Raw genomic sequence first — 72,089 nt, 5'->3', positions numbered from 1 at the left:
TATAAAACAGCGGTACTGTGTGTGAAGCTCTATTCTAAGCTCCTCATAAATATGAATGCATTTAATCCACATGATAACTGTATGAGATAGATACCACTACTGTCATGATTTTATAGATAATGAAAGTGGCACACAGAGATATTAAGCCCTTACCCTAAGGTCACACAGGGATGGCACTGGGATTTGAACCTAATCAGTCTGGCTCCAGAATCCATACTCAGCCAATAGAGTGCTATTTTGTTTCCTAATGAGACAGGCATACTCTATTTGGAAGAGCAACTCCTCTTGAAAAATCCCTCATTTTTACTCCCCAGCAGCAGCGAGTGGTATGTGGCAGCCCTAACAAAGCTGGGGGGCTGTCCGCTCTTCCTTCCCAACATTTGCCTCCTGACACTGGATGGTGTGACTTGGTCACACTGTCTTCCCAGTGGCTGGTGAGCTGGAAAGCAGTAGCGTTGTTTCAAAACCCATATGTCACTTTTCTTTTAACATCTGAGTTTCCACAAGTTCTTATCTACAGATGGCTATGAAATTTACAGACTTTTTAAGTACCTATTAAGTATTTTATGCAATCTTTAATAGCTTGCATCACAATTGGATCAGACAGGCTGCAATCCTATTGATTGGTTTAGCTGCCTGAGTGCACTGTGCTGGAATTTTAATTTATTTTACTATATAGATATGGCCTCATCCTCCTTTTTAACTCTACACATGCTACAGAGACCTCTTGTAGATGTTATTTCAATGTGCTCCACTGTCAAGTAAATGCAGTATTCAAATAATTAATAATGATCTAGACACAGGCCAGATAATTTCATGTCCTATTCTCAGTTTGGTCTTTGTCAAAGGCAAGGAGCCCTTTGTTCAATTTTTTGTGCACCTAAATTGAGATCACTTCTCAATGGTTCTTTGCATTGTCGAGTGATTGGGGAAGTAAAACATCTAAACAACAACTTCTTAAAATCCCATAAAAACCAAGCGTGATGACTGAGTTAAACTGCCCAGGTAGAGAAACCTTCCAATGAGAATGTCTAACCTGAGGAGCTCACTAAATAAGAAGTATGTCAGAGTTCCTGTTGTGGCACAGTGGTTAACGAATCCAACTAGGAACCATGAGGTTGCGAGTCCGATCCCTAGCCTTGCTCAGTGGGTTAAGGATCTGGCATTGCCGTGAGCTGTGGTGTAGGTTGCAGACGCAGCTCAGATCCCGCATTGCTGTGGCTCTGGCATAGGCTGGTGGCTACAGCTCCGATTCGACCCCTAGCTTGGGAACCTCCATATGCCACAGGAGCGGCCCCAGAAAAGGCAAAAAGACAAAAAAAAAAAAAAAAGAAGAAATATGTGACATTCCTTTATTTGCATAAGCACTTAACCCCAATACAGGTGACTATTTCAAAATAAATTAAAAGTGAAAGAAATTTACAGGAAGACAGCTACAGGATATCTCCCACTGCCAAGAATGAAATATAAAAATAAATAAACACAGTCACCCCCGTCAAATAAAACAAAACTCAGAAATCTCCTTAATTGGCATGCAACCAATTAATTTTAATTAGATTATAAGCCTTTGTGTTTACCACCCAGTGGTTGAGGGGTTAATGGAATTAGGGAGGGCTACCAGGATAGCTGAGCAGTGACTCTTGCATGAATAATAATTCCTGAGTGGGAGTGAGGTGTGCCACCTCCCTCCCATCTCAAGGTACTTCAGGCTCAACTGGATATAAAAATTAGACAGTGTTCTTTCTGCTTCATACATCACCCAGCAGAACACAGCTGGCTGTCTGGCTCCAGGGCAAACACATTTGAATAGACAAAAATACAGGCTCTGTTAGGGTGGCTTGACTGAATTGCCCTTCAACCTGGATTTTTTCGTATTCATTTATTTATTCAATCATTCATTTATGTGACAAGCTAGGAGATCTTTGAAATTTTCCCCAATTCTCAAATATCCCTTCTTTTATGAAGATTAGGTCTCTCCTGACATCTTGTTTTATCATCAATTAATGCAATCACTATCAGCATTACCACTGCTATATATCTCAAAGGGAAGAGTAAGTTCTGAGGCTCTGAATTTAAGAAGGCTTAAAGTCAAAGTGACTTACTGCACCTCCTTGTTCTTAGTTCCAACATCTGAGAATCACGATTGCTATACCGGCCCAAGGCCAATCCTGTAAGTCCTTTGAACATGGTCTCCTGTAAAAAAGCCACATCCACCTCTTGGGGTTGTGTAGAGCTGCCCTACTCATTCGGGGGCAGCTTAGTCTGCCATCCAGCTGAAGATTTTACCGGCTGACCATGGTTCATAAAGCAAACCATGGAATTTTCAGAGGGAAAGAAATGCGGACTCTGGAAGATGAGCAATCAGGAGAGGAGTTCCTGTCATGGCTCAGTGGAAACAAATCTGACTAGGATCCATGAGGACGCAGGTTCGATCCCTGGCCTTGCTCAGTGGGTTAAGGATCCAACATCACTGTGAGCTCTGGTGTAGGCTGGCAGCTACAGCTCCAATTAGACCCCAAGCCTAGGAACCTCCATATGCCAAGGGTGCCACCCTAAAGAGACAAAAAAAAAAAAAAGAGAGAGAGAGAGAGAAAGAAATCAGGAGAAACAGAAGCATATGAAAGATCTGGAGTTGGACTTTCAGTGCCCCTGCCTTTTCTGTCACCCAGATGAACAAAGGAACAAATCTCTTATTTTGTTAAGTCACAACTACACAGCCCCTGGGAGATTACTTACCTACCAGCCATGTTTCTGGATCTTTCCAGGAGAGACCACTCATGGTTTGTCCTTGCAGACTTAACTTGAGTCACATTAAGAGAGGAAATAAATAACAGGGAGACAGATCCTACCAACACAACAAGAAAACTATTTTCCCCAACTATGATCAAATCGACTCCAGTCTTACGAAAAATAGTATTTAATAATGATATCTGATGCTTCAGCGCATGTGAACGATTGCTGAAATCCATAAGGGAAAGAGAAATTGTGGGTTCCTCCCATAAAGAGAAGAATGCTATAAGATTTACATAATTAGATTTAGATATATATTAAGATTATAATTTTTAACTTTCAAAAAACCATTTTTTTCCTTTTCAATCTATGCATGGTTCATAAAGTCCACATGTCGCTTCTGTACATTGAATGTTGCCTTGTATTAGAAGAGTTTATTTCTTTTTTGCTCTGGGATATGCATATGTGCACACACGCACATTTTAATGAATACTTTTTGTGCACAAAAATGACAGTATCTACATAAAAGCACATATAGTTTTGATAAAATGACCGGCATAATGAAATCCATGTTTATTTCCTCCCTTCCTCCCAACTTTTAAAATTTTACTCTTAAACAAACCAACTTTGACACCTCAAAAGAAGGAGGAAATATCTTTTATGCCCAATAAGTATTCTGATTGTATGACGCTTTTGCTACCCCGGTCCTGGGAATCGATCAAAACGCCTGCTGTCTGTTACTGCAACCATGAGTGAGTTTTCACGTGACACAGGAGTGTAGGGATTCGGACCAGAGAACATGTGGCAGATGGAAACAAGGCTGTAAACCTTCAGGAGTTGATGAGGGAAGCCCGGGATAGTAAAGATTTTTAACCACATGGGGGAAAGTGTCATGTGCTTGTAGACTGGAGGTTTTGCGAATGGGAAGGGGTCGGGGTTCCAACCATTGTGGCAAAACGGAAATGAATCCCACGAGTACCCATGAGGACCTGGGCTCAATCCCTGGCCTCACTCAGTGGGTTAAGGATCCAGCCTTGCTTTGAGCTATGGTGTAGGTCACAAACACGGCTTGGAACCCGTGTTGCTGTGGCTGTGGTGTAGGCTGGCTGCTGAAGCTGTGATTTGACCCCTATCCTGGGAACTTCCATATGCTCTGGGTGCAGCCCTAAAAAGCAAAATAGAAAAAGAAAAACAGAAAAAAGAATGGGAAGGTGGCCAAGAGTCAGACCCAGAGAATGGTGAGGAGTCTCTGGGCTCCTAAATGGACAACCTCTGTACAACTGGCGGATGGGCACTGAGTGAACCCTTTGGGGTTGCTTTTTTTTTTTTTTTTTTTTTTAATCTTACAGTCACACCCATGTCATATAGAAGTTTCCAGGCCAGGGGTCAAATCTGAGCTGCAGCTGAGGCCACAGCCATGACAACACTGGATTGGAGCCACATCTGCCACCTTCACTGCAGCTTGCAGCAATGTTGGATCCTTAACCCACTGAGTGAGGTCAGGAATTGAACCTGCATCCTCATAGAGATAATGTCAGGTTCTCAGTCTGCTGAGCCACAGCAGGAACTCCTCAGTGACTGCTTTTGAAGATGGAGCTGGGGAAGTAAGTCCTTGAGAAGTCCATTGACTGCAGTGATTTTTTTTTTTTTTTTTTTTTTTTGCTTTTTAGGGCTGCACTTGCAGCACATGGAGGTTCCCAGGCTAGGGGTCGAATCGGAGCTACGGCCACCGGCCTACACCACAGCCACAGAAACACAGGATCTGAGCCACGTCCTTGACCTACACCACAGCCCACGGCAATGCTGGATCCTTAACCCACTGAGCGAGGCCGGAGATCAAACCCGCAACTTCATGGTTCCCAGTTGGATTCGTTTCTGCTGCGCCACGATGGGAACTCTGATTCTTAATGGGGAGAATAACAAGCAGGATGCTCTCAAAACTGTGGGTGTTTCTACCCGTCCCAGAGATTCTAATATTCTCTTTCCAGGGGAACATGTTCCCAGACAGCAGCTCCCCAGGCACTTGGTTAGATGGAGTCAGAATCACAGACCCTTCTAGTTAAGGAGCCAAGGGACTTGGGAAACCAGGCTTTTGGGATAGTCAACACTATGAAGGTCCAGTGAGGAGTTCTTCTTCATCAGGCTCCACTGCCATCCTACGGAGCTAGAGTCTGGCCTTTTGCTTCCATGGTTCCTTGCTGCCAGGGCCTGCCTTGCCTTTGCCCCCCCTTCTTCACCCCTCCGAGCTCTCCACTCCACTCCATTCCACTCACGTTGTCTTCCTGAATCCAATCCTTCCTTAGAGGAGGCTCATAGTCACCTGCTCTCTAATGCTCCCCAGGCATCTCCCTATGCAAGTGTGTTCTTCCTATAACAAATGCGTTTATTTACTTGTTTACATTCCCATTATGTTCTGAGTTTTATAAGGTTGGGGTCATGTTTGCATTTGTTTTTCTTTTTTTAAATTTAAATTTTAATTTTTTTATTGTTATTTCCCCAATACAATTTTTTTTCTATTGTACAGCATGGTGACCCAGTTACACATACATGCATACGTTCTTTTTTCTCACATTATCATGCTCCATCATAAGTGACTAGACATAGTTCTAGTGCTATACAGTGGGATCTTCTGAAGTCCCCCTAATAGGGTCCAATGCAAAATAAACATCCACTAAATATGTGTGGAAATAAACTAAGCTGAAATTCCCAAACAGGATTTTTAAAAAGATGTATTCAAAATGACAATTTAAATTTTTTTCTTATTCTCTAAAAATACCTTTTAATTACAAATGCCCAATGCAAGTTTTGACAAATTTTAAAATGAAAAATTTAAAAGACATAGTAAAGAAGAAATGGAAGAGGGGTAAACTTTAATTATTCAGGGATCGTAACAAGTAATTGCATCTAAGGAACATCATCACTGTGAGATTTAGGTTATCATCAAAGCTATGCTTACAAAAGGAACACAGTCGACTAACAGAAAATATTCTGGGGAGGAATTCCCACAATGGCTGAGCGGTAATGAACCTGACTAGTCTAGTATCCATGGGGATGTGGGTTCGATCTCTGGCCTCATTCAGTGGGTTAAGGATCTGGCATTGCCATGAGCTGTGGTGTAGGTCACAGCTGCAGCTCCAATTTGACCCCTAGCATGGGAATTTTCATTTGCTGTGGGTATGGCCCTAAAAAGACAAAAAGAAAAGAAAATATTCTGGGGAGCATTAAAGGAAGTTTGCAGAAATAGTGTTGAATTGGAGAGTCTGCCTGTGAACACATTCCCTTTGGCATGAAATTCATTGTTTAGACAGGTGCACTTTTTGCTGTGCCTTGCATCACCAAAGCCATAGCAACGCCAGGTGTGGGAAGATTTCTAGAGTCTTTCTGATCCTCCGTCTTTTTCTATTCTTTCTGGCTATGTTAAGACTGAATGACATGAGGTACTCTACTCTATAGATTGTGTTTGGGAAGATGTACTAAGTAAGCCTAGAAGACAGAAAAAGGAAAAAATAAAATAGCTGATATTCGCTGAGTACCTGCCATGTGCAGAAATTTCCAAAGAATTCCACATACATTAAGAAAACTAATCCTCATACCCATTGTCCAAGATAAACATTTACATCATTGAGGGAGGAAACTGATTCTCACTAAGGTAAAGTTTCTTCTAAAGTCACACAGCAAGTGAATAGGAGACAGAATTGAGATCAAGGCCTCTCTGACCCAGGGACGCATGGGATCCCCTCATCCCATAGCCCCAAATCCCATCCTCAGAGAACGAGGTCCACTGCAGGGGTCCCCCCCCCCACCATGGAGATGAGCCATGAAGGGCGTTGTACAGCGTGGTGAACATATGAACTAATATGAGGAGGTAAATCGAGGAAATTGCACATATAAATTTATTCATTCAACACAACATTTACGTCCCTGTCTTCCTGCTAGGAGGTCAATGTCAATCTCATTCCATTTAGAATGGGTAAGCAATGAGGTCCTACACTACAGCTCAGGGACCTATACCCAGTCCCTTAGGATAGAACATGATGGAAGAAAGAATGAGAAAAATAATGTATCTATATATATGTGTGACTGGATCACTATGCTGTACAGCAGAAACTGGCCCAACACTGTAATTCAACTACATGTTAATTTTTAAAGTGTATACAAAATATATATTACTTGACCATGCTTCATGCATCCTATGCTGGAGAAGAGGACCTTACCCCATTCATATTTAGTGAAATAACAAAATGAATGATTTTTACTCCTTCCATGTTATGTTTCCTGACTATTGTGCTTACCATTTTCTCTTTTCCCTGTCTTAGTATCTTTGTGGCTTAACTTTCTATTCATTCCCTTTGTCCCTCTTAATAAGTTGGAAGTACCACTATGCTTTTTAATGTGAATACTTATTGTTTTCTCTTTCCTATTATATGGAACCTTTATTCCTCTGTTATTATGTTTGAATATAAGAGGTGGACCTCCAAACCTTTCTCACACAGCACAACAAAATGAAATATAATTTCCGACGTTATTTTTCTATGTCCCATCTTTACTCCCAACTCTAAGATTTTGTTGAGATAAACTGGAGTTCCAGGCTATTAGCTTGATTTTCTCCCATAGCAGAATGCCCCTTCTCTTTCAAAAATCATTATTTAGCAAACATTGTAAATTTTTGATACTTCTCAACCATTTATATTAACTTATGTATTGCGTCATTTGCTACTTGTGGATAATTGCACTTTTCATTTTTACACTGCTCTTATGAATCAATTCTTGAGTATTTAAAATATGTTTCTGAATTTTTCCTCAGATTACTGACACCTTTTTGAATTCCTCTCTTTTTGTTCTAAATAGTTGCTGCTGGTCATAATCTTTGAGCTTCCAGAATTGTAGATGAGAAGTCTGATGTTACTGATTCCCTTCTCTTTGTAAGTGAATTTTCTTTTTTGAGCAGAAGCTTTTTTTTTTTTGTTTGTTTGTTTGTTTGTTTGGCTTTTTTATGGCTGTACCCATGGCATATGGAAGTTCCCAGGCTAGGGGTCAAATTGGAGCTGCAGCTGCTGGTCTATACCACAGCCACAGGAATGTGGGATCCAAGCCTCGTCTGCAACCCATACCACAGCTCATGGCAGAGATGGATCCTTAATCCACTGAGCGAGGCCAGGGATCGAACCTGCATCCTCATGGATACTAGTCATGTTCATTATCACTGAGCCATTATGGGAACTCCTGAGCAGCAGTTTATGACACCTTCTTTTAATTCTCAGTTCAGTAATATCCTAGATATATGTCTTTTATTAATTCTGCCTGAGACTAAATCAGCTCAACCAATCTGCTCCTCCAAGTCTTTCTGAGATTGGAGAATTTTGCATATCACCCTTCTTCTTGGTTTTGATACCTTTGCCTCTTTGTGGGGTGAATTGTTTCTTTCTGTTACCTTTCCACTCACCATTTCTGTTTTTAACAGGGTCTATCTTTTTTTCTTTTTAACACATCCTTTGTTTTTTGTTGTTGTTGCTATGTTGGTGGTGGGTTTTTTTTGTTGTTTTTTTAGGGCCATACCTGCAGCATATGGAAGTTCCCAGGCTAGGGGTTGAATCAGAGCTGTAGCTGCCAGGCTTCACCACAGCCACAGCAACGCAGGATCCTTAGTTGACCAAGCGAGGCCAAGGATCAAAACTGCACCCTTATGGGTACTGGCTGGGTTTGTTACCACGGAGCCATGACAGGATATGGATTTTATGACATCCTTTGGATTTTAAAAATCATGGATTATGTTTTCTTCTGATTTGAATCAGAAGTCCTTTTCTTGTGCTCCAATTTTACACCCTTGAGAGCTTTCATGTTTGTGATGAAAAATCTCAGTTGACATTTTCACTGTCTCTACTTCAGTGAGGGTTGCCTATTCCAGACAATCAGATAGGTCTCCCTCTCTCAGACTGCCAGGGCCCTTGGGTTGTAACTTGTCTTTGCTTCATTATGCCATAAAAGCCTTGGGAAGTCCAGCTAAACTATAAGGTCTTTCAAACAATGGAAAAAAAAACAGAAAATAGGGACAGATAATGCAGTGTCTGTCCTTGAGGGACATTAGAGAAGAAGTTGACAAACAGTTCACCTCTTCAGAGGCTTTCTGCTTCTGGACTTCCTAGGAATGCGTGGCAGTCTTCTCCTAACCCGAGGACTTGGGAGCAAATCAGCCCATCCTCACAACTGTCCCCCAGACTCTCCAGGGTCAGCTGGACTAGGCACACCTTCCTAGCATGGCCAAAAATTTGGCCTGTGCACCATTTGCCAAAGGGAATGGTGTCAGCTGACCTCTCTGGCAGGTACAGAATTCTGGACCTTTAGTCTGTTTACAGGGGTAAACACCACCTTCTTCCTACAGTTGGTGCCCTGGCTCCTTTCCCCACAGAACAAAATCCTGGACCTGTTCTTTCCTTAGAAATGAAATCTAAAGTCTCTCCTAGGTCTACCAACCTCTCCTGGAGGATGTCTCCTGCAGCAGAGGGACACAGAAGGGAGTGAGGGTCACGGCCACACACTCTGGTCACTCTCTTACCAGAATGTCCTGGAACATATTTACCAAAGACTCATGAAAGGGTTGCTATTGAGCCCTTGTGAAATGGAAACATCAGAGATATTTATAGTTTGATTTCAGAGTACAGTATTTAATATTTTTTTCCTTTAAAAAAGTTGTTAAAATTACAATGGAAACAACTGAATGGTTCTAGACAATCTTTGAAGGTAAGCAACACAGGAGGAATAGAGCTACCAATATTTTTATTTCGTGATGCATGAAAACTTCAGTAATGTGCAAAATTTGATTGACGTTACATTTAACATACAACATAACCAGGTGAGGACATTTTAAGGTGACTTTTGTGGCTCAGTAGGGCTTTAGCGCTATCAAAGCCAATGAATGTTCCCAAGAGAACTCATGGCATTAGTATTGTTCTCTCTCTCCTAACACTGATGAATCCACAGTCCAATTCAGCTTAAATGATTTGACCAATAAGTAAACAAATAAACAATGGAACTGGATCTTCCTATGCCAAAACCCAGCGCCAACGCACCACAAAACTCCCTCGCCATTGGCGCTCAATACCACTGAATAGCGATAACATGGCAGACAGCTAGCTTTAATTTCCTAAAGCAACTGTTTCAGTTCTACTGTGTTGACAAATTGACAAACATACTTGAGCCTAGTATGCATTCACTTTATAGTTCAGAAACAGATTTACAAGCCGATTCTTCTCCCTCTGAATGTCTGTACACAAAGTTAGACAAGGTAAGTGAAGAAAACTCAGTTGCTTGAATGTCACTTTCTAGCTCTGCACTAAGGCAGAACAGGGAGAGGATCACTGCTGTGGAAAGGAATTGGAAATTGCTGTCACTTGCTCTTCCAAGCAAGAAAATGTAGCTGTGGAGGACATAGAAGGATATGGAGTTTCTCTGAAATCCTTTGTATCAAAAAGAACTGGATTTTGGGGCAGGGGGACAATGCTTTTATGGGTAGGCATCAGCCATGTAGTATTAGCACATGGGCTGGGTAAGGGTCCCATTGGCCTTAGAGCCTCTCTATGTATTGGGCCAGTGGCCTGGGGTACTGACACCTAGTAAGAGGTACCTAGAATTCAGGTACAGGGCCCCTGAAAGCCAACAAGTTGAGAACGGGATGAACTGGGTGAACCACTGCCCCTCTGATTACATCTAAGGGAACCATTGAGCCCACATGTGATCACACACTGACCTTCAAGTCAGGGCAGATTACGTGGGGGAAATGGCAGTGGTTACTCATATTTTGTTGGTGAGGCAGTTTTTCTACCGATTTAACAAAAGGGCCTAGAGTCTACGGAAAAATTATTCCACAGATTAGTCAAATTATTTTGTACGTAGACCTAAGTTAGGCAGTTAAATGAGAAAAGGAGACTTTCCTAAGCAGTTTTCTTTAAAACTTCAAAAAGCGGGGAGTGTCCATTGTGAACCAGTGGAATCGAATCTGACTGGGATCCATGAAGATGCAGGTTCAATCCCTGGCCTTGCTCAGTGAGTTAAGGTGCTGGCGTTGCCATGAGCTGTGGCATAGGCCGACAGCTGCAGTTCTGATTTGACCCCTAGCCTGAGAACTTCCATATGCCATGGGTATGGCCCTAAAAAGCAAAAAGCAAAATAAATAAATAGTATAAAAACTTTAAAGCAAATACCTTATAAGCGCTGCTGTTTTGTTTTGTTTTGTTTTGTTTGCATTTTAGGGCTGCACCCATGGCATATGCAAGTTCCCAGGCCAGGGGTCAAATCAGAGCTACAGCTACCAGCCCAGCCACAGCAAAGCGGGATCCAAGCCACATCTGTGACCTACACCACAGGTCATGGCAATAGTGGATCCTTAAGCTACTAAGCAAAGCCAGGGATTGAATCCATGTCCTCATAGATACTAGTCAGGTTCATTTCCACTGTTGAGAACTCCCTAGTTCCTATATTTAAAAAATCCTTCCACTATTTAGTTTATTTTTATAATGTTATGTATCCTGTTACTTCATCTCTTACGCAATATTTGTTTCTTTTTTCCTTATCAATTAGTAAGTGATTTATAGAATTAGGAGAAAGTGGAAAATTAGTGCATGTGTATGGAGGTCTTTATTCATATATGCATATATATGCAAATAACATGTGCATCTGTATAAAAATAGAAATATATATATAGTGATCAAACAGTCCTACGTAGATGATAATAATAGATCTGAACTTTTTTGTGTGTGTGTATTTTGTCTTTTTAGGGGCGCACCCACTGCATATGGAGCTTCCCAGCTAGGGGTCTAATCGGAGCTGTAGCTGCCAGCCTACGCCACAGCCACAGCAACGCCAGATCCGAGACATGTCTGCAACCTACACCTCAGCTCAAGGCAACGCCGGATCCTTAACCCACTGAGCGAGGCCAGGGATTGAACCTGCAACCTCATGGTTCCTAGTCGGATTCATTTCCGCTGCACCACGACAGGAACTCCTGAAGAATTTTTTTTAATCTTACCTATTCTTATACTGATCTAACACCTTACACTTTTCAAAGACACTTCACATTTTTTGACTCTGCAATAGTGTGGTAGGGCAGATGTAACCTTAATTTTAAAAGGCTCAGGCAAAAATAGTGATCAAATTCAAAACCCCAAATGATAGATATAGTAATTGATTTCTTGCCTCTTAAGCTCAACCTCCTTCTACAGAAAAACACTGAGTAAAGAAACACATTTGTGGAGTTCCCTGTTGTGGCCCAGCAGAAACGAATCCAATTAGTATCCGTGAGTATGTGGGTTTGATCACTGATTGGCCTTGTTCAGTGGGTTATGGGTCCTGCGTTGCCTTGAGCTGTGGTGTAGGTCGAGGATGCAGCTTGGGTCTAGTGTATGCTGGCAGCTACAGCTCCAATTAATTTGACCCCTAGCCTGGGAATTTCCATATGCCCTAGAAAGTGGGGAAAAAAAAGAAAGAAAGGAAGGAAGGAAGGAAGGAAGGAAGGAAGGAAGGAAGGAAGGAAGGAAGAAAGAAAGACATTTGTAATCATAAGCTACTAGAGGCCATGTTGCCCTTACAGACAGGACTGATCAAAAGTAAACTAGGAAACCGGAAGAGAGGTTCAGCTGTTCTTTGGGGAGCTTCTTCATGTCTGGTCAGATCGCTGGGTCTTTTATTAATTTGTCCCTTTCTGTTTTCTAATCCTACAATGGCAAGTCATGCCCCTGTCATTCTCTTAGTTCCTTGGTCTGAGACTGTCTTGTCCTGGCCCCAGCTCCCTCCTCAGTTTCTCCTTGTGTCCATCAAGACAACCCCAAGCCCCCCAGGCAAAGACTCTGCCCTGCTCTCAAGCTCCAGGCATGGGGCACCATTCATCAGCCTCAAAAACAGCTCATATTTACTTACAGACTGTCGGATCCACCTTTCCCTCCCAGGTAACCTAATGTGCATTTCAGTGAGGGTTCTTCTGGAGACAATGCCTCTGCTTTTGCAAATTCCCAAAGGTGAGAATCCCAGTAGTTTGATAAAGTAGCACCAAGGCAGAGCTGCAATGTCAGGCAAGGCTGCAATGTCAGGGCCACATGATGCTCTTGCATTCTAAATTGTCTCGCACTCCCCAGAGCGGCAGAGAAGGGACTGCATCAAAGCATGTGCCTAGAGAGATGCTATGAACTTGACCTGCTAGGCCCGGGAGAGGGAAAATGCTCTTTCCTTCTCTACCAGTGTTCCTGGGGAGGTCCACCTTTTGTAGGTTTTCCATTGGCCCCTCCAGACCCTTTTAACATGAGTGAGATAAATAACCATGTATCACAGCCCCATTGCCTCAAAGTGCTGCCTTTACCCCTGCCTGCCCCCAACAGCAGCAACCATATCTACCTCAAAGCAAAGAAGGGGGATAAAAGCCACAGACTTAGCTTGTCACTTTACTGACACAGAAATCTTTTCTATGTTGATAAGTGTTTTCAGTACATAAATATGAAAATGGGTTGGGAAGCTGAGTTCAATTGCCATAGAAATATGGATTGGGTGAGCATGAAGACAGTTACCTCATGAAATCAACTATTCAGTAAGTATTCACGTTCTGAGGGCTTTTTATATGCCCAAGACTTATTTTACCTAATCTTAAAGTAGCAGATACATGAGATTGTTAGTTTTAGACAACACAAATTTCAAGAAATGACTTAATAGGAAACCAAAAAATGTAATATATTTTTATCTCTTAATCAATTGATCCTAAATATACTGAGTTTACTATATATTTTCACCTGTATCATGTGATAGATCACCTACATCATTTGAGAGACTGCCATTTTTTTTTTTTTTTTTTTTTTTTTTGCTATTTCTTGGGCCGCTCCCGCGGCATATGGAGATTCCCAGGCTAGGGATCTAATCGGAGCTGTAGCCACCGGCCTACACCAGAGCCACAGCAACGAGGGATCCGAGCCGCGTCTACAACCTACACCACAGCTCACGGCAACGTCGGATCGTTAACCCACTGAGCAAGGGCAGGGACCGAACCCGCAACCTCATGGTTCCTAGTCGGATTCATTAACCACTGCGCCACGACGGGAACACCGAGACTGCCATTTTTTAAGAACAGGTGTACCAGGAAATATTACCAAACTTCGATGTTCTTAGCCTGCCAGACAAACCAGGTCCAACTGCACAAGGTTCCCGAGGCACCTCTCTTTAAATCACAACAGAGGTCAAGGTCAGCTTTGGGTTTGTCATAGCCACTCATAGATCCTTCCTAAAAAAAATATTTTGTGCTTCACCCTAGCTTTGGGGGTTTTATGGCCCTAAAGTCTACTCGTGGTTCTGAGCTCAGGAAATGCAAGGTGTTCAGAATTTATAGGGGTAATAAGTCATCAGTTATCTTTTCAAGTTCACTAGAAACTCTAATCAGTTCATGCAAATTGTTAAAAACCAGTATATCTATTGTAGGGTTAATTTGCAATTGACTTTCCTTTTCTTAACAGAACTATGCTGAAATTTAAGGTAAAAAAAGACCTGAGTCTGTGCCTCAACAAAGTCATTTATTCAATATAGAACCATGGAAAGGTCATTTGCTCTCTATAAACCTTAGTTTCCTTATATGTAAAATAAAGCTAATAATAAAAGTTAGGTTGTAGACAGAGGATTGAATGTGTGCTTATTATTGTGTCTGGACAAATACAAATGTTAGCTATTATAATTATTCAATCATTCAATTATCCAAACTTTACTCCGCTTCTCTATAGGGATAGAGCTTCTATCTTCCCTGGTGGTAGCAGTAAAATTCTCTTTTAAGATTATTTGCAAAAGTGAACTTTTAATAGGTAAGCTCCTATCATTTACAGATTTCAACTAGAATATTCTTCCTTTCTTTCCACTCAGCCTACTTTTTTGCTTGAATATTAGGTTCCAAAATTGTCTTTGGGGTTGAATTTTTTCCATGCACGATCTCAGCCAAAAGGTGATTTTTTTTTTTTTATAATGTTGAATCGAATTCACTCCGTCTACTTTTGAATTAGAAGCAGATGAAAGCAACTTATTTTATTTTTCTGCCTGAAAGAAACGTAGGGCTGTTTCTGGGCCCAGATAATTCACTAATAGCTGAGAGTATCCAAGTATCTCATCTTTACTCAGGAAGTCTCCTGGCTAATTATGAAAATATTAATTAAGTTAGGGGCAATTGAGAAAAGTTACTTTTGAACCTGCTCGATGTGAGCCAGTATTAAGTTACTACTGTATTTGTGTGGCATCAAGTTTCAGGAACATCTGGGAACAGATTCCCATCAAATATAACTATGGCCTTATGATCTTCTTTCTCCAGGGAGCAAGATAGGTATTCCACTGTCGGTCAGCATACTTGACCTTTGGGAATTACTCGAAAATGTAACATATCCAAAACCATTTAAAAATATGCCCCAACTCAGAATATACTGGTTTAAGGTTCGGGAGATTGTCCATTTGTCCCTCCAGAAGTACCATCCACTATTCCTACCCTGCTCTGTGCCCAGTGAGGCTGACCCTTATAGGCAGCATCCATGGGTTCGTTTGCCTTATGGCTTCTGGCTGGGTTCAGCCAATAGGTAGCATAGGTATGAGCCTAGAGGGTGAGGAAAGTGTGCTTTTAAGATGTACTCCCTCCTCTCCTCATGCAAGTTTGTTGTCTGTTGATTGCATCTCTCTACCAAGGGCCCCTGTCTGGCTCCTGTTTCCATGCAGCTACTCCATGTGGTCCTGGGCAGTCTCTCTCTCACCTCTTTTAGGCATTGGGATGAATAACTTCCTAATGTGCCTCGTTCTGGGGCATCGCACGCCCCTTGTTGGTTTCCTTAAACTCCAGCCCAGCTGTTAAGTGAGTCTCTGTATAAAGAAAAATTCCTGAAATTATCCATTTTGAGTGTTCCACAGCACTCTTAGTGGATAAAACTTTTAGGCCTATTCAGATTCTGCTTCCTCTGCCCAACATCCGTGTCTCACTTGCCTGGAAACATCTATTCATCCCTTGAGACATAACATCACGGAAAGCTCTTCTGTGTAACCTTCCCTTCTGGTCCTCTAGTCAGTGAGTCCTGACCTTCCCTGAGCTACAGTGTTGAGGCTGGGTTGCATGGGTTCAAACCCTGGCTCCACCTTCGGTGCTTATAGAAACTGACATCAGATGATTTGCTTCACTTTGCTGTGGCCTCAGATTTCTCATTGTAAAATAGAATTAATAATATGACCCCTTCATGCAGTGAGGGTGGAAGTTGTATTAGTCTATACTTTTCATTTGCTCAGAACACTGTGTGGGAACATCTGAATAATAAACATTATTATGGTCATTGTGATTATTACTGCTCTTAAGCTACATCCTTAGGTTATCTGTGATATTCATCTTGGTCTCCCTAGCACTAGTGGGTTTTCAGTAAGTGTTTACTGAATCTTGGAAATGAATCTTGTAGTAAACACTGTCTTCTGTGGAACACTTTCCATGTCCAAGGAGATGTTTACTGTAAGCCGTTGAGCTGCATGGTTCCACTCTGACTTTTTTTTTATGGATTTGCATTTGAAGAGACATGAAGGGCTCAGACAATGGGATTACATACAGATTGGATTCACTGGGAAACACGTTCAGGTTACAAAGTTACAACAGGCTAAACAACATTGAAAAAAAAAAAAATGCTTTCAGGGTTTCCAGTCAACTGTACTTTAGAAACACACACAGAATTGAAGAGAACCCAGCAGATATAACATTTCAAAGTAACCAACACAGATGAGAATTGGAGAGCATGCCTACCAAAGACTGCTGGATTTCCAGAAGCCAAATTTTCAAGACAATGACGGATGACGTACTCGATCTGAATTTTTTTAGTATCATAAAAGCCATTGTCTGAAATGACAAACTCTGAGAGTTCTATTTTCAGGATAGCATGGCCACCTGATTACTGAACTAAAAAAGATTAAATGTTCAGGTGAGTGAACTATGCACATAAGTTGAAACCGAGTGAGATTCTCCAACCTACTCTAGAGATTATGCTCCATTTCTGAAACAGTTACATCCCCAAACCAGCTTTCTGAGGCCCTTTCTTTCATGTCTAGACACATTCCCCACCAATAGCCCCGCTTGTCCAGCAATCAAATCCAACCTTTCCTGCAGAAGGAAAATTTTAAATTAGAAAGAGAAAGAAGCAATGGAAGTTAATTAATTATATACTATTTGCCCACTATTCATGAGCTGATTCACTAGGAACTATATGCATTATTGCATTCATTAATTATGGTCACATTAGCAATAATCCTACGAGGTTCCTTGTTATTATTCTCATTACACAAATGAAGAAACTGAGGCCCAAGGATAAGTAATTTGCTCCAGGCCACACAACTAATAATAAGCTCTACTTTATTTTTTCACCATTTATGTGACTAGCTCTGGGGTATGGCACACCTCTTGTTGGTTTCCTTAAACTCCACCTAGGCTATTAAAACTTCCTGAAATTATCCATTCTCCTGCCTCCAAGGAGCATTTGGAAATGTGTGGAACATTTTTGCCTGTCACACTTTTGTCTGAGATTTTTTCTGGATTTTTGTGTGTGGTCAGGCATGCCACACATCCTGCAGAGCCTGGACAGCTCTGCACAGAGAAATTAGCCTTTCTCAAGTTCCTACATACACCCTTTGAAAAGCACTGCTTAAACTCTAGATGTTGGACTATTTCTGCCTATTACTTTTTTTTTTTTTTTTTTTTTTTGGTCTTTTCTTTTTTGCAGGGCACATCTGCAGCATGTGGAAGTTCCCAGGCTAGGGGTCGATTCGGAGCTGCAGCTGCCAGTTTACGCCACAGCCACTGCAACATGAGATCCAAGTTGCATCTGCAAACTACACCACAGCTCACAGCAACACCGGAGTTAAAACCCACTGAACGAGGCCAGGGATGGAACCCACATCCTTGTGGATCCTAGTCAGGTTTGTTACCACTGAGCCTCAGTGGGAACTCCCATCTGCCTATTAATTATAATTAAATAAAAGTTCATTTGTCTGGGTTTTCTTTTAATAAAATACATCTATCCCAGCTATTAAGAATATCTGGACCCAGACTCAGTAACTGAATGCTATTTCACGTCAGAGTGCAAATATTTGGCCAACTAGACAGCTTGTGCTTACTGATTTTAGACCAAAGTCCAATTTTCATTTTTTTATGCAATTGAAAATAAGAAAATCTCACAAAATCTTGCATTTTTAGTCACTGGAGCACTGTCCTAATGAGCCTGGGGAGATGGGTAAGTTAACCTGTTTTCTGATTCTGTTAACAAACATGTCACATTTAAAGGTAAACAGGTGGTAAATGATAGTGTATAGGGACTACAGTTTGAAGTTTCAACAGATACACCAGAACTTTCACATCAGAAAATGCTCCCCTCTGAAGGCATCTGTCTGAAGTTGATACATGCATCCCTATTATTTCAAATGCCTCTGCCATTCCTTTTTGCAAATGTTCTCAGAGCCGACATACATTCTTTCAAATATCTTCAAATGTACCCTCTAGGAAGAGTTGGCCAGAGTCAACTCTTAGTCCATTATATTTCATTTGATTGAATCAGACAAAAATATATGGCTCACATTATGTGACAAGAACAGAGGTGAACAAGGCAGAAATCTGCAAAAAGGGGGTTAATTCTCTAGATAACAATTTTTTTATGAAAAGGTAGGTGCCATTTTTTTTTTTTTTTTTTTTTTTTTTTTGCTTTTTAGGGCCACACCCGTGGTGTATGGAGGTTTCCAGGCTAGGGAACAAATCCACACAGCAATGCAGGATCCTAGAGCCGTGTCTGTGACCTACCCCACAGCTCATGGCAATGCCGGATCCTTAACGCACTGAACGTGCCCAGGGATCGAACCTGCAACCTCATGGTTTCTTGTCGGATTCTATTCTGCTGAGCCACGATGGGAAATCCCATTATAATTCTTAAATAGCCCTGCGTGCCTAAAAAAACTGAAACTGAGGATGCCTTCTAAAGCAGAGCTCAAGAAAAGGGAGCCAGATTTCAGTAGACCGGATACACAAGTTGCTATTCATTTAAACCTCTTAGTGTGTAATAACCTACATGGAAAAAAAGAAAGGATCTATTTATATGTATGACTGATTCACTTTGCTATATACCTGGAACTAATACACCGTTGTAAGTCAAGTATACTCTAATAAGACTAAATTTTAAAAAAAGAAATCAATTTTATTACATTCTAGTCACACTTTATATTCACGAAAATTTGCTCCAGAGCCTTATTGCCTTCTTATTTTTGGAGTATACATTTTATTCCCTAACCACCCTGCAGAACAAAGTGGTTCCCTCACTCTGAGCTGTAGTGAAATGCTATGGACATTGATGGAAGCATCAAGAACTTGGCAGACTAAAGACGCGGCATCACTGAGGTGAACACAACTGGGGAATCCAACCTAGAACAGGAAACGTGAGAGCAGAGATGACTTACCTTCTCTTGAGTTCACCAACCTGCTACGATTACTCATGCAAGCTTAGACGGCCCCATAGTGAGGGGGAAGTACCTATTAAATGCAGCCAATGAGATGGGAGGAAAGAACAGTGGAAAGGTATGGGAAAAGGAGGCCAGAAGCCTGTATTCTGGGCTACTCTGCAAATTTCCAGTTGTGTCATTTGGAGCAAATTACTTGATATCTCTTGATATCTAAGTATCCTCATCTATAAAATAAAATCCTTCTGCTAGTTAATACCTATTATTCTTTTCACTTTCATAGTGTATTGTCTTAAGGGATCAGAAGGAAAATGATTTCCCAGAAAAGATACGAAAGCTAAGAAATGCAGCAGGCTGACTGAAAGAAGCTGGATTGGAGATGCCTTTCAGCTTTAGGAGCCTAAATTCAAAATAGAAATTGATTTGTGACATCATAATTTTTCCAAACTTGGTCATGCTCTCCTCTTCCTGGGGTCACTGCTTGCCTTCCAATCCGACTTTACTATGTATTACAACAGGAATCAGATCAGGAGTTCCCATTGTTGCTCAATGGGTTAAGGACCTGTTATAGTGTTGGTGAGGATGCAGATTCAATCCCTGGCCTCGTTCAGGGGGTTAAAGATCCAGCCTTGCCACAAGCTATGGCATAGGCTGCCGATGAAGCTCAGATCCTGGGTTACTGTGGCTAAGGTATAGGCCTGCAGCTGCAGCTCTGATTTGACCCCTAGCCTAGAAACTTCCATATGCCCTAGGTGCGGCCCTAAAAAGAAAAGAAAAAAAAAAAAAAAAAAAGAGGGAGAGAAAAAAGAACTACTCTCAAATCAACCTAGTTTATCCATTTCCTTCAAAGTTTCCATTTGAGATTCCTTGACTTAAATTAGAAAGAAATTTCAGGATTCCCCAAACATTAAACCAGGCAGTCTTTCCTTTTGTGTAGCATGTTTGTTCTGCAGCAGGATTTTAAGCCCTTTCCTTTGTGTTCCCTGACTCAGTCTAAATAGAAACACCATCAGTGTCTCAGCCTTCCTCTCACAGAGTTTATGATTCATTCTATAGATAAGATGTCCTTGGGAGGAAACCAGAGGTCACTCTCGCTGTCAAACAAAATCTTTGTCAATATTGAAATGAGAACTAATTTGACTTAATCTAAGTTGACAGGGATGCAAAAGGCTCAGTACTGGAATAAATTCACCAGGGATATCAGAATGGAGAGACTAACAAAAATACACCCCCAGTTTGGGGGTAGTTTTAAAGAATTTGGTAACTCCTGAGAGTACCATAAAAGAGATAGCAGTAGTAAGAATTCTAGGCAGTTGTTTTCTATTTATGACTGGAGGGAGTACCATTTCTCCAAATGACTACATTTTATAATCAATTCCTGTTCTCGATGAAAGATACTTTTTTGTTTGGGGATTAACAGAAGTGCACTTAAAGGACCTAACCATTAAAAAAAAAAAAAAAAAAAAAACAAAACAAATTATTGCATCAGTTTATAAATAATTCTATAGAGTTTATTTTATGTGGTCCTTTTCCAGAACAAAGGCAACAACATCCCTTCACTCCATCGTGGGTGGTTTATTATATTGTTGGCTTGGTTCCATACTATAAGTAAGGAAATGCTATTTAATGATAATTGACATTGTTATGGCAAATGTTTTGATTAGTATCATAATCAAGATCTTGGTTACACAATTATCATTATTATTCCTGTTTCATCTTGATAACAAGATGGGTCACTTAGCAATCCCAGAGACCCGTTGATTAACCATTGATTGCCTGGTGGTAAAATCTGAATTTCGACAGTATATGTCAGAACTTATGACAGTATAAGGCAATGTGGTGGTAGCATACAAACTTATCCTTATCCTACTTTGCCTGAAATTTTTGACACTGAAAGTTTCACGTCCTGGGAGATCTGTCAGGCTCAGGCAAACTGGGACAGTAGGTCACTCCAAGTGATGCAGTGAGGCTAGGGTTTAGGTGCCAGCAAACCGATCTACTGTGACCCTGCTGCTTTCTATGTCGGATGGCATCTTTTTCAGCTTCAGTTTCCCTCCTACAATAATTTGCCTAATGTGACTTCCAAAAGCTCTCTACAGTAATATAATTGAGCGTCTTTTGAAAGACAAAATTATATACAAATGTTAGATCTTTTCATTTTTTTTCCTCCCAAAGCAGCAGCCTGAACAGTTATGCTCATCTTCCTCAGAGCTGTGGGATGTCATAGCTTCTATATAACATCATTAGATACCATGGTTCATTGAGGTGATGCTTGGGGTGAAGTTTTGGTTTTACAGTTGTTAAGCCTACTTCACATTCATAGCAAAGTTATCTTCTCTATTTAAATCTGAGCAGTTGTGTGGATTAAGGGGGAAGAGAACTGAATGATGTTCCATCTCCCCAGTGTGTTGTCAGCACTGTAGCTTGGGGTGAATCACCCAACTTTCCTAGCTTGAGTGCCTTCATTTGAAACATCGAAAGTAATCCCTATGGGTTGGAGAAAGCAACACATCTCCAAGGGTTGTTTTGATGAGAAAATAACATGTAAAAATGTAAAACTATCAAGTAACACATAAATGCAATACAAAAAGTATATCATTAGTATATTTATAATAGATACTCTGTATTATAACACTGCATATAAATCATAGATATCAAATCCAAGATGCAGACTAGGAACCTGTCCTCAACCACAGTTCCATAATAGACAGAGTTCAGAGTACTTAGGGAGGAATTATGAACTCGTATGCACACCGAATGATAAAAACAGAAAGAATTTTTAGACATCATTTAGTCCAATGCCTGAACTATCGACATGACACTCTGGTGTCCTAAAATGCACAGTGAATTTGACCCCTTTCCATAGCTACTTAGAAGTGGAGCCACACTTGAACTCCAGTTTCTTGGCTCTGAGTTCAAGTCTCTTTTACTTTACCTCTTTCCTTCCCTTTCCAAGGCTTTCTAAGTCAGTGTCTTTGATTTTGTACCTGTAGCCAATCATTTTATACATTTTATTTCATTCTCCTAGAAAGCTTAATATCTCTCAATCTAAGAAACCACCAAAACAATTGTAAAGCACTTAATATCCAAAAGGATTGAGCATACATCTTTAATTCTTTAGTCAATAAATAGTTCCTAACACAGAAGGGGTGAAATGCAAGGCTGGATATCAGCATCTAGCCAGCCTTTCCATATCTATACCCATAACTTATTATCTTGGTCCTTCTCCAAACACCACCTTCATCAGTGTCAGCAACCCAAGTAGAACTGTGAGAGAGGGCAGGGGCGAGAGAGAGAGGTGAGAAATAGATACGGACACTGGATGCAGAAGCAGAAGAGAGAAGGAAGAATATCTACTGTGCAAATGTTTGACATCTCACTCAGACTGACCTGTAGTCGAGGATGGGAAAGTATTCGAGGGAAACTTCATAAAATTAGAAATGGGGTCTGGCAGGAAGTTATGGTGAGAAGCTGGAGTGGACCATGAAGGGGGAAAGGACAATAAGACGCTTCTCTGAAGACTTAGAATGAAGCCAGAACTTGGTTTTCCATTTGGATGATCAGGTGGGTGGTAAAGGCAGCCATGGTGGTTATCACATAAATGCTCATGGTGCACGAGGCACAATGCTAGAGGCTTTAAACATGATAAATCGGGTGAACGTCACAACAACGATTGAAGGGGGAGAACGGCGGCTTCAGCTTCACTTTATCTCAGAGAAACCTTGGTTTTAAAAGGTAAAGCAACTGGCCCAAGGTTACACATCAACCAAGCAGCAGAAATCTGAGTCAAACTTGGCTCTCTTTAACTGCAAACCTCATGTTCTTAATCTCTGTATTGATTGCTTTTCACCAGTTAGCTTTCAGACAAGGCTTCCCCTCCCTTTCAAACTCAAGTGTCTCCTCACTTCTCCCGCCTTTACAAATTCCTATCCTTAGAGAGTATTTCTTCCCCAACTGCATTGCCATCCATGACCTCTTACAAAACTCAACTACATTTGCCTATAATTTCTGTTCCTACTCTTTCTGACTCAGCTGAGAACTCTGGGAAGACCTAAGCTCTGTTTTATTCTATTTTGCATCTTCTTGACTGGCCACCAGGATCAACTCCTTAAGTGATAGCTGAGTTGAGCATTTAGATGGTACTGTCTTCTAAGGCAAAATTTCTATAAAATATCGCTGTTGTTGTTTTCAATGCCAAACAGACATGGAAGATGACAAAGCTACAATCTGACAGTGATAGTAATGAAGAGGAGATTATGATTAGAGACATCTTTTCCCCTCAACCCCATGAGAGCAAATTTAGAGGAACATTCTTGAAGCTTGAAAGGAAGTTCTTTAACTGCAAAGAAGGTAACATGTGGAATTTATTATTCTGGTTATTTATATGAGCTGAAGGTAAAAATAAGTGCAGGAAGGGCTTAAATAAATTCAAATATGAGAGCTGCATAACACATTGTTAAAAGCAAATTAAACTAGTTCAGGGCTTGTCCATAATTTATGAAGGAAAACTGTCCTCTTTCCCCTCAAAGGTCCCTTGGTCCCAGTATGGAGAGCTGAGTGAGAGGTTAATGGGAATTCATCAGATTTAATTTGGTGCTTCCACTGATATTTTTTTTTTTCACTTTTGTACTTGTATGTTGATCCCCTCATACGCTGAGCCAGAACTGACCCTAGGACTGAGACTTTGAGATGAGTAACACCAAATCAGCTGTGAGCACACAACAGACACTCAGAAAATAACAGAACAACAAACTGGATGATGGAAAGCTTGACTGCTTTTCTGTGGATTACAGAGGACACTTTCCAAAGCCGGTGGGACTCCCATCATTTAACACCAGCCCTAGAAATCACTAGGGCTGTTTGTTCAAAATCTCTTGATCCAACTGTGGTATTCAAGATGATACAAAAGAAAATACAGATGTCAGGAATCAAGTTCGACTCACCAATATCATGGGATCATTCCTTGAGAATTTCCCAGGATCAACTGATTCAATCCAAGACACTACAGTGTCTCTAAATCTCAAAGGGTCTACAAAAGTACTTGAAATGGGAGTTCTGTGGTGGCCCAGCAGGTTAAGGATCCAGCGTTGTCACTGCAGTGGTGTGGGTTCGATCTCTGGCACAGGAATTTCCACGTGCTTTGGATACTGCCCCCCCTCGTCAGAATAGTACTTGAAATGTCCTTTCTCCTTCCCATTTGAGTCTCTATGCACCTTTCCAGCAAAGACACAGTAAGGCAAAGACATCAGTTTAATTCAGAAAGAGGTAGGGACAAAGCATACTCTCCCTGGGTGGTCCTTCCCAGTTACTTTGTTACTGTGACTACTGAACAAATTATCCTTAATAAAAAACTTATTTATTAGACTTCCATATATGTACTTAGTATTAGCTATTTCATCAAGCAAGGCTCGTATTATGTATCATATCCATTTCCCCCCCAAATCGTATTATTGCATGTAATTTTACTTCCCTCCAGAACTAACAGGAAAACTGGTTAAGCTGCAATTACCAATACAACCGCAATATAAAATTAGATGTGTATTTCCACAGGCCCTTCTCATTTTGCCCAACTCTCTGTGGGCCTAGATAGCACAAAGTTAAAATGCTTAAGATCAAGGTAATCAGATCACCACTAAGTAAGTAAAATGCAGTTGCCTATACAAGGTAATAGTCCTTCACCTGTGAAGAATGAAGAACCCAAACCATGAGCAGCGCTACTGCCTGCCGCCCCTATTGAGTTATTAGCAGCAAAAGAAAGAACCCTTGCCCTTGGCACATAAGCCATCACACTTGAAATAGATTTTTCCAAAAGTGCAATCTGATCATCTCTGCTGAATGTCTGTAAACTCAGAATTATCGCTGGAGTTCTGAGGTGGACTGAGATTTCTAGAAATAAAAGGCCCACGAGAATAAATCTGTGCATGTGCACGCATGCTCCAACACACACACTGAGGGATTTTCTGGGCACCCAGAGAAAAGGCAACCTGTCTGCTTTAATCAGCGAATGATTTTCAAGTATTTATAGAGCCTTTAGGATGTAACCTGCATTGTCCCAGGTGCCATAACAGGTGATTGATAGTAGAAAAAATGGATGGTATCATCCTTAACCAGAAAAGTGCATAGAATTTGTAAGGAGGTCAAGGTAAGGGGCATTGACTAAACAAGGTGATCTGTAACAGACGCTACCTTGTGAGTCATATTCATAAATATTCAATCCAGGAAAAACTTTACTGAGTGCCTCCTAAGTACTCCACCAGGTGCTATAGGGGATAAAAAGAATATTGTTCCGGTCTTTTGTAAAAAAGGGGAGGCATTCCATAGGTTGTCTTTTTGTGGGGTTTTTTTTTTTACAGTTTCCTTTGCTGTGCAAAAGCCTGTCAGTTTGGTTAGGTCCCATTGGTTTATTTTTGCTTTTATTTCTGTTGCCTTGAGAGACTGACCTAAGAAAACATTTGTATGGTTGATGTCAGAGAATGTTTTGCCTATGTTGTCTTCTAGGAGTTTGATGGTGTCTTGTCTTACATTTAAGTCTCAACAAATAGCAAATGCTGGAGAGGGTGTAGAATGTTGGTGGGAATGTACATTGGTACAACCACTATGGAAAACAGTATGGAGGTACCTCGGAAAATTAACTATAGAACTACCATATGACTGAGAAATCTTACTCCTGGGCATGTATCCAGACAAAACTTTCACTGAAAAAGACACATGCACCTGTATGCTCATTGAAGCACTAAACACAATAGCCAAGACATGGAAGCAACCTAAATGTCCATAAACAGATGAATGGATTAAAAGGATGTAATATATATATACAAAGGATGTATATATATATATATATATATATATATGTATATATATGTATGTATATATATGTGTGTGTGTGTATGTATGTATATATGTGTATGTGTATATATATATATATATATATAAGGGATGTAATATATCCTTTGTGTGTGTATATATATATATATATAAAGGATGTAATAATATATATATACACACACACATACATACACAATGGAATACTACTCAGCCATAAAAAAGAACAAAATAATGCCATTTGCAGCAACATGGATAGAATTAGAAACTCTAATACTCAGTGAAGTAAGTCAGAAAGAGAAAAACAAATACCATATGATATCACTTATACCTGGAATCTAACATACGGCACAAATGAACCTTTCCACAGAAAAGAAAAGCATGGACTTGGAGAATAGACTTGTAGTTGCCAAGGGGGAGGGGGAAGGAGTGGGATGGACTGGTAGTCTGGGGTTAATAGATGCAAACTATTGCATCTGGAGTGGATAAGCAATGAGATCTTGCTGTATAGCACAGGAAACTGGATCTAGTCACTTGTGATAGAACATGATGGAGGATAATGTGAGAAAAAGAATGTGTGTGTGTGTGGAGACTGGGTCACTTTTCTGTATAGTAAAAAACTGATAGAACACTGTAAACCAACCATAATGGAAAAAATAAAAATCAATAAAAAATTTTTTAAAAATAAAATAAAAATGGGAGGCAGATAAAGGAATTAATCTCACAAGGTCCTCTGCTTGGTGTCTCAGGCCATGGGCTGATTGAACAGGCAGGATAATTCCCACGGCAAATTTCAGGATCTCCATTTTATGGATGAGGAGCCTGAGGTTCAGAGTTTCTTATCCAAGAATCCACCTGTCCTGCAGCCAGAGTCCTATCTGGGAAGACCTGTGTGGAACAGTTCCCAGCACTAAACAGCCTCCTTCCAGATCACTGGAATCTCTAAGTCAGGCCAGGGTTTACTGCAGGCTGGGTAAACCTGAAGCCAGTTTGCCATGACCCGTCCCTGGTTCCTCCACAGTGAAAATCACAAAGCCAATGGTGTGACATTTTGGCAAAGCTAAAAAGATTAAATTGAAAGGACTATCCATTTCTATGAAGTTGTCTCCTTCCTCCTTTTTTTTTTTTTTTTTTTTTTTGTCTTTTTGCTATTTCTTTGGGCTGCTTCCGTGGCATATGGAGGTTCCCAGGCTAGGGGTTGAATCGGAGCTGTAGCCACCGGCCTACGCCAGAGCCACAGCAACACGGGATCCGAGCCGCCTCTGCAACCTACACCACAGCTCACGGCAACGCCGGATCGTTAACCCACTGAGCAAGGGCAGGGACCGAACCCGCAACCTCATGGTTCCTAGTCGGATTCGTTAACCACTGTGCCACGACGGGAACTCCCTCTTTTTTGATGTTAAATGTCCATCAGGAAGCGATGATGCCAGTGGATAGTAGCTATTGCTATTTTGTGAACTCCTTTTTTTTTTTTTTTTTTTTTTTTAGAAAAGTAAACTCAGAATTGGTGTTCCTTGTCAGTTCCTCATGTATTGTTTTGACTTCTTCCTTTTCTTCCCTTCTCTTTTCTTTTCTATGGCTGCACCTGTAGCATATGGAAGTTTCCAGGCTAGGGGTCAAGTCGGAGCTGCAGCTGCCAACCTACATCCACAGCCAGCAGCAATGCCAAAATCTGAGCCACATCTGCGACCTATACTGCAGTTTGCAGCAATGAAGGATCCTTCACCCACTGAGTAAGGCCAGGGATCAGACCCACATCCTCACGGAGACAATGTCAGGTCATTCACCTGCTGAGTCATAATGAGAAGTCTAACATTTTCTTTTAAAAGATTCAAAAACCAAAATCTGGGAAGTCCTAATTGAATAGACAATTTAGAAGTTGGTCTGTGTACAGTTTGGTGATAGGAACAATTCTGGAAATTTTCAGTGGATTTCTAAAAGAATTACCCCTCCCCCAAATTCCAGAAATGTTAAATTTAGCTCTGTGTCATTGTCTAACTCTCCTCTATCCACTTTTGTTCTTGACAAATTGCTCAAACCACAGGAAAATACCCTATTTTGTGACCTCCCCAGAACTTTACCCTGCTTAGACATTTTTCCATGATGTGAACTGAGTACCACTTCTATGAAACGAAGACAGAACTGCTGGTGGTGAAGAGCCCCCAAAGGAGGGATTGCTATTCCAAGCTCATTTATTTTTCTACTTTAAAGGATAAACCCAGCCCTGCCCATTTCAGGTCGCCTTTCCTGATGATATGAGGCCCCAGTGCAGCTGTCAACTGCCTCCCACCCCAATGTCAACAACTGGCTCAAAACAGGTCTGAGGCTGGATGGAAAGAGGAAACTCAGCAGGTCAGTAACTGAACAATAAATGAATCTCTTTCTCGTGGCCACCCCTCTGTGGGTCCGGCTGATAATAAAGACAGCAACGATGGGAATGGTGATGGAGAGTTGAAGATGAGACAAGTTTATTGCTTAGCCAGAGAGGCAGGAACCTGGACTTTGCTGCTTTCCTGTCTTTTATGCCAATAGCATGTTTCCTTCTCCCAAACTCAAAGCTTTGGATAGGAGAAATCGACAATAACACAATCATAGTGGGGGACTTTAACACTCCACTTACAGCAACCAGACAGAAAATCAATAAGGAAACACAGGCCCTGAATGAAGCATTAAACCAGATGGACTTAATAGATATTTATAGGACATTTCATCCAAAAGCAACAGAATACACATTCTTTTCAAGTGCACATGGAACATTCTCTAAGATTGATCATATCCTGGGCTACAAATCCAACCTCAGTAACTTTAAGAAAATTGAAATCATATCAAGCATCTTTTCCGACCACAATGCTATACGACTGGAAATCAACAACAAGAAAAAAACTGCAAAAAACACAAACACGTGGAGACTCAACAACATGCTACTAAACAACCAATGGATCACTGAGGAAATCAAAGAGGAAATTAAAAAATACCTAGCTGCAAATGACAACAAAGATATGACACTCCAAAACCTATGGGATGCAGCAAAAGCCGTTCTAAGAGGAAAGTTTATAGCAATACAAGCCCACCTCAGGAAACAAGAAAAAGCCCAAATAAACAAGCTAACTTTACATCTAAAGCAGCTTGAGAGAGAAGAACAGACAAGACCTAAAGTTAGTGGATAGATTGTTACAACAAGGGCAAAGAGTCACAAAGTACTGAGTTGTCAGGTTAGTGAACAGGCTGTGCTGGTGCTCCCAGCCCTCCCCAAGATGAGACACTACCCATGCCACTCAATCCATCTCCTATGTGCATCTCCTCTGTGCATCAGGTGGCAAGACAAAGGCTCTGGGCTGGTTAAGGGAAGAGGGTTAGTTTACTTATCTTTGTTTTCCCCCTCTCTTAAGACCGTTGCTGGCACCTACGAGGTATGCAATTGATTCTTGGAATAGAATAAATAAATGAAGAGGCATGAAATATGTTTAATAAGTGTGCCTGGAATAAAGAAAATGCACTGTCTTAGCCAATGTGTTTATTGATGGTCAGCACAGAGTCAATAGAAGAAGCTACCCTTTAGGAAAAGTTAGAGTAATGTCATGATTACTCAAGGTTTATTTTTGTCTATATGACTGTATTTGTTTTATCTCTCTCTGCCTCTGTTGTATGTATGTACGTTTCTCTCTCTTCCCCCTCCCTCCCTCCTTTCCTATCTCCCTTCCCCCGCCCCATCCTTCTCTCATCTTTCATTCTTGCTTACTTTACTTTCTCGAGATCTTGGAGGAGTCATAGCAGAAAAGTTTCAGAGGAAAAAAAAAATTCTAACTCAGTGTTTCCTTTGCAAAGTATTAGACCATTCTTGTATTCTGACTTAGCTTTTCTGCTCCTTCTGCATCTTTCCAACGCCCAGCCCTACCCTTTTCGTCCTCTAGCAGCAGGGCCATGGGTAAGCTCTGAGAACTCTCTGCAGCCCCTGTCATTTATCCTGTCCCAGAGACTCTCAGGGAGGCTACTGGGAACAGAATACGTGGAAGATGGTGAGGGTTTACTCTGGAGGACTTGCAAAATTGTCAGGCATAAAAGGAAAATTCTAAGCAAAAATCACTTAGGTCCTTTATTCAACGAGGCTTGTCATCACCTTCGAAGGACAATGAGAGCCCTGTTTCATTTGTTACAGTGTCTTCATTTTGATTTTTTTCATGCTGCTTTTTAGGCTGTTGGTCCAGGTTTTTCAAGGCAAGAGGAGGTGCCAGAGTTCAGCAACCTCTAATGTGACAGTGAATGATTTTCTGATTTCCCCTCATTACGTGACACTCCTTCCTGACTCCCAGGAGCGCTTCCCACACCAGCCTCCCATGAACCTGCGACCATATCCATCCGTAAGCTCGTAAAAGACAACATTATGGCCTCAGCGTGCTCACACCACTGCCTCCTGCCAGCGCTGAGCTGGAGCCAGGACTCTGGCTTTCCCTCTTGCTCCCAGCAGACTTCCTTCAAACACACATTCTGCACCAGGACTACTTCTTTGCTCACAGCCTGAGCTCCACTCTGTTTGCAGGAGCTGTGCGCCCCGCACTTTCCTCAAATCATGAACACAGGTTCTCTGGAACATCTGCATCCTTTTGCCCACCTTTCAGGCCCCAGATCAAATGCCACTACCTTCATGAAGCCTTGCTTACTTGGCACCACTGGCCAATCCTCTCTTCTTCTTTCTCATAATGCTTTATTGCTTCACACATCTGACAAATGACTTATATGTACCCAACCCTGATTCTGTCATTTGTAAAACAGGGCACATACTACATCCCCAAAAGATCCTTAAGAGGAAAAAAATAAGCAAGCACCTGTCATAGAGTGAGCAGTCAATATACCTTAGTTTCATTTATTCATATACACAAATTTTATTTTCCTTGTAGTTAAATGTGTATATATATATATATCTTACCTGCAATATATCATAAGCTCCTGGAGATCAGATTCCATCTTATTCATCTTTGTAAATTGCCTGGCGTAGTTCTTTGCATTTAGCTCCTTTGAAGTATGTGTGTTCAATGAATACATTTCTCTCTGCCTCAGTTTTTTCATCTGTAAAATGGGAACGAAAATAGCTTAGTCGTTTCAAAGCCCTATTATCAGAATGAATTCAAATTCTATGTCTAAGAACATTTTGACAAATGATAAGACCACATGTAGGCAAGTAGGAGCTATTGTTCGATATAATACCAGGAAAAGAGTGAAGCGACATTACCCAGTTTATCCAGTAGAGGGCAATGACACATGGACAGATATTCAGATTCTTTGTAAGACACCAAAACCATAAATTAAAAAGTGAGAAACACTTTGGTCTTAGGCAAACAAAATAAAGCAATCTATCTGGATTTGGCTGGGGTTTTTCATCTCTTTTGCTATTTATCTATGCAATTTATCTCTCTAGGAAGGACCTTGGACTCCACTGGGTATTTCCAGGGTGGGTCAATGACCTGATGTTCTAATTTCTCTCTTCGAATTTTCACTCGCCCATGTGCCCAGGGTGAGGAGTGATTCTGGCCTCGCCAATGGGAAAAGAATGCTGTTTTCACTAGTTTTATTACCTTGGTCCTGAGCACAAGCATTTCTATAGGGCTGTTGAGGGCTTGGTCCTGACCTGGAAAGCAGCCTGGAAGGGTTTCCATGCTGGGAGAAAGACTTGGAAGAACAATGCCGACCATTGTTCTCTGGGCCTGCTTGGCTCCCCTCAGTCTGCTCTGTAAAGACACTGGGCCCATTGACTAAGCCACTGACATTTTCCTAGGATGGGCTAAGTCTCTCAGCTGGAGATAAGGGAACTGCAGAGGGTGGTGGGTGAATGAGCATTCTCACTGCACATGCTTCTATGTGTTGGATTCTGAACTGAGCAAATTTCACATAGGAAGATGGCTTGGAGATGTACGTGACCATGTGGTATTTGTACCAGAGGAATTCAAATTTTAATAGGAGGCAGTCAAAAATAATTTAGATTGGAGTTCCCTTGTGGGACAGCAGGTTAAGGATCTGGCATTGTCACTGCTGTGGCTCTGTTTACAGCTGTGGCGAGGGTTTGATCCTTGGCCTGGAAACGTCCACATGACACAGGCAAGGCCAAAAAAAAAAAAGAAAGAAAGAAAACAAACATCATTTAGATTAACAAATTTTTTTTTTTTAATTTTGCTTTTTAGGGCCACACCATGGCACATGGAGGTTCCCAGGCTAGGGGTCTAATTGGAGCTACAGTTGCTGGCCTACGCCACAGCAACACCAGATCCGAGCTGCTTCTGTGACCTACACCACAGCTTATGCCAATGCCGGATCCCTAACCCACTGAACGAGGCCAGGGATCAAACTTGCAACCTCATGGTTAGTTCTGCTGCGCCACGATGGGGACTCCAGATTAACCAAATTTGAATGATCCATTGACTACTCGCTATGGGTCAGACACTGGACCAGGGAGGGATCAATGAAACAAAAATGAGACACGATTCTCACCTCCAAAGAACTCACAGTTTAGACCAGAGAGCTAGGACCTGCCTGAAAACAACTGAAAACAGATGCAAATATGATCGTAGAGGTAGCTACAGTCAGTTATGCTATCAGGCTTATTTTCAAAAAGATGAATTTGCTCTAATGATTGTTATATTAGGGGATGATTTGAGCATAACAAGAATTTCGCATCTGATTATGTGCAATTTCAGCCGCAGGAAACACTAGGTGATTGCAAAAAACCTGCACCCAGATGGGATGAATTGAATATCCAAATACACACACACACACACACACACACACACACACACGCACGCACTCACGCACGCATCCAACCCTAAACACATATCCCTCTGTCAGGTCAAGGAGCAGATTCTTAACCACATGCTTCATCCTCTGGTGTTTACAACTTTCCCTGACTCCAGCTAGCCCTTCTCCCTCCACTTCCCATATCTCACGAGCTGAACCCATCAGACCACCACTCCCACAGAAAACTTCAGGTCTTTTTCAAGGCCCAATGTCATGTTGATGGCATTTATGTATTTCTTAGCCATTTTGCATGTGTGAAACAACCCTGCTCTTTTCATTAGGTTTCCATCTTTTTGGTGTTATTGAGTCACTTAACAGAGTTTTGGCATGTTGTGCCCCAACCCCATTTTTCCCCAAAGTCCTACAGTTTTCATTGCTTGATTTTGCTCATCACAGTGATTTGTAGGTGCATGTCTCTCTATTATTATAGGAAGGACTATAAAATAAGCCCTGGAGTACACAGAGCACAGGGCTCCTGGACAGGAGTTGGGAAGGAGAGACCCAGTAATGGCCTTCCTAGGAGACAAATATGGCGTCTTGTAGGGATACGGAAGAACATGAGTATCTTCTTGGTCTTCCATCCTTTTTTTCCTTTTCTCTCTCTCTCTCTTTTTTTTTTTTTTTTTTTTTTTTTTTTAGGACCACATCCACTACATATGGAAGTTCCCAGGCTAGGAGTCAAATTGGAGCTGCAGCTGCTGGCCTATGCCACAGTCACAGCACCATGGGATCTATGCCTCATCTGTGACCTATACCACAGCCCATGGCAGCACCAGATCCTTAACCCACTGGGTGAGGCCAGGGATTGAACCCACTTCCTCATGGATAGTAGTTGGGTTCGTTACCACTAACCCACAATGGGAATTCCGTTGGTCTTCCATTCTGTTAAGTGACCAACCATGAAGCAAAAAGGACTTAAAATGCCTTATAAAAAGGCATGTAGTATGGCAAGGCAAAATATATCAAAATGACATTTAAAAACTAGGGAGAGGAGAACAAAGCATTGGGTAAGCTTGCAAAAGGTACACCCTGGGTTTGCTGCTAAAATTTGCATCAGTCTCTAAGCTCCCCAGATTTCAATGCCTGGCTCTGTACCGGCCCTTCTGATCCAGAGAGGATCTTTGCCACACCGCCCAATGTGGAAGTCACCAGCTGCCTGTGACTACTGACCCTTGAAATGAAGTAAGTCCAAACTGTGATATGCTAAGTGTAAAATACACACTAAATTTCAAAGACTAGTGTACATCCAAAAGACATGTAAAAGTCTCATTCATAACTTTGTAGTGACTACATGTTGAAATGATAGCATTTTGTAATAGATCAAATAAAGTACCTTACTCAAATGTATTTTACTTGTTTTCTTTTTTGTTTTGTTTTCCACATGGGTACTAGAAAAATTTAAATGATACTTGTGCCTTCCGTCTGTGGCTCTCATTGTATTTCTTTTGGACATCGCTGGTCTAGGGCAATGTGTAGCCCACACGGGATTATAAATGACCCTCTGGAAAGACCTATGTCTAAAGAATGGCGAGTTCAAATGGGGCTTCCTGACAAATGTTTGTGATGAAGGCTTCTATATGCTTGGTGAGGGTGAGATACAGTTGCTTTAGCAAATCAGCTAAAATGAGAGAAGCATTAGTGTGCCCTTGGGAAAAGCAAGAAGCCTGATTAGTTCACAAACCGAATGAAAGACCATCCTACTGCTTGGAGTGAGACATAAGGAAGGAAAAAGGAGCAATCTGCAGGAGCTAGAGTGTAGGGTGTGTGTATTTTTGGACGTCTGTCTGTGTAGCCCCATCAGTGTATGTGTGTGTGAACTCATGTGTTGTGTTGTATATGTGCCTGTGTATGGATACATGCCCACATGTATGCACATGTGTGTCCTCACGTGTGCACCTGTGTGTATTTCTGGTGTCCCCATGTTTGTGTGTTGTGCACCCATGAGTGTACCTGTGCTCATACTGTGTGCACACCCTTTTGTATGTGTCCAAGTGTACCTCTGTTTTTTTTATTTATTTTTTATTTTTTTGTTACTCCCAGAAGAGAACATAGGCAAAACATTCTCTTACTCCAACCTTACAAATGTTTTCTTAGGTCAGTCTCCCAAGGCAACAGAAACAAAAACAAAAATAAACCAATGGGACCTAATCAAACTTACAAGCTTTTGCAAGAAGCACAGCAAAGGAAACCATACAAAAAAAAAAAAAAAAAAGACAACCTATGGAATGGGAGAAAATAGTTTCAAAGGATGAAACTGACAAGGATTTAATCTCTAAAATATACTAACAAATTATATAGCTCAACAACGACAACAACAAATAAACAACCCAGTTGAAAAATGTACAGAGGACCTGAATAGACATTTTCCAAAGAAGATATACAGATGGCCAATAGGCACATGAACAAATGTTCAACATCACTAATTATTAGAGAAATGCAAATCAAAACTACAATGAGGTATCACCTCGCACTGGTCAGAATGGCCATCACTATTAACACATCAAAAATAACAAATGCTGGAGGGGGTGTAGAGAAAAGGGTACCCTCCTTCACTGTTGGTGGGAATGTAAATTGATACAACCACTATGGAAAACAGTATGGAAATATCTCAGAAATCTAAATATGGAAATACCATATGACTCAGCAATTCCACTCTTGGGCATATATCTGAACAAAACTTTCATTGAAAAAGATACATTCACCCCTATGTTCATCTCAGCACTATTTACAATAGCCAAAACATGGAAACAACCTAAATGTCCATTGACAGATGAATAGATAGAGAAGATGTGGTATATATATGCAATGGAATACTACTCAGCCATAAAAAAGGACAAAATAATGGCATTTGCAACAACACGGATGGAACTAGAGACACTCATACTAAGTGAAGTAAGTCAGAAAGAGAAAGACAAGTATCACTTGTATCTGGAATTTAATAAATGGCACAAATGAACCTATCTACAGTAAAGAAAAAAACTCATGGACATGGAGAACAGACTTGTGATTGCCAAGGGGGTCAGGGAGGGAGTGGGATGGACTGGTAGTTTGGGGTTAGAAGATGCAAACTATTGCATTTGGAGTGGATAAGCAATGAGATCCTGCTGTATAGTACAGGAACCTAGATCTAGTCACTTGTGATAGAACTTGATGGAAGATAACATGAGAAAAAGAATGTGTGTATATATATATATCTGTGACTTGGTCACTTTGCTGTAGAGCAGAAATTGACAGAACATTGTAAATCAACTATAATAGAAAAAATAAAAATCTTAATAATAAAATAAAATTTTGTTTACTTTTATACTGTTTTCTTTTTTCAGCTATATCTTATGTTTGCCCATGTGTACATGTGTGTTCTTGTGTAAGATGTGTGCCTAGGTGCTTGTGTATATGTGTGTGTATATTACTTATTCATGGTATAGATGGGTGGGAAGGAGAAGTAAGCATGGAAAGATAAAGTCCAGAAAGCAGGTGGTTTTTAGACAAGCAACAAGGACTGAACTGTTTAAACAAAACAAAAGAGAGGAAAGGGTTTATACTCATCCTATAGCTATTGATGAGTTTCAAAATGCTGCAGATAGATTTGCCTTTTTTTTTTCCCCACAGATCCTATTGGCTGGAATAATGAACTGATAATGTAACATTTATCAATAACATTTCTATTGAGGAAAGATAGTAAAATTTTTATTGAGGAAAGAAATAGCTATACATTCTGATAACTTTAAAATTAGCAAACATAATATATAAAGCTCACATTCTTATATATGTTATAAAATGTGTATCCTTTTGCTCCAGGTATCTGAAAACCTGAAGTGAAAGCTGTAACTATCCACTAGCATGCCAGTGCCGGTCGAAGAGGGAGAGGGTTAATATGTGCCAGTTGAAGAGGGAGAGGGTTAATATGTCATGCACTTAGCCATGAAGTTTAGGTAGCATCCTTCTCCCTCATTCTCTGCAAAGCCATGTTATGTGCTTCTTTGTATCCTCTTGTGAGAAGGGTTGTATAGTTCGCCTTCCTCTTCAACTGAGCGGTAAATAAGACCTCAGGAGGTTGTGATCCTTATCCTCCCTCTGCTAGAATCATGCCCAGAGCTGAGGTTGTAACTCAGAAATGTACCTGCTTCTCAGTCCCAGATACATGTGAAGGCATGAGTGATGACTGTTTTCAAAGGATAGGAGGGGTTTGCTGCCTCCCGGGCCCTGCCCCTTAGTCACTTTTACCTCTGACCCACTCTCTCCTTAATCTCCTTAATCCAGCCCATTTACACAAGCACAAAGGGGTGATGTCATCATCTGTGGAGTGAGGGTATAGGTGCCTTTTAGGAAGCTGAACATCAAAGGGCATACTTTCCCTACCCACAGTCTTACAGAGTAACTCATTTGAACGGCTCAAGCCCTTGATACTAATGGGTTCTGCTATAACAGAGGAAGGGAAAAAAATCTAGACGGAGGCCAAGTAAATACTCAGGAATTCTGATCACTGTTCTAATTGTCATGTTCTTACCTGGCTCTCCTTTGGAATGTTACATTCAAAGTTTACAGAATATGAGGGACCAAAAAAAAAAAAAATACCCCCCTAAAAAGGTCTTCATACATTTAGACCTCAATGAAGCCACTTGAGTGTTAAACATGCTACCAAAGATTTTCACTAAGATGAAAATAATCTACCTAAACTCTCTGACAAAAATATGCATATATACACGGCAGGAGTACAGCCCACAGCATGAGACTGAGCCCAAGACTGAGGAATACAGGTGATGTGAAGCCATGGGATATGAATGTGCACATAGGACAAAAGAGAGAGGTTCCCTGTGAGAGGGTCTCCGTACACCTCAAGGATGCCCTGAGCTTAAAGCCCCTGTGGTGGGAAGCGAGTGGTGGAAACGGTCCGTGAGGGGTACCACAGTGGCTGCCAATGGGCTCTCAGTGAAGGCGGGACTGAATCGGTTTCATTTTTGTTGTCTCACCCTTATTCCAGCAGCTGTAACCAGCAAAACGGCATTAGTAGTAAAATAGGAAACTATTAAAATAGTCCAGGAGTTCCCATCCTGGTGCATCGGAAAGGAATCTGACTAGGAACCATGAGGTTGCAGGTTCGATCCCTGGCCTCGCTCAGTGGGTCAAGGATCCGGCGTTGCCGTGAGCTGTGGTGTAGGTCACAGACAGATGTGGCTTGAATTCCACATTGCTGTGGCTGTGGCATAGGCCATCGGCTATAGCTCCGATTAGACCCCTAGCCTGGGAACTTCCGTATGCCGCAGGTGTGGCCCTAAAAAAACCAAAAAATATAAAATAAAATAAAATAAAATAAAATAAAATAAAAAATGAATAAATAAAATATTCCAGGCAGAAGGCATCCAGAGCCTCTATATCAATAGTGGTGATTAGGAGTTCCTGATGTGGCTCAGTGGAAATGAATTTGATTAGTATCCATGAGGATGTGGGTTTGATCCCTGGTCTCTCTCACTGGTTAAGGATCCGGCATTGCCATGAGCTGTGGTATAGGTCACAGATGTGGCTCGGATTCCATGTTGCTACGGCTCTGACATAGGCCAGCGGCTACAGCTCCGATTCGACTCCTAGCCTGGGAACCTCCATATGCTGCAGGTGTAGCCCTAAAAAGACAAAAAATAAAATAAAATTAAATTAAAAAAATAAAAAATAAATAAAATATTCTAGGCAGAAGGCATCCAGAGCCTCTATATCAATAGTAGTGCTTAGGAGTTCCTGTCATGGCTCAGCAGAAACGAATTTGACTAGTATCCATGAGGATGTGGGTTCGATCCCTGGTCTCTCTCAGTGGTTAGGGATCCAGCATTGCCGTGAGCTGTGGTATAGGTAGCAGACAAGGCTTGGATCTGGCATTGCTGTGGCTGTGGCATAAGCTGGCGGCTACAGCTCCAATTCCAGCCCTAGCCTGGGAACCTACATATGCTGCCAGTGCAGCCCTGAAAAGCAAATAATAATAATAATAATAATAATAATGGTGGTTATAGTGACTAAGAGCAAAAAAATATGAGATAGTGGTTATAGTAACAAAGAGAAAAAAAAATGTGAGAGCTAACATACGACTCCATAAGTGCTTGAATGTGGGAGAAAAATAGAAAGAGACAAAGCCTGACTAGGCAGCTTCTAGTTTAAACACCTTGGTGGATGGGAGGACTCCCAGAAATTGAGAATATAGAGGTTGGACCAGATCCACAGAATGCGGAAGAGTTCTGTTTCGAATAGTTTGCATTTGCAGTGGTTTAAAACAGCCCTGGGAGACATGCTCAGTAAGCCATCCGGTGTGTGGTTCTGCAGCTTGGACACAGATCTGACCCCTGCGGACAAATCAGTGAGTCATCCACCCACTGAACAAATCATAAATGTGGCTGAGTTTAACCCGTAGGGCTTATCAGTCAAGAAGAGTCGTGGCTGAGACCCAGTCCAAGCCTGGGAATCTCTTCCAGGCATTAGTGGAAGGAAAGGAGTCCATGAAAGAGAAGAAACAAGAAAAAAAAAAAAAAACAAAAAAAAACAAATAAAAAGCAACCACAAAAGGAAAGCTGGAAAACCAGAGAACTAGAATGGTGCAGTGTCATGGAATCTTGCGGAGCAGAAGGTCTGTGGAGGACTTGGAGAGGCAGGCCCCTGAAGATGTCCTTGAGTTCCAAAGAGGAATTATTCTGGAGAATCTGATGGGAGAACAGACTGTGGGATGTCAGCACCCCAAGGATGCCTACTGCAAACCTACAGACTTCTCCTTCTGTAACATCAATGCACAGCAGTATGCTCTGTGCTGAGACAGGGCTTCAAGGTCAGTTTATCAAGATGAAGTGACTTCTGCAACAAGTTGAGCACTATTCAAATAAAAACCGTCATCATCATAGGTAGTATTTATGTTCAGCTTTCCTTTAAATTTCTTTGCACATATCATCTCATTTAAACCTCATAGCAACTCAGGACTTAGGTAATAATATCATCTTCGCTTTCACATGAAGAACTTAAGGTTGATGACTTGCTTAAGGTCAAGTTGATAGCACATGGCAGATGAGGGACTTGAACCTGGATCTTCTGAATTCAAGCCCCTGCATAACTGAATTGCATTGAGCCCAGTTTCTTTCATGAATCCTTTGTATCCAACTCCACATGCAACCTGGGGCCATACAATATGCAGGTCCCCTGTAGGCTTTTTCCCAGGGTTTATGAGGCTGGGGTGATATAGCTAATAATGTGACAGCCCTGACTTGCAGCTGTATAAAACATGAGCTTCTGCTGGATTGCCTTGAGGCTATTTCCCTTTGCAAAATGTTGTTGCTCTGTGTAGTTGTCTACTAGCAACTCTAGTCCACTTCTTCTTTGTTAACAGAGCCCCACATCTGTTTGAAAGATGATGTGTTTAGTCCCAATAGTCACATCCCCAGTTTCCCCAGGCTGGATATGACCATGGGACTAGCTCTGGCAACAGACCTGGCAGCATGCTCTCTGTGTTCTGTTTGCTCTTTGCCTTTCCTTCTTGGAACATAAACACAATGGCCATCATTTTATGACCATGAGAACAGAAGCCCGCAAGCTGAGGGTGGTGAAATAGAAAGATGGGAGGCTGGTCTCTGATGGCACATTTGAGTTATCTGAGCCATAGATTGCCCACCTCAAATTTTCTTGTTAAATGTGAAAATCAAAACCCTACTTATTTAAGATGCATTTTTTCAGCTCTTCTGTTGATTGTTAAACATGATCCCTACTAATTCAAAGAGCATCCATGCCAGTGTTTCAGGGTGCCACTCAGTCAGTTTCCCTCACTCATGTTTCCCATCTTTCAGCATCTGGGTTTACAGCTCACAATGTCAAAGTCCAGAAGGAGGTGTCCTTTCTTCAATCAAGGGCAGCTTGTGTTTAGAGAAGATCCTTTTAATCCAAACAGTTCCATGTCTTTCAAAATACACTAGAGATAAGCGAAGCTGTAGGATACTTTACACTAATAGAAATAACTTATTACTGCTAATTAGTGGTTGGAAACCTAGTCTTTGAAGTTTTGCAGACTGTGACATGCATTTCAACTTTGTTCTGCTATCTGTGTTACACTGAACAAGTTACCGAAGCTCTCTGAGCCCTGATTCACTTTCTGCAAACTGATAATTATACCGATCTCATAGAGTCATTATAGGGATTAAATGGGAAAATGCTTGTATAGTGCTTTGTATTGTACTTGGAACAATCAAAATAAGCTTCATTAATGACGGGTATTAATATTAAGGAAAGTCATCCATACTACATCTAACATAAGACACTTCGTGTAAAGTATGTCCTTTCTCACTTGCTCTTAGTGGGTCTCCGGGACAGGAATGGGTTGTGATGAGTCATTCATGGTCTCACCCCATCGTCTTTGGGACCAGGGGAAGAGGATAGTCACAGTGTCTCAAGGTGAAGCCTAAGACATGAATTGCAAGGAAAATTTAAGCCAGCGGCTTCCTTAGGATTATTAGAGAGGGCTCCAAACAAAGGTGAAGTGATTCTGAGAACTCAGATTGCCTTCAGGTTAAAATTATGGCCACTGTTGGATGATTTTGCCCAGAGTCTAGGACAGAGCCAGTCAACACACAAGAGAGCAAACTGAAGTCCTCAATGGAGGCCAGAGACCCAGGTCCCACCCACTCACTCAGTCCTTGTTGGCTCTCAAGAAAATGAGAATCAACAAAACTCTTCTGCCAGCAAGCCAAGTTATTGTAAGGTACTTTTGGAACTTTCTTGTGCAACATGAAGATAAAAAAGATAATGATCTTTATTTATAAATCTAGGTATACTGTTCTTTAGTCCAGGGTTCTTAACCCTTTTGAAGTCGCAGACCTCTTTGAACATTAGATGAAAGTCACAAACCCTTTTCACAAAAAGGCAGGCATACATCCACTAAATTTTGCTTATAATTTTAGAGTTGTCAGCAACCCCCTGAATTCAATCCACCCATCTGCTATGGGTTTGGGAACTCAGGTAAATAATTCCTGCTCTAAGCACTCTTTCCTCTTTCTTTCTATCAATCATCATCAGTCTGAGTCCCAGGGGTTCCTTTTTTATTTTTCAAAGGTTTACAGTGCAAGATAACCATGAACTGCCCTTCTGATGCCTTCCACTAAGGCCAGGCTTTCTAGAATTTGGAGCTATGGGGGAAAACATCTTACTTCAGATCTGTTTCTCAAGGGTTGGGGGCTGTTTTCATTGTGTTTGTTTGGTCGGGTTTTTCCTGTTCGGATTTTTTTCCCCCCTGATTTTCAGTTGTTGGCAATAGGCTCCTATGGCATTCCAAGTTGAGTTGTCTGGGTTTGGTTTCTTAAGATGGCACAGACCAGCCTCTATTTATGTTTGGGGGAGTTTTCCACCTGAAAAAGGTGACCACTGCCTCCTGCCCATCACTCGTGTCAGGGTGACCCAGGTCACCAGCCACCTCAATGAAATGGAATGCTTCTCACTCATTAATACTTCTCCACTATGTTCTGCTGTGGAAGATCATCTTAAGACCAAATTCCCATGCTTAGAGACCAAGAAAAAGACAAGAGGTAGCAGAGAAGCCTATATTCTCACACCCAGTCCTGCCCGGAACACGAGGTGCTTAGACATAAGCTGCAATGTTGCCTCTAATAAAATTGATTCTTGATTACTGTTTACTATATGCCATGCATCCTTCTAAGACATTAAAGTGAATTTCCTTTTTAGATCTTCAAAGTAACCCTCTATAGTTAGGCATCACTATTCTCCACACCTTATATCTGAGGAAACTGAGGAACAGAGGATAATTTATCAGAAAGAAAGAAGAGAGAAAGAAAGAAAGAAAGAAAGAAAGAAAGAAAGAAAGAAAGAAAGAAAGGAAGGAAGGAAGGAAGGAAGGAAGGAAGGAAGGAAGGAAGGAAGGAAGAAAGGAAGGAAGAAAGAAAGGAAGAAAGAAAGAAAAAAGAAAAGAAAAAAGAGAGAGAGAGAAAGAAAGGTTGACTGCTTCTGCTACATTATTAACTGCAGCCCCCACAATAAGAAGCATGTTTTGTGAGCAAATTAAAGCTCTCTAGTTAGTCTGACCTAGACGGAATATTCAGATGTGTATAACATGGCTCCAGTGACATAGCAGGTACTTATCCTATTTTAAGTAATTACTTTAGGTCACATAACTACTACACTGGACCTGGAATACAGGTGTCCTGGAAACTCCCCACTCCACCACTTGTGACTCTAAGGCAATCAACTTTCCTAGCACATCTATGATAGCAACCGGCTTCATATTATCGGGTAGAGTGCACCTAAACCATGGAAAAGTCAAAAGATGGCTGCTCCTAATTATGCCAAATTAGACCCCTGCAGGCCATTTTCATGTTATTGAATGTGTGACTGGGTCATATCTAGTCACTTGTGATGGAGCATGATGGAGGATAATGTGAGAAAAAGAATGTATATATATGTGTGTGTGAGTGGGTCACTTTGCTGTATAGTGGAAAATTGACAGAACACTGTAAACCAACTATAATGGAAAAATAAAAATAGTTTTAAAAATTAAAAAAATTAAAAAAAATATTGTTATATCTTTATTTTCCCCCTTTCTCTACCTTTTGTTTAGTAGGACTCTTGGTTCAAACTTTCCAATATTATCATATTAGATCTATTACATGTAAGTGGGAAACATAGTCAGACATCAGATTTATCTGTGGATCCCTAGGCTATATCTTCCTTCATATCCCCACCTTTTTATCTTCTCCAGCAGTAAAGCCTGCCCTTCCAATGGGATCAGACAGAAGCACTTTACACCTTAATGGGGATTCTGAAGCACATTGACCTGGCTTAGGGGCATTTGGGTTTAAACTTTAGCCTATTCATAGTAAGACAAGGGTATCTTCCTGTGAAAGGGATTTTTTTTTTTTTTTTTTTTTTTTTTTTTTGCCAGACCCATGGCATGTGGATGTTTCCTGGCCAGGTATCAAACCCATGCCATGGCAGCAACCCGAGACCTGAGCCATTACAGTGACAACACCGGATCCTTAACCCACTGCACCACAAGGGAGCTCCCTGTATTTGGAATCTTAACTCTCCTGTTTGTGGGGAGGCAATACTTTGGGGGTTCCCATCTCTCTTAGGGCTTCTTAAATGAGGGTGCAGGCATTCACCCCTCTGGTTTCAAGTAAGAACTTCCTGAAAGGAGCTTTCACAGAGAGTCCCGGAGCCTCATGAAAATGTAATTGTCACCCGTCTTCTGGAAACACTGAATTCGTTTAGGGCACGCGGAAATTTTCTGTCTGGAAGAAGCAGTAAAATGGATTCGCTCACCACAGGTTCCGCTTCAGAAGAGAGTCTAGAAGTGACAGGTACTTCTAAAAACTATTTGGAAATTGTGTCTGCCTGGATTTATTTTCATTTATCAAATATTATTTTGCCACCATACCTAAGGTGGTGGAACTAATGCCCCCAATTGCACTTGCCCACACCCTGGCCGCGTGCCTGCCAGCCCTGTGGGAGAAGGGCATCAAGTGACATCGGCAAGACTGCTCCTTTACAGCCGGCATTATTTTATTAAGGGAAATTTGTATTGCCCTTTCCCCCCCTTGCAAATGTGCCAAACGGACAGATTTTGATTTTTCTTGGCCAAGGGAATTAAAGACCAGGGAAGTGGCTTTGCTCCCCCTCTGGCACTTCCACCACGAGCTCAGGAGGTGCCTGCTGAATCCAATCACTCTGAGCAGCTAAAATTTCAGGTTTGAATTTCATCTCCAAAATGCACAAAGCCAGGGAGCTGGGGACAGGATCTGTGTGGGGATTGCTGTCAGCTCCCTGTGATTTTGTGCCACTCGCAGCTGGCCCAGGTGTGTTCCCCCCAGGTAAGGAGGAGGCCCCGCTGGATGACACGTCCCCTTTGTTGCATATTATCTTGTTAGTTAAGCTGTCAAGAAAGTTGCCAGGCAGGAGGTTGGGGGTAGAGGGACACATAGAGTTTAATCCCATTAAAACTGCACTGGCTTTTCCACATTCCTGGCATCATGGCTCAAAGGAGGAAGAATCTTTTCAAGGTGGGGGCAGCGAGGGGTCCAAAACTCACCTTAAATGTTTGTGTTGCAAGCAGGCGTAATATAAAGCATAAGGCCCTCGAGAAAGGGCTTGGGGTATGCAAGATAAAAAGAGCTCACTTGTAACCGTTTTCTCAAAGGCCTTGAACCCAGTGCTGGTTTTGGTGTAAAAAGACTCACCCTGCGCATCCAACAGGAAGTCGCATCTACCCAAGAGAGGTCTTTTTTGGCAGATGTTTCCAGCTGACTTTGAGAAGGGATTTAGTGATCCCAGGAAGATCCCTCTTTGGAGGGCTTGACAAAACCATGACTGCAGCTCGAGATGCCTTGGAATTAAAACCCACACATGTGCTCAGATTTAAATCTACACCATCACGTATTGACACATATTGACACAGATGGTGGATTTTAGAGCTAAATCTATTTTTCTTTGCTCACAATGGGAAACATGCAGTGCAAACTCACATGACAGGAGCTTTTCTGAATGAAATCTGTATTCAAAGCAGAGGCAACCTCAGAGCCCTGCAAATGTCTTCTGAAAGGAGGGCAAGGGGTGAACAAGAGCAGAGATTGGTCCTCTTCTAGAACGTACTGAATGAAGGGGGAGCAGGTAGGTGTAGGAGGTGGAAACAGAGAAGGCTTGGCTTTGATGAAAGCAGCCCACTGGGATGTTCAATGACTCCATTTCCATTTCTATTTTACAGAAAGGAAGGTCATTGCAGGAGATCCTGATGCTTCCAAAAAACAATACTGTATGCTCTTTAAATAGCAGTTTTATTAACCTGGAAAAATACCCAAGATTAACAATATAAGAGAGAAAAGCAAATAAGTATGTGGTTGCATGAGTTAAAAATTATACACACTTGCAGTGTGTATTTGAACTTGTCTGATGCACACAACATTGTTCATATGGGCCATTTCTGGGGGTGGGAATAGAATAAGTGGTAGCAACAATAGTATTTAGATCCTTTCTTTTCTTTCTTTCTTTTTTTTTTTTTTCTTTTTCTTCTTTTTAGTGCTGCACCTGCAGCATATGGAACGTTGCAGGCTAGGGGTTGAATCGGAGCTACAGCTGCCCACCTACACCACAGCCACAGGAACTTGGAATCCAAGCTACATCTACACTGCAGCTTGCGGCAATGCCGGATCCTTAATCCACCAAACAAGGCCAGAGATCAAACCCACGTCCTCATGGATGCTAGTTGAGTTCTTAACTCACTGAGCCACAGCGGGAACTCCTAGATTATTTCAAAAGTTCACCTTTTTAGTAATTTATAAAGCTTGAGTTCTAACAAAAGAATGAAGGAATGACGGCTAAATTGAAGTAAACTTGCAATTTTTTCACAACACAGAATGTTTCCTAAAGACCAAAACAGCCCTGTCCTCTCAGGAGCATAAAAAAGTATGTTGCCAATGGTTGGTAAAAATTAATGTTTAATGATTAAACTGAAGGAATCTTTTTTAAAAAGGAAATTCCTAGTTTTATCTAGTTGGAAAGACTTTTCTTTCTTCTTCTTCTTACAGTGCAGCTTCGGGTTGCATTGGAGGTACAGCTACAGCCTATGCCACAGCCACAGCAACTCCACATCCTTAACCCACTGAGCGAGGTCAGTGATCAAACCCAAATCTTCACGGAGACAACTTGGGGCCCTTAACCTGCTGAGCCACAACAGGAATTCCTGGAAAGTCTTGTTTTAAAGCCTTGATGATAACAGCTAAAAGTACTGTTTTACCTTTTTTTCGTTAGCATAAGTATTTATGAATTAATTCTATTATTCCAAAAAGTTGATCAAAAGGCCAAAGCACATAAAGAAATCTAGCAATTTTAGACTGTGAATGATGAAAATATTTGAAACTGGGCTTGTAAATTAACCAAGACTCTTTCCACTGTAGAAACTGGGAATTAAACTCGAAACTGGGCTTGTAAATTAACCAAGACTCTTTCCACTGTAGAAACTGGGAATTAAACTCAAAAGTATCTCAAGCAATAACGTTAAAAAAAAAAAAACCAATAATTTATTGGCTTGACCAGAGGATTAAAATATGGCTCAAATAAATAAATAAATAAAATCATACTTCTCTTTCCAACAGTGTTTAACTCTGTGTTCTTTGCTGTGAAACTCTGTTATCAAGCCTTTTCCTTCCAAGTGGAAGGAACATGGTCATTTAGTGTTGAGTCTTTAATGGTCCCCGAAATCATCATTCCTGACACACAGAAAGAACTCTTTACTTGCACCATCCATATGGCCCATCCAATAGAAGGATAGTCCTGCATTAAAGTTTATCATTGTGGACAGAAAGCTAGAGCCCTGTGATTGGCCAGGACTAGATCACATGACCACCTTCACTGTGGAGAGAAAGACAGGATCCCATGACTGGCCAGGCAAGCCTGGATCACATGACCAACACGACCCCCTTCATAAGGGCAGGATGGCACTGTGAATGGCAGTCCTGCCAGAACCACATGGTAAAGGGGAGCACAGCTCATTTTCACAAAAGAAGCAGTGCAGATAAATATCCTATGTCCACTGTGGCGTGTAAATTGTGCCTCCTTGCTGTGTTTTACCAAGAATATAATACAGGGGAACCTGTATTATAACCTGTATTAATTACTCTAATATTGTAATCAATCACTGTCAAACAATATATATTATATAGTAAAATGTTGCAAATACATTTTTTCAATTCATCAACACACTTTCCCAATGTTCTATCATGAGACACTACACTGAACTTCTACTTGCTTTAGAAATAACTCTTTGTAGACAACAATTCTCACTAGAATAATTCTTCAGTCATTAACAAAGAAAAACATTATTATAAAATACATCTGATCTGTTCTTTTATACTTTTGCAAATTTTAAAAGCACATAAAATTAGGGAGTTCCCGTCATGGCTCAACAGTCAACAAATCTGACTAGCATCCATGAGGACACAGGTTCGATCCCTGGCCTTTCTCAGTGGGTTAGGGATCTGGCATTGCCATGAGCTGTGCAGTAGGTTGCAGACACAGCTCGGATCACCCGTCGCTGTGGCTGTGGCATAGGCCAGCTGCTAAAGCTCTGATTCAGTCCCTGGCCTGGGAACCTTCATATGCTGCAGGTGCGACATTAAAAAAAAAAGCAGGAGTTCCCGTCATGGCGCAGTGGTTAACGAATCCGACTAGGAACCATAAGGTTGCGGGTTCGGTCCCTGCCCTTGCTCAGTGGGTTAACGATCCGGCGTTGCCGTGAGCTGTGGTGTAGGTTGCAGACGCGGCTCGGATCCCGCGTTGCTGTGGCTCTGGCATAGGCCGGTGGCTACAGCTCCGATTCAACCCCTAGCCTGGGAACCTCCATATGCCGCGGGAGCGGCCCAAGAAATAGCAACAACAACAACAACAAAAGACAAAAAAAAAAAAAAAGACAAAAAAAAAAAAAGCAAAAAAAGTAAAATAAAAGTACACAAAATTAATTAACAGTGAATAAATGATTTCAAACTAACTATTCATGTCATTACTTATATAACCACCACACTCAGGTCAAAGCATTTCACCAGCCCTCCAGGGCCCCCCATCATTACATCACACCCCTCACTTTAGCTAGAGGTAAGTGAGTCTCCCCCTGACTTTTACGACTGCCACTTTCTTGTTTTCTTTAGAGTTTTACCACTGATGTAGGCTTGTCTAAAAATATGGTAACTGTTTTGAATTTTATATAGATGGAATCATGTATAAATATCCTTTTATGTTTTACTTCTCATGCTCAATATTGTTCACAAGCATTCATTCATATTGTTGTATGTTTATTTGCATGCTGTGTAGTACAGTTTCAGGACCTCCCACTGCTACCAAAATCCACAGATGCTCAAGTCCCTTACATAAAGTGGCATAATATTTGCATATAATCTACACACATCTTTCCATACCATATTATTTTAAATCATCTCTAGATCACTTATAATGCCTAATAAACTATAAATGCTATGAAATAGTTGTGACTATAATATAATGCTATGTAAATAGTTGCTGGCACAGGGCAAGTTTATTTTGCTTTTAGGACCTTACTGGACTATTTTTTCCTGAATATTTCCAAGCTGCAGGTGGCTGAATCTACAGATGCAGAACTTGCAGATACAGAGGCCCAACTGTTTTCCATTGTATAAATATATAATTTATTTATCATATCATTTTATGATAGATTTTGGATTTTTTCCAGTTTGGGGCTTTTATGAACAATGCCATTTTGTATTCTTTTATATATACCCTAATATACTTTAACATGTGTCAGAATTGTATGCAAAGTTTGTTAAAGCACAAATATCTGGGGCCACCCACAGTCTCTGATTTGGTAGGTCTGGGGTGGGGCCCAAGTATGTACATTTCTAATAAGTCCCTAGGTCATGCTGATGTTGCTGCTCTGAGAAATACGCTTCGAGCACCACTGACCTGGTGCCACAACTCAAAGTTGGTCCTTGGACCAGCATCATAGGTATCACCTAGGAGATAATCAGAACTGTAGAATTTCAGACACCACCCCAGACCTACTGAATTAGAATTTTAATTTTAACAAGATCTCCAGGTGACATAGATACACATTAAAGTTTGAGGAAAGGAGTTCCCATCGTGGCGCAGTGGTTAACGAATCCGACTAGAAACCATGAGGTTGCGGGTTCGATCCCTGCCCTTGCTCAGTGGGTTAACAATCCCGCGTTGCTGTGGCTCTGGCGTAGGCCGGTGGCTACTGCTCCGATTAGACCCCTAGCCTGGGAACCTCCATATGCCGCAGAAGCAGCCCAAGAAATGGCAAAAAGACAAAAAAAAAAAAAAAAAAAAAAAAAAAAGTTTGAGGAAAAATGACTGTAGTTTATACATTTATATCTTGAAGTGGAATTCTTCTGGGTCATAGTAATATGGATGTCTTTATTTCATAGCAGATCTACAATTTATACATCAATCACCAGAAATGTGTGCATTTTCAGATATTTTTCAAATTCACTAAGAAAAAAAACCGCAAGCCTTTACTTTTTAACTTTAAAAATCTTCTAAAAATGTATCTAACTTTTTGTCCATAAAATATTCTTCCCATCTCTTTCAGGGAGTGAAAATATTAATCAAAGCATATAAGCCCCTCAGTTATTCCATATATTCCTCTTTTTAAATTTATAGAGAATTATGAGCCTTTAAAATTTTTTGAAAAAATGATAAAGTTTTAGAGGCTTTAAAATAATTTTTCAAATACATAAATAATTCTCTTGGACAGGTCACATTAATCAAAGTGGTCATTACATAATTTTTGAAATACTGACAATAACCAACTGTAAGTCCAGTATTGATTAAACACACAAGCACTCATACACGGGCACAAAACTAGGAAGCACTGGAGAGCCTTAAATTTTTAATATGAAAAGTTTCAAATGGAAGTGATGCAATCTTAACTTTTTCTATTTTCATAGACTTTGGTGAGTTTCAATGGCTTCAAGAGTCAAAGCTCTGGATTCAATGTCTGCCTTATTAAACATTTGTGTTTACTTAAAATTTCCTTTAGTATAAGAATATAATTTTTGGATAATATTAAAAGCTAGGTGATGGAATCATATCTTTCTGTTATCCTTTCCTTTTCTTTTAGATACACAATTTTGATCTAATGTGTCATTAGGCTTTCATCACTACCTGTAAAAATGTCAGTCAGATAATACATACAAGAAAGGGGAAAAAAAATCACCATTACAAAGAGAATGTGAGCAGCAAAGAAATATAAACACGAACTAGTTCTAATATTCTTCTGCATAATCTATATGTTCCCCAAAACATACTTCATGCAAAAAAAAGACAATGAGAAAACCTCATTCAAGATATTTTGTGTATTTAAATGCAGAAATCTAAAACACTTCCCTAATGTCTTTTTAATTGTACTAATAATATTATAGCGATTTCCAGCCTAATTAAAGGATAATTAAGTACAGGACAATGGCTTTAAAAGTATACCTCTCTCTTTTATAATATAATCACTTATGCTAAATGCACTATAAATTGAAATAGCAATAATATTGGAGACAAAAACAAGCTTGCAAGGGAACTTTATAATAGCTTACTATAACAATACCATTCCACATTATAGATATAAAAGAAAAACTTGGCTATTAAGAGTATCCCGGACATTTTCATTTATTTGCTCATTCAACTGTTAGCACTTCACCACCCCTACCTCCCTATGGTAAAAAGTCTAGACCATAAAAGCAGCTCATTGGTGTTGTCCATTAAGTTGATTTTTTTTTCGTTTTTGCATGTATATTGGTTTTTCAGAGATTATAAGGTTTCAGTAGGACCAAGGAGAGTGTGGTAAACACAGAGGTGATCATTATTACAGAATCATGCCCCAAGAACCACGCCCTACCCGCCCCCAAAGGTGTGTTGGGATTCCACAGTAGACTGCACAGACTCGAGACCCACCAGCCTCGCCAGCACATGCTATGGAGAGCAAGTCACCTCCGTCCTTTCATGATTATTCAGCTTGACCTACACTTAAGACATTCACTCAGCTGTACTCCTGTCTCATGACTGGCTCGCCCAGATGCCACCAATGACCACTACCCATCTGACTCCAGGTTCTTGCCAAACATCTGTGTCTTCCCGATTAGTATTCTGAGTATGGTGACAACTCTAGCCTGGCTAACACTTGTGTTCAGTTCCCACTAGGTAAAGAATGTGGCTGCCTCACCTGTGCCTCTGTAAGTACTGCCCACTGAAAGTGGACTCACCTGGACTGTGCAGGGTCCTTTCCTGGAGCCATTACCACACTCAGACGCCCTGGTCTTACACGGAGTGCTATGAGGAGTAGCCTGAAGCTTTGGTCCCTCAGATATCTTTCTTTTACCAGCCTTCTCTATTCATCATCAAAGTCATGTATTGCAGTCAAGGCATTTCCTTCAAGGAGTCCTTATTAAAAAGGTGGACATTACCAGGAAGCAGAACACTGGCATACAGCTTTCATACATCCCTGTGGATGTGCATACGAATTTATGCTAAGATATAATGAAACACAGGGTGGAAATAAGATAGGACTAAGAAAACATGAATTTGGAAACAAGTGACACTCACTGTGTTTTTACCATAACTTACATGGATCAAATTCCTTAACAGTGACTGTCTCCAAATCAATCCCCCCAAATCCTTGCCAAACTCCCCCTCCTACTGTGTCATTTTGTCTTCTATTTTGAGTGCAATGATAATTTCCAGCACAATTAGCCCTGGTTGAAAACAATTACCAGGATCCATGAGGAAGTGTGTCCCCCCTGCACCTCACTTAGGCCTTCTGAAAACACTGTTTGTTCTTAGTGGCACTCATTCAGGACAGAATGGTGACTTTTCCCAGTCTGACTACTAAACTGTGGTGTCCCATTCCCACATGGTGTGCTGGGGATGCTACCATGAGGCTGAGCTGATCAGTAGTTTCCTCTTACCAGCTACCACGCTACATAAACCTTCTACCACTGCCTCCATAAAGTCCTTGTTAAAATCTACAACATTCGAAGGAGAAGAAGAAGCATCACAGCATAGAGCATCTTATCTATTTGGATGCCGTTACAGTTTTACCTGATGGAAAGGTATGAGACATAAAGCAGACACATTGATTAGAATAAGAAATAGAAAATCTGGACCAAAGGTCACTGTTCGATTGGTTTCCTATCTAGAGAGATTCCTGATAACCATGGAAAACTATAGTCGATAGGAGAGGCTTGAGAAGTATGAAGGGCTAGAAAGGTGCCCTCTAAAGGGAAGGTAGAACACAAACGTGCCAATCTCACCACCCATTTACAGCCTAAACGTACGAGCATTGTCACTCTACAAGGATGAGATGCCCCAAGAACTGGATGGGAAGTTTTGAGAGTTGGAAAAATTCCTCCTGTGTGACTTGCCAGATCCCAGGTGGATTAAAAGACCAGAAAAACCTTCAGCTTCAGTTTTACCATGTTGGAGACTTTGCTGAAAAGATTCCTAAAATAATGAACTATTAAGTAACTAAACAAATAAATATCTTAGTTCTGAGGACTTGAACATCTTATCTGACCTCCCCTGAGCAGTTTTTGCAGCCTCAAAATCATCCTACTACCTGTGTGCGCATATGCATGTATGGAGAGGGGGGAACGTCAGTGTGATTTAATAGTCTGAACCATGTTGTACTGCATTTCATTCAGATGCACAAGACAAAGAGTAACTCAAATTAAAGGTTTACCTCCCAAGAAGTGGCACTTCCAGTCCCAAGGTAATCAACAGACCAATACATTAGAATTAGCAACATTCATTTGTTTACAATCATACTCAGGTACTTGATTTGATAAGAAAACACTTGAAAGGTGGAGAATATGGAGAAAATTCAAGTTTTAGAGTCGGCAATGTTGAATTATAGGAAATATCAAATCAATGAAACAACAGTTCACAGGGCTTATGTGTCTATTTATATTAAAATATGCTAGTCTTCTTATTTCTTAAGAAGTCAAGATATGGGAAATTTAATCCTAATTTAGGATTCCATTAAATATTAGGTACATTCCATGAAATACATGAGAGATAGCATCCAACTAACAAATATTGGATGGCTGTACTTGATGACTGCCAAATACAGTTTCAATGAATACCTTAAAATATTTCTTTAAAAAAGTAACCGTAGTCTCTACTGACTTCATGCAGAATGGATGGCAACAAATTATTCTGGTACCAAAATAAGGGTAACAAATAAGGGTAACATTATTTTATGAAAGTAAAATATAAAGGAAAAAGTCAAAGTGACCAGTAAATCATCTCATACTATTCCTGATAGAGGTCTTATCAAAGGAGTAATATTACTGACCCATAGCAAAGAAGTCTTACATGAAGTTTTCATGCTTCTCCTAAAGAATATTGACCTGATTTGAAATTTATAAACGTCATCAGTGCATATATATGGAAATGGAAGGTCCAGTAAATGAGTGAGTGTGCTGAGTTGAGTTTGTTTCATTTCATTGTCTGGATCCTTGATGTCTCCAGGTTGGACTGTCACTGTGGAGCTGCTGGCCAAAGTCCTAGCTCAATCATCCAACAGACAGTAAGCATACAACTCTGATGCGAGGACATCATTAGACATGATTTTTTAATTAGTTGGAATATATAAGGATGAATACTAGAAACCAGAGAAAGGCCTTGGAGAGAAAATATTTAGGGCAGTTATTTGGGGGTCTTAAATCTGAGAAAAATGAGCTCACTAGGTATGTAATCAAAACCTAGGAGAAAAAATTTTGTGACCTGAATTTCTGGGGACATTAGTGGTGCTTGACACTCAATGAGGACAGTAATTGCCAGACCTTCCCTGATGGCTTGGTCTTAGGGACCGTTTAGGCAAACTCAGACCAGACTGCACATGAAGATATGCCATCTCAGCATGCACCCAGCCCAACCCAACCCTCTTGGTGTCATGTGATCATAGGCTGGAAGTGCTTTGCTCAGAATATCATCGCCTACCCTGTCTTTTGGTTGTCAGTGTACCTTATCAGCCCATAATTGTAGGTACCTAAAACCCTGTATGCTTCACTACCTGGGCATAATGAGGCAGATTAAGGGTTGGAGGCCTGACTACTTACCAAGGCCCTTAAATGGATTAGAACGTGTTATTTTCCTGCGCAAACGGCTTAGGCCACTTTAAACACATTGTACTTATAATGCCAAGGACTTACCACATCTTTCCTTCCTGACCTCAAAGTGCTTGGCAAACCAAGAGCTTTCTTCATGTTGTAAGGATGGAGAGGGTGGAGAGCAAATAGTAAAATTCAAGCTGGAGTTTATGACGCTATTAGAAGGAACTTATAAATGGTCCTTGCTTGCATAGTTCAAGCAACAAAATATAAAATCTGTGTTGCAGGACAAGAGTGTAAGAACCAAGTTATTTATATTAATTATCTAGTTGAACTAAATTCAAATAGTAACTATCCAACACTTCATTGTGTTTATCTGTACGCATATGGGCGGTTGTTTCATTATGTCTATTTTTTCTGTGTACAATCATGTAAGTTCACATAAAGAGAGTTGTGGGAGGTTCTGTTGTGGCTCAGCAGGTTAAGAATCTGACATGGTGTCAGTGAGGATGTGGATTTGATCCATCCCTGGCCTTGCTCAGTGGGTCAAGGATCTGGTGTTGCCCACAAGCTGTTGTGCAGGTCATTGTAGGCTCTCTTTTACGTTATCGTGTGGCTTTACAGGGATCTCTGCACACACAGCGCCTTCATTCACTGTTTTTTTTTAATTTATTTTTTTTTATTTTTGCTTTTTAGGGCTGCACCTGCGATATATGGAGGTTTCCAGACTAGAGGTCCAATGGGAGCTGTTGCTCCCAGCCTACACCACAGCCACAGCAACGTGCGGTCCAAGACTCGTCTGCAACCTACACCACAGCTCACGGCAATGCCGGATCCTTAACCCACTGCATGAGGCCAGGGATCAAACCCGCAACCCCATGTTTTCTAGTTGGATTTGTTTCCTCTGCACCACAAAGGGAACTCCCTTCATTCACTTTCGAGTGTGATCTTCCAGCCAGGCTTTGAGGAGTATAGTATAGGTAGGGTGATGCATGTTTTTTAAGAGTCGATTTACAATGTTGTATTAGTTTCAGGTGTATAGAAAATTTACATATCTATATATCTAGCTAGCTAGCTAGCTATCCTTCTTCAGATTCTTTTCCATTGTAGGTTATTACAAGATATTGAATATTGTTCCCTGTGCTATACAGTAGGATCGTCACGGTTTATCTTATATATAGTAGTATGTACCTGTTAATCCCAAACTCCTAATTTATCTCTCCCCCACTTCCCCTTTGGTAACTATAAGTTTGTTTTCTTTCTGTGAATATATATATATATATACACACACACACACACACACTCACACCACATCTGCACACTTAAGTAAACAAAGGCTCAAGCACTTGCACAGTCTCACAGCTAGTAAACAGTAGGCTTATTTGAGACTCAGCCCATGACTTACAAGAAGAGAACTCTTTCCAAGACGTCATGTTTGGGGTTAGAAAGAGCAGACTTAGCCAAATAAGACCTGGACAGATTGTGTGTGTGTGCAAGTGCACACGCCGCATACATAGATTCCAATCAAAAAATAACCTGAAAAACCACCTTTTACTAATTCTGTAGAAATTAGTCAATCACAGCAGTCTACGTAAGATGGAATTCTGAAGAGGAGAGGAGGCAGGCCAGCTGTTGTTTTCCTCTCCTTATTCCCCCAGTGGAGGTAAATTATGATTGTATGAAGCACCATCTCCCCAGGCAGAGTATACCAAATAGCCAAAAATGACATGACACAGCTTAAGCATTCACTTCTTCAGTCAACCCCAGCTCCTCCCAAATTATGACTATGCCAAGAAATATAATCCAACCTCAAAAAAATAAGATTCATCATAAGGAGGTATTCCAGAAGGACTGGAAAAGCAATTTCACAAAGTTCCAAAACTATTTGGAGCAATGGCAAAATTAACTCTCTGAGGTACCTACTTGGAAGTAGATAATGTTCATTTGGATAAATATCCTGCCATAATTGAAAACGCAACCTTATTAATTTATGGTGAGGTCTTAGAAATTGTATCACTTATCTCTCTATCACCTTTAGAAGGTTATGCCACTCGTATTTACTACTGCAGAGAGAAAGACTGAACAAATGGCTTTCAGATTATAATAGTTACTGGATCTTTGATACATGGAGCAGAGGCTGAATTCTACTTATTACATTCAATTAGCTTTACTGCGTCCTATGTGTCAGACACTACAGCTCTGAGTAAAGAAAACAGGCTTTTCTCTATAGCTTTCTTATTCTGTCTTCTTAGGAAAACATAGTTTGCTGCCCTTGTCAAGTTCACAGAATTAGATGGGCTGGGCTCAGGCATTAAATATAAACACATGGACAGAAGAGGTGTTTAAAAATCTATGTTTTTAGCACATGCACATATGGGGGATTAGAAAACTTATCTATAGGATAGATCAAAAAGAAGCTCAAGCAAAGGTTTATAAGGTGAATCATTTTCATCAGGCTGGTGGGGAATGGAGGCCTGAGGTGGGAGAAAATTGGGGTGTGTGTCAGCGTGAGTACCGTATTATTTTTCACATTCAGCCTCTCACATTTACAGTCTATAGGACAGGAGGCCCAAACACCATAATTTTCATTGGATGGCCTAAAAGCATTGATGAATAGTATCAAAGTTCTGTTCAAAATAAACTATGAGACTTATCCATTGGAAATGGCCAACTAGTAACCCAGTTTTCATGAAGAAGAGTAAGGGAAATGAGTTAACTTTACCAATCCTCGGCACAATTTTGGAGCAACTAATGAAAGAACGTGAGCAAGCTGGGTTTTATAGAAAGCGGGCCCCCCACAACCACCTTCAGTGTCCCTGGTTAGTCTCGGTCCAAAAGTTACTATGCTAGGAGAGAGATGCTAGGCCCAGAAAATGTGAGATGGAGTTCCCGTCATGGAGCAGTGGTTAACGAATCCTACTAGGAACCATGAGGTTGTGTGTTCGATCCCTGGCCTCACTCAGTGGGTTAAGGATCTGGCGTTGCCATGAACTGTGGTGCAGGTTCCAGACACAGCTCAGATCCCCCATTGCTGTGGCTGTGGTGTAGGCCAGCGGCTACAGCTCTGACTGGACCCCTAGCCTGGGAACCTCTATATGCCACGAGTACGGCCCTAGAAAAGACAAAAAAGAAAAGAAAGAAAGAAAATGTGGGAGACATTTTTAAATACTTTGCTAAAACAAAAAGCCACTAAAGTTTTTTTCTTATTTTCTGATGAGAAGTTTGAAAAGATGTAAAGTAAAGGCCTGAACCACGTAGGTGGAGAGTAGATTAAATTTTTTTCAGCAATTGACAGTAACCTGAGAAGCCTTGAGATGGTCAAACAACGTGGCTTAGGACCATTTTTTATCAGGGTGTGGGGCACAGGAAATGGAGTTTAGTTAGAACACTCAAACTTCTTTTGCACCAAATAATCCACCGAACCATCACTACTGCTCAAAGCTAGTGGGAGGAAATCTCCAAACTTAAAACTACACAGAGCATGCAAGAGTGGAAAAGGCAATTCTCTTGGAGGAAAAACGCCCTAGGCTTGGCACTGTTAACTTTCTTTTCTCCACTGATTTGTTATCTTTATGTTAATGCATGGTGCTAGAGGTTGGCCAAGTGGTGACTGTAACAGAGATATGAGGACTCATGTGTAAAAAGCAGGATTTCCCACACAATGTAGAGACATCAGTGTTCTATTGTTTTCCCAAACCTCTACTAGAAATTGCTAAAGGTTGATTCACATCTAATCAAACTTGCAAAACTTGGAGTCCTAACATTTCCTGTTTTCCCCTGAATTGTATCTTATCAGGTAATTGTAGACAAAAATGTACTTTAACAGGTCTTTTTGGATTTAGAGTTTGACGTGGATGACATATCTGAGTATCCTCAGAGATCCTGAATCTGGGCTTCACTCTAAGATCAGAGCCTCACATTAGGATTTTGTTACCTTCAGTTCTCCGTGGTGCCAGAGTGACTTTATGACATGTACCTGTGTTCTCACCTATCACTCAAATTCCCAAATGCCTTAGAGTTCCTCTAACTTTAGTGAAAATCAAAGAGATGGAGTTTATCCAAAACCAAGGAGCCAGTGACTAGTGGAGTCAGACGTTTTGCTCTCTCCACATGAAGCCTATTTTGGAACTAAATTAAGTTCTTCTCTTATTTAAGAGACACACTGAACCTATGGAATGCCTACTGTTCTTCTACCTGTCTTTGTTGTAACTACTTTCACATCAGTATTTTGTAGACCCTCACTTGGGTGTTTTACTCTGACAATACAATTGCATGGTGAGCCCTTGAATGCAAATACCACATCTTCATTTTTACACCTACGGTGCCAAGTGAGTAAAAGAACATAAATAATACCAAACACTCTATGACCTGATGCAAACTTGGTGCACATCATGCATCATGCCCAACTTGTGTTAATAATAATATTAATTAACATTTATTTGCATAACATAACAACCAAAGAGTTAATACATTTTGCATTAAACTGTGCCCTGTTGTGGGCAAGGGCCACATCTTTATTTTTCTTTATGTCTTTTTCAATACCTAGCACAATGCCCAACATCCAATATATGTCTATTCAGTGAATAAATAGGTGATGAATTACTTCTCAAGTAAGTTCCAGGCATCCATGAGGCCCCAAACTGTGTCTTACATTAGGTGTGGACTAGAGCTGCTTCATTTTGCTCCTAGCTTACATTCATGGCAGGAAAAGAGTAGCATTTTCACGTATCCTCATCTTATAGCACCCTGGGCTTCAGCTTCTGCACCTCTTTATGTGTCCAAGGGTTTGGCATTCACCTGTCAGTGCTTATAAAAGGGAGCCTTGCTTAGCAATAATACACTTGCTATCATACATTCACGCGGAGTTATTAAACACTTCCATGAAGATGCATGCTGCTGTACTCCCATGAACTCAAAGGGAAGGTCAAGCCATTTAAATTGCTTTTATCCACTCTCATGTTTATTGAGCACCCACAGTGTGCCGGGTGGGGACAGATACAGAGATACAGAGATGTGTGATCAATGGATTCTGCTGTGAAGGAGCTCATAGCCAGGCAAGGGAGACAGGCATATAAAATTTCATAGAATGTTGTAAGTGTTTGCAGAGACTTAGGAACAAAATACTTTTTATCAGTTACACCAGTTCAATCTTTCTCCCCAAGCAACTCATCTCTTTCTAAAGATGGAATCACTTCGCAGGGCTCTGAATTTTTAATTCTTCTAAATGCTAATTGGCCTTCAGCAATTCAAAGTTAATGCTGTGTTGGTGCTCCAGAGATTAACTTCTCCAAATTGATCCGTGTTTCAGAGGGTAAGAAAACAACAACAATAACAGTGATTGCCCAGAACACAGATCTCCTCTGGGGTAGGGGGAGAAACGGCCAGGAAACACAGGAATCCCTTTAAAACAAATGTGTCAGAAGCAGGACTCCATCAAGCTTGGATGTAACATGAAACAAGTCACATAATGGAGCTGATTGTGTTGTTGGGCACAGGTTTTGAAATCCTTCTTCCAGCTCATGCTGTGGCCCCAGGTTAAAAATCTGCAATGTGTTAAGCAATAGTAACCTTTAAGGTAAGAGGGTCAACTTACTCAATATGGTTTTACTCTGGAGCAGAAACTGGGACTAACCAAATGTCAAGTGTTTGCTGCAGACACAATCCACTCCCCCATACACTGAGTAATAGAAGCATCTCTTTTTCCCTTAAAACCCCAAATCCTCACTTCAATATCTAAATTCCCATGAATTTAAATAATACTTTTTCACTGTTTTTAAATGCATATGGCTGGGCATGTATGTCTTCATTAACTTTATTTTCGCTCTACTCACGAATGTCTAAACATTGAAGTGCATTCATTAAATTTCTCAGACTGCCTTAAAATTAGGCAGAGTCAGGATGGCTTTTCGAGGATGTGTAATCACCTACATAGAATGCATACTGAGAGGAGTTGGTCACCTAATTCCTTTTAAACATCGAAAAATAACTCAGTAAAATTGAAATATCAGACGGTTTATTCACTGATTACAGTAAATGAAATTTTGGCTCCTTTCATTACATGATACCATACTGAAATCCACGATACTTCTAAAAGTCACTGCAAGTTGAAGATAGACTCAAAGCAACACCCAATCTTTTCTGGTTATTTTTCAATTAAGCATTGTGTTTGGATCTTTGCTTAAGTCCTCATTTTGTTGTTGTTGTTATTGTTTGTTTATTTATTTATTTGCTTTTTAGGGCTGCACTCACAGCATATGGAGGTTCCCAGGCTAGGGGTCCAATCGGAGCCACAGCTGCAAGCCTACACTACAGCCACAGCAACGTGGGATCTGAGACGCTGGATACTTAACCCAATAAGCGAGGCCTGGGATCGAACCCGCAACCTCATGGTTCCTAGTTGGGTTCAGGGTCCTCATTTTTGTATAAGTAAATGGACTAAATAAGCTTGCATTTGATTTTCAGACAGAAACAGGATCTTTTCAATTGATGGCAACTTATTTTCCGAGTCTCTCTCCCCCCACCTATCAAGCAGACAAGGCAAAAGAACACAGCAACTGGACTCCCAGACCATCCCCCAATCACTGCACATGCCAACTTTCCTTAACCTGTCATGTCCTGTGTCTGAAAAAAAAAATCAACCAAAATAAATTGGTTCCTATAGATATTAGATCCCCCTAGGTATTCCACAACTCTTCAGCTAGTGAATTTGGGGGATAAAAAAAATGCTATGTTCTTTAGTGTTTCTTTAGTCTTTTTCAAAAATAAATTTTATTAGAGTGGAATTAACCTACAAATTTGGGTTACTTTTAGGTGTACAACAAAGGAAATCATTGAGACCTATACGTACATCCATTCCTTTTCAGATTCTTTTCCCATATAGGTCATTACACAGTATTGGGTAGATTATCCTGCATTGTACAGTCGGTTTCCTTAGTCTTTATTTTTCTTTCTCTCCGTTTAACTTGTACATTTCCACTGGCCTATTTTTAAAGTATCATGTTAAAACAGAAAAAAAAATCATAAAACCTGAAGGTGATGATCTCGAGAATTACTTGACAGGTCGCATCATGGGAGATGGGCCAAAATGTCAGTTTGAGGCAAGACTGTAGAAAACATTGAATTCGTATATTTTACCTTCAGCCTGGAGAGGAGGAGATTTGTAGCCAGGTATATAAATTGTAACTTTGGTGCTTTATGGCAGAGAGAATGAAATTATTGGTCAGAAATCATTTTTGAATCATTTTCGGGAAAATTTTTCTCAGTAAGAAGGCTAAGACTCTGTGTATCATCTCTTTATCTGGCATATCACATAATAAAACCTCATCAGTTTGCCCGAATCTGGGCAAGTTATGTGTTGTGAGGCAATTATGATTAAAGTTTCAATGAAGAAGGATACTTTGAAGATAATATAGCTTTATTAATACAAATTCACATAGTAAAACAGCTTCCTTCTCTTAATAGAAGAAAATATTACCTGCATTCTTACGAAAGTACTTATAAATAAATTATATATATACAACAAGATTAGTGTATCTACTGTTTAAATGCAAATGTGACCACTAAGTAGTTTCATTATCAAATAAGTTTTTTTGTTTTCTTTATTCTATTGTCTTCTTGATGAAAATGTGGTTGACACATCCATCTATACATCCTTACAAAATTTCCTCAGAACGAAATAATATCCAGGTCCCCAGAAGATGACCCATAGAAAAATTATGTTTTCGTTTGATTATTCTCTATTATTAATATACCTAGAAATTTGGTCAAATTTACCTCTTTTCTATATAAGAATCACTTTTGATTTTACATCATGTCCAGTGCAAGTGGAGTGGAAGAGAAGAGTGGCAATATTCCTAAACTGTCCTCACTTACTTTTGCTAAAGTCCAAAATTTCATTAAACCCCTTTGTTCCTTCCCAGCTCATTTACATCTCAGCACTATCTCTTTCACCCTCCTGCCCCCTTCCTACACTTACCACGGGCCACTTACACATGAGAAATGGCAAATTTCCACCTGCCCTAAAACACTATAAGATGATACTTTCATTACACCCATTTTAGAGATTGAAAATTGAGGCATGGAGAGGACAGGAAGTTTTGTTCTCGTGATACAAGTAATAGAGTCAGAATTTAAACCTGCATCCAGGAATTAAATCCTATGATCTTACCCAATTTGCTGTAGAGCCTCCTGCTCTAATTAACTGAGTTACCTATGGCACCGTCATTGGTGCGCTGGAGTTAGCTAGTATTAACTCTCAAGAGCATGTCTGCTCTTGAGACATGTTCAGTAAGTGACCTCCCACTGGTTGCTTGAAACTGGCCATGGTGATGATATTTACACTATGGAAATTGGTAGCACTGAAAAGCAAGGCTTGCATTTCTCCCGGGGAGCTGTTTGTTAAGTATTAATCAGCACAGCTCCATGCACCATCTTTCTACTTAGGGATCCATGGAAGTTATGGAACCAGGAAATTCCCATCCCATGCTGATGGACAAGACCATCCTTACAAGCTGGGATATGGGGTTGGACTAATCCTCTGCTGGTTGTTCTTGTGGAATAGAAGCAGGCTAACCACTGTGTACCAGACAGACATAAGAATGCCTTGACTCAGAGGCCATATGTGGTCCAGCCTCTATGTGGACGTGAAAAGAGTGGCTATTGTCATCAAGTCAGATCTTTATACTACCTCACCTTCTCTCAGCCTCACCTTTTCATCCACTCATGACAAGTCAATGGTTCTGTGGAAACTTCTTGCTAGATGCACACCGGCAGTGCCCATCTCTAACACGGACAATGTGACTTTTGCTCTTGTCCCAGTGCTTCTGGGACACCCACTGTTGGAACCCACTTGCATTTACACATACACAATGCTCAGCTATGCAGCACTTAAACTTAAGGCAACTCTCCAACAGTAGAACATGGCAGGTGATTACTGCTTTTTCCTTTTGATTCTAGAGTGACAAACACGAGAACATGAGATTTTTTTTTTTTCCTTTTTAGGGCCACACCCATGGCAGATGGAAGTTCCCAGGCTAGGGATGGAATCAGAGCTGCAGCTGCCAGCCACAGCAACACAGAATCTGAGCCCTGTCTATGACCTACATCGAAGCTCACAGCAACGCTGGTTCCTTAACACACTGAGCAAAGCCAGGGATCAAACCCGTATCCCCATGGATCCTAGTCAGGTTCATTACCAGTGAGAAGTGATGGGAACGCCTATGCTTTCTACCCTGCATCCTAGAATGGCCCAGGGCAATAAGCACCAGATAACCACTGCAGTGGTCAATTCAATGCATCCTTACATGGCTTTTCTTCCTCCCTCCATTCCATGCTCACCCTGTCTTACACTTCTATTCCCTGGTATCTGTTTTCAAATAAGCCTCCTGCACATGAGCTTTTGCCTCTGGCTTTACTTTTGGGGGGGAATGTGGGTTAGGATCTCCCTCTTTAGGAACCTCCCAAAGTCAAGGTAAGAAAGCCTAAATTTGAACCAAAAGAAGGATGTGCATTCTTTCTTTCTCCAAGTATCTGGACTCATACAGTATTCTTAACAAGCTTTAGCCCTATCGGGGAACTTAAATTCTAGCAAGAAAGATGACCATTAAACAATGAACATAGATAATAATTTTTTTCTAATAAGTATTACAGAAAAGACCTATTTATTTCAGTTAGGAGCATGTAAAAGTCAACACTTTACTTTCTTAGTGGTCCCTGAAATGCTCCTTTCTAGAAGGTGGGATCGTGGCATCCATTGCCTAAGGCAATAAATAATCAGCATTCGAAATTATAATCACCATACTGGGCTGGTACAGGTCACCCCTTAGAAAACCAATCTGAGATCACAACAGCCAATCCAGGGGAAAAAAAAAAAAAGCAATCCTTTCATAAAAGAGAAACAAACCTTACTACTCAGATAAATTTCCCCGTGGAAAATACAAATCCCCAATTACTACCCAACATGTGCAAGATATAAAGCCTCACTCGGAGCTGAGGATCTGCACGATATTTAACAAATTACTAGCATCACAGCATGTTGGATGGAGATACAGGACCAGACCAGGCAGGAAAAAAAGAGAAGAAAAAGCCCCAAAGTGGTTGCTTTCAAATCCTGCATGAAACCAAGTAACTTTTTGAAAATCTCCCTTTTCTTTCTCCAGTCTCCATTGATAGACTCCAAGAACCCAGCTGATGATGGAGTTGAGATAGAATGAATCTAATTATCTGGGCTGTCTGGTTTTAGGTTTTAACTTTCCTTGATTCTTTTCTGTGGCCTTTTTTCCAATGATAAAGGCATTTAGAAGACCAGAATAAGAAAAAAATGAAAAATATTGATCTTCTAAACACTCATATTGGTTTCAGTCACCACTATTTGGGGTAAAAGAGAACAGTGATGCTACAATTTGAGTATACTCTGGTGTTGCAATGTAACAAGTCTCCATTCTACACATAAAGTTAGTCCCCGCTTTAATTAATTCAGCAAATGTTATTGCATACCTAAAATTACCAGGTGCAGTACTAGGCTTCTGGAATATATGCAAACACTCATTTTTTTTTAATGTCCACTGCATTCAAGCCATGGTAAATGGAACATCAATAGTGACTATAAAATTTAGTCTTGAATTTGACCTATTTTCCACAGACATATAAGCCTGACCATGTATTTGTGGCCAGCGTCTCAGGAATAATTTTCAACAGAAGAAATTGAGGCCCCATGGAATGTTAAAATTGTATCAGGCCTCAGAAATAATCTTGTTCACTTGCCTTATTTTACAAGTGAGAAAATAGATTCCCAGAAAGATGAAGTGACTTGCTCAAAGATACATAACAATTAAGCAGCTGTAACTGGAAGATTAACTATTGAAACATTCTGGTTCTTCTTAAATCATCCATAGCTATTCTTTTTTTTTCCCCCCTAAATAATTCATTCACAGAATGGCGGAAGGATAAAATGTTGAATAAAAGAGGGAAGGTTGCTGTTTATCCTTGAGAGTTTAAAACCTAGTATTTGAGACATAGACATAAACATAAATACATGCATATATACATACACACATACACACATACCCCTGTATAATTTTGCTGCATTGATTATATGAAATCTACACCTGATTTAAGTAAGGAACTTATAAAGGCTTCTCTGAGGAAGTGAGCAGAGAATTGAAGGATGTGGAGAACCTTCAATTATGTGTGTGGTGGGAAGGGACAGATGGAAATAAAAGAAGGTTGCAGTGTTTTGGTTTCTGAGGGCTGCTGGAAAAAATTAGCAACAATACAATGGCTTAGAAAAACAGAAATTTATTCTTTTGCAGTTCTGGAGGCCGAAAGTCCAAAATCAAAGTGTTAGCATGACTAAGTCCTTCTTGGAGACTCAGAGGATAAATGGTTCCAATGTTTCTATTAGTCTGCTTGAGCTTCAGTAACAAAAGTCCACAGACTGGGCAGCTTTAACCACAGAGGTTTATGACACCAATTCGGTCCATAACAATAACTCTCTCCTAGTTTCTGGTAGTTGCCCATGATTCTTGGTGTTACTTGGTTTGCGTGGCAGCATAAGTCCAGTCTCTGCTTCTTCACATGGCATTTTCCCTATGTCACTGTGTTCAAATGTTCTTCTTCTTGCTAAGACACCAGTCATTGGACTTAGGGTCAATCCTAACTTGTTATAACCTGGTTATAACCTCATTGTTACTTGATTTCATCTTCAAAGACCCTATTTCTTGATAAAGTCACAATCACAGGTTTTGAGTACACATAAACTTCTGAAGGACATTCAACCCAGTATAGGGGTTAAGCAGAGTTCCTGGAATGAGCATAAACAAAGCACTTAAAGAGGTAAGGGAAAGAGCATCCCACAAATGGGAAATAGAGCCCAGTTGCAGAGGGAGGTGTCTAAGCCAGGTCCACAAGCATTGTCAGCCATGTGGAGCATTTGGTCTCATCTTGAGAGAAATGGGCAGATACAGAAAGATCTAAAGAAGGAAATGACATGGCTAAATTAGTGTCTTAAAGAGAGAATTTAGGTTTCGATGTGAAGGTAAAAGGAGCTGTGTAAGGAGAACTATACAAGGAGGACGCGGTGAGCTTGATGAATACAGATGATGGAGCTGGAGGCACATACTTGAGAAGATACTTGGGGGACAAACTTGACCTTGTGAAGGCAAGGAGTGGGTCAGACCTGCATCTTCCAGGAGACAGTTTTGTTTCCTTGTCCTTGATTGTTTGCTTTTGGTTTTTCTGGTCCACAGTCCTTGATATGAAAATTTAGGTTCAATAAATTACCCATGAGCACAAAATTTCCCCCAAGATTAACACAAGGCATCTGACAACTTTCACGGAAAATTTACTTAGTTTATCTCAAGACAGGGTGGATGAACAAAGAATTAAATATACATTATTTTTACAAAATAAATGTTTCAGGAGTTCCTTTTGTGGCACAGTGGAAACGAATCCGACTAGTATCCATGGGGATGTAGGTTCTATCCCTGGCTTTGCTCAGTGGGTTGGGGATCTGGTGTTGCCGTGAGCTGTGGTATCGGCCACAGATGCCACTCAGATTCTGCATTGCTGTGACTGTGGTGTAGGCTGGCCGCTGTAGCTCCAATTTGACCCCTAGTCTGGGAAATTCCATATGCCTCGGGTGTGGCCCCAAAAAGCCAAAAAAAAAAAAAATATATATATATATATAGCGAGAGAGAGAGAAAGAAAATAAATGTTTCAGAGGATATGATCAATATGATCATAGACTTCGATGATGGGTACTCAGTCCATGGGCTTTATTTCCACAGCAGTTTAAAATAACAGGATAAATGATCAGACTGATTTCCCTCAATAGCCAATCACCGAGATACCTCACTAAATATTATCTTGATCTATTAATTAATAAAATTGAAAGAAAGGAATTAGAAATGGCACGAGTTATTTGAATTAATAATAACCTTTTTATACATTATGATAAAACAATTCATTTGCTCAGCTTTTCATTTGCATACAGTTGGGTCAAGGTCCAGATAGATAGTTTACCCCCCAAACCCCACTGGGTTTTGCAGTATGAAACATCGATTATAGCTTCCCAGAAATACAAGCATTTAGTGTATGAAATTCTCATTTATCCTCATATTTCTCCTTTCCTCATTTCAACTAGTTAGGAAGGGGAAAGCCTTTAAGTGTGGACTAGAAAGGGAAAAAATCTATTAAATAAAAGAAGTACATACGTTAATGGTAATGTATTGGACATGCAATTTAAATTGGAAAGCCAACTTCAATGCAAAGCAATTACTGACACTTTTAATATTAGCTAGACTAATAAAGCAGCAATTAGATCTCATTATCTAGCTATAAAATTGGTTTGTAATAGATTGATTGCACCAAATGTTCCTACTGGTTTTTGATAGCCTTATGGACAAGAGCACTATTCTTTTATTTTGTTTGTAGAGGGAAATATTCTAGCAGTTATAATCCATTTGAGTTCTTCCTTTTAAGTGGGCATTAAAGATGAGGCGAACAAACAAGCACCAAAGAAGAAGGAGGAGGAGGAGGAGAAGGAGAAGAAGAGGAAGAAGAAGGGGAAGAAAAGTTACCAAATACTCTGTATATTCAAGTGTATTTATTTTTTCCAAGGAATCATCACTCTCATCTGAATCTTCTTGCCAGAAGATTGGAACTCTTATAGCAGACTGTTCATTTGTTCGTACTTAAAGGTAAGGATGTGGAGATGCTATGCTGAATAGATTTTTTCCTTAATTATATAATCAAATAAGTAACTCAGTAAGTGACCTCAAGCTCCTGACATCAGACACTATAATTCTAAAGAACAAAGAAACTTCCATCTGCCTGTACCCCTGCCCTCTCAATCTTCCTACCTCTCCTCCCCTAAAGCACCACCAATTTGCTATTAATGAGAGAAAGAGGGAAAAAAGCAGTGGCCGATGGCTGTTGAGTGACAGTGATACTATTCCCAAAGTGCCCTTTCCTTGTCTTAACTGGTACAGATTGGGATCACTTTTTGCTGCAGAACCTGCTATGTGATTAACCTGAAATGAGACCATATTCTTCTGTAGCTGCATCTTCTCTTTGTTCTGTTTATCTCACCTCTTCCCTGTTTCTCCTGAGAGCATTCGCAATGTTCTTCATATGCTCACAGACACTTGTCTTGAGCACTGTTTCTTAAGGAACCTGATATAAGTCAAGTTCTTTATTGTTTCCATGAAGCATTTGGTTGCCCCTTTCACCATTCTCCATTTTCCCCCATATTAGACCTTTATCTGGGGATGTGACCTCTTAAATAAAGACTTAGATTTCCCGGTCTCCCTGGCAACTTCATGGGGCTACAGGACTAAGTTTTGTTTAATGGGAAGTAAACAGAAGTGTCTTTGGTAGTGTCAGGCAGTACACTTTCTTTTCAGGAATCAACTGGGTGCATTGTGTGCCCCCTGTTTTTCATTATTTTGTCCATCCTGTGGCCTGGTATGGGGACACCAGCATCCTGGTCCAGGAGAATGAAAACCACACCATAGGGGTGACAGGATGGTGAAATGAACAGAGTCCAGGTCCCTGAAGACATTGTGAAACAGAGCACACTACCAGCCTTGGATGGCACACCTCCGGAATTTCCCATGAGAAAACAACGAAATTCTGTCTTATGTAAACCCCTGTGGTGTGGAGTTTTCTAATCCTGTGGAATCTAGCCCTAAAATTGTACAGCCAGTCAAGAACTGCCACATGCAAAATTTTATCAGCTCTAAGGGGACCAAAATATCTGACATAGTTGAAACAAGTGGCAAAAAGAGAGGAAGCCACGAAAGAATAAAAACACATGTTTCAGATCATTCAGAACTCAGTAGAATCTAGCCCTCACTGGCCGAAAGAGGTTATAACATACTAATTTAATCTTGGTCTGTGAGTCGTACATTCTAAACTGGCCAATATCATTGGGTTGGCTTGTACTTACAACCCAGATCACGGTTTGAATAGTGTTCTGTAATGTACTGTGCACAGGCATGTGTGTGTATACATACTCACACACTGCATAAGTAATTTTTAAAGGATACCTTAAATGAGATATTAATATATACTAAGGTTAAAATAAACTGTAGAATTATTTTTTTCCTACTGTAAAATGATTTACTTCGTTCTAGGGCAAAACCAACCCTGGAGCTTTAATTTTCTTGACTCTGAATATCATCAGAGGATAGCAAGTTAACCGAGACCTCTGATATATAAGTCAATAGAAGTGACTTTACAATGGTCTGGTATTTGCGGATAGGTGTCCTCTCTTAAATACAATTGGTTCATGTTTAATCATGTTGATAAATTCATTCAATTACATAGGGATACTTTCTGGGATTAATTCATCCTGTGGATTCAGCAGGAAGCTGGGTAACTCAAAGATGATATGAAAAAGGGAGATTACTGAGATATCTCTATGGCCCCAAAGAGCAACTGCTAATGTCACGCCCAATAAATATTTCCCCAAAGCAAACCATGTCCATATGTTCTACTGTGTGTACCTTCCAGAGATGTAATCGACTATCTTTGTAGATGAATAAAAGACCTCAATACTTTCATGAGAGGGATTGAGAAAACTAAGTGGATGTGACCCAATTAAGAAACATGCATCATCATATTTAATTCAGTAGAAATTTAAAAGACTTTAGTGATATTTGTGACTCAAATTTATTCTTATCATTTCTTTTTTCCCCTTTTTAGGGCCTAACCTGTGGCATATGAAGTTCCCAGGCTAGGGGCTGAATCCAAACTGCAGCTTCAGGCCTATGCCACAGCCACAGCAAAACCAGATCCAAGCTACATCTGTAACCTACACTGCAGCTTGTGGCAACACAGGATCCTTAACACATTGGGCAAGGCTAGGGATAGAACCTGCATCCTCTCGGAGACAACGTCTGGACCTTATTCCACTAAACCACAATGGGAACTCCTAATCAATACTTTTTTGAACTATATTTTCTTTGGAGTGGATAAGCAATGAGATCCTGCTGTATAGCACAGGGAACTATATCTGATAACTTGTGATGGAACATAATGGAGGATAATGTGAGAAAAAGAATGTGTGTGTATATATATATGTATGTATGTATGGCTGGGTCACTTTGCTGTACAGCAGAAATGTACAGAACATTGTAAATCAACTCTAATAGAAAAAATAAAAATCTGTAAAATTTAAACTAATCGAAATAAAAAGAGTGTGTATCTACTGTACTCATATACTCCATTATATACAAATCTTGTTAATAATTATAGGATGCAATGCAAATGTAACCAAATGTATTAAGTGAATATATTTATTACATTTTCTTGTTTAGTGCATTTTTCTTCTAATTTTTCTCTTTCTTTTTTTTTTTTTTTTTTTTTTTTTAGGGCCACATGCACAGCATATGGAATTCCCAGGCTAGGGGTTGAATCAGAGCCGCAGCTGTCAGCCTACACCATAGCCACAGCAACACCAGATCCAAGCTGGGTCTGCAACCTACACCACAGCTCACCAAGGCAATGCTGGATCCTTAACCCATTGAGCAAGGCCAGGGATCAAACCTGCATCCTCATGGATACTAGTTGGGTTCATTGCTGCTAAGCCACAATGGGAACTCCTCCTGATTTTTTAAAGCTCCTATTCTTTCCTTGTTTCCTTTAAGTTGAACATCTGTTGTAATATATGGGAAGATTTATGAATGGATATGTTTGAAAACAGACTATCAAAACTCTTTTTTTTTCTTTTTTCTTTCTTTTCAGCTGCTTCCTATGGAAGCACTATTTCTTTCTTTCTTTTTCTTTTTCTTTTTTTTTATCTTTTTAGGGCCACATTTGTGGCATATGGAGGTTCCCAGACTAGGGGTTGAATCAAAGCTGTAGCTGCCAACCTATACCACAGCCACAGCAATGCAGGATCTTTAACTCATTGAGTGGGGCCAGGGATCGAACCTGCATCCTCATGGATAGTAGTTGGGTTCATTAACCACTGAGCCATGATGTGAACTCCCAATTTCTTTTCAAAAGTCAATAAAATGATCTATGGCTTGTACATTTTGTATGTTATATTACATGGCTATTTTTTAATTCAAACAAGTAAATATTTATCATTTTTGCTATGAATATAATATGCATCTTCTTTCTACAATTTATTTCCATAATTTGCTTAACTTATTTTCTAAATTATACTCTATAGTTTGAAAAATGAAGGCTAATTTCATTCTCATATCAAAAATGAAGACAAAAAATATAAAAATAGTATTAAAAGGAAAGTGGTGTTCTTATGCCCAACCAAATGAGTCATCAAAAATACAAATCAAAACAGCAAATAGCTGTTCTAGTTCAGAAAAGAAAAAAGCACAGTTTTGCAGGTTCTCATGATTAAAAAACACTTAAATTTTTATTTCATTTTATTTTTGTCTTTTCTAGGGCTGCACCCACGGCATATGATGTTCCCAAGGCTAGGGGTCCAATCAGAGCTGTGGCTGCCGGACTACACCACGCCACAGCAACGCGGGATCCGAGCCAGGTTTGCAACCTACACCACAGCTCATAGTAACCCTGGATCCTTAACCCACTGAGCGAGGCCAGGGATCGAACCCACGACCTCATGGTTCCTAGTTGGATTTGTTAACCACTGAGCCACAACGGGAACTCCAAAAAAAAATCCTTAAATTTTTAGAAATGCTTGTTTCATTAAAA

This window comes from Sus scrofa, chromosome 7 (genome assembly GCF_000003025.6).
Source record: "Sus scrofa isolate TJ Tabasco breed Duroc chromosome 7, Sscrofa11.1, whole genome shotgun sequence".
NCBI classification, from domain to species: Eukaryota; Metazoa; Chordata; class Mammalia; order Artiodactyla; family Suidae; genus Sus; species Sus scrofa.
Note: the sequence above shows the minus strand (reverse complement) of the source record.